Raw genomic sequence first — 72,089 nt, 5'->3', positions numbered from 1 at the left:
ATCAACTCAAACAATTTACCAATATTGCCGAAATGCAATCTGGTGTTACAACATAGAAAGAGAGTTACGGCCAAATCTTTTCCAGATCTGGTATCATTAAATGATTACCAATGTTATTGCACTGATTAGTTTTCTCTTTGCAGTTAAATTAAGTGAAGTTCGGAGATAAGCCACAATCTAAGTAGCATTTGGATCATTGCAGCAATTTACATTTAAAGTATCAAACTGTCTCAAAACATTTGTATATGTAAATTGGAAAATAAAAATTCTGTTGGTAATAAGTTAGTTATGAATGTTTATCAATCTTCAATCACTCTTTAAGGTATCAACCAAACTAGTGATTGTACTAATGTTAAAACCAAAATTGCTGGCAACACTCAGCATGTCAGGCAGCATCTTTGGGAAGAGAAACGTTTTAGGTTCAAGACGCTGCGACGCTCTGGACTAGTGGAGCTAATTTCTACCCTTTTTTGTGCCCCAGGGATCGGCTTGTGTGTTAAAAGATCTGAACAATGCACTTTTTTTTGTTGCAAATTTATAAATCCAAATTCTTTATTTAATCTTAGTTATTTTCTGGATGGCACTATTTTCTAACAATACAATGCTAGCTATTATCCCAACATCCTTTTTTCTATCTCACCATGTCCTTTATTAGCCTCCTCGAAGACTGAACAGGCATCACTGTCAGCCAGAATCGTCTTCAGATTAGTGTGCTAGCTATAACTGTCATTTACGCTAGAAACCCATGTCAAAACTGTCCATCATTACCTATCCTTAGCTATTTATGTATGCCTCCTAGTGCAGCCTCACATTTATTTTATTTAACAAGAGTTGATGCTCTTGATAAGCTAGTGCAGGTGTTATATCTAAGTGCTGTTTTAGAATTTCATTTTTATTTAAATTCAGCAGTAAATGATTAGAGTCAGATTAATGCAATTTCTTTATTGCATTTCAGTTGGCATCTGCTGATTCTTTAAAGGCTATCTGATCATCCCACTCTTTCCCCATTTAAGCATTTAACTAAATGAAAAAAATTCTGAAGAAAATACATCACACAAATAATCTATAGATGTTCTAAGAACATGAGTGAAGTATGTAACTCAATACACATATAAATTCAGTCTGAGGGATTGCTGTAGGTCAATACACAAGTTTTGTTTGAGAGATTTATAGGCCTCTACATTAAAATAAAATTCAGATCCTTTTCTGTTGTATTTAAGGAAATATCTTTCCAGGATAATGCGAATGTGCCTTTTTTATTTTGCAAATAATGAAAAGAACTATTGTTTAATCAAACAAAGATTACCGAGCTATTCTTAACATCCTCTGCAAACACTGTGTGACTTTAAGTATATTGTATATCTATTTTCTGCATTATCTTTAGAGCTCACCCTTAATTTGCCTCCAGCTGAGAGGATGCTCAAGATGGTAGCTGTAAGCAAAGTATGGTGATCACAGTCTGCAATGAATTGAGTCATAGAAACATAGAAAATAGGTGCAGGAATAGGCCATTCGGCCCTTCGAGCCTGCACCGCCATTCAATATGATCATGGTTGATCATCAGTATAAGATGGGCTTCATCTAGATTAATGCAATTGCTCCATACCCGCACACATGTATATATAAATTTCACATCAGAAACAGAATAGCACAGTCCAAGAACACTCCCTTTGTGTTACAATGTCCATGCCAAACGATGCCAAATTAACTTAATGTCTTCTGCCAGCACATGATCCATATGCTGGCAGAAGACCATTTGCTGGCTATTCAGAAGCCTTTTAAGTACCACTATCATATATGCCTCCACCACCATCCCTGACAGTGCATTCCAAGCACACACCACACTGTATAAACTTGCCCAGCACATTTCCTTTAAACTTTGCCACTCTCACCTTAAACCTATGCATTCCATTTTTGACATTTCCACCCTGGGAAAAATGTTCTGACTGTCTAGCCTCTCATAATGTTATATACTTCTAGCATTTCTCCCCCTCAGTCTCCGACACTCCTGAAAAAAACTATCCAAACTTGTCCAACCTCTCATAGCTAATATCCTCTAATCCAAGAGGTATTCTGGTAAACCGTTTCTGAATCCTCTCCAACGCCTCCACATTTTTCCAGTAATAGGGGGACTAAAACTGCATGCAATACTCTAATTGCAGCTTAACCAAATTCTAAAAGACTGTCTCATGACTTCCTGACTCTTATAGCCAATGCCCTAATCGATGAAGGTAAACATACCATATGCCTTCTTTACCACTCTACCTACTTGTGTTGCCACTTTCAGGGAACTATGGACCTGGACCCCAATATTCTGCTGCACATCAATATGTTATGGATCTTGTGGTTAACCTTATACCTACCTGCACTGGGTTAAATCATCACTATTAAGAAGGGCTTCATCTGAATTGATGCATTTCCTATACATGTTACTTATGCATTTAAATTTCATTTCATAATCCCTGGCCAGTTTAAAAGTAAACTAGAGAGTGCAAATGTCAGATTACCCAGACCATCATGTCACACACATCCTTAAACATACTTAGATTAAATGCACCAGATAATGCATTGTACTGTTAACTAGCAGAGAATAGAGCTGAAGTTAAGTTTCTTTTTTTTAAAGAATGGCTCTATGCAGTAATGGTTATCACTGATTTTGATAAATATGTTATACAAATATTCAAATATACATATACATGTACACACATGATACATTTGTGGGAAGAACTAAATAACAATCAAGACAATTGGAAAACCAATGTTGAAGTGCAAACCATTAACGGCTGCATATTCATGTTGGACAACTCTGTTTAAAAGCACAATCCAATGGGAGGGGAAAGATTTAAGAGGGACCTCTAGGGTAATTTGTTCACTACGAGGGTAGACTATATCTGGAATGAGCTGCCAGAAGAATGTATAGAAGTGGATACAAATCTAAATTTTAAAATACATTTTGACAGGGTAGGAAGGGTTAAGAGGGAGATGGGACAAATGCAGGAAAATTGAACTATCCCAATGTGCCAAATTGGTTGGCATGGTCAAGGTGGGCTGAAGGGTCTGTTCCAGTATTGTTAGCTCTATAGTCCTATATGAGAACCTTGTCCATTACCATTGATAGCATTCAAATGGCAAATTGGTATTGATGATTTGGTACCTTATCTGTACAGAGGGCAAAACAAGGACAAACCACAATGAATATTTCTTTGAATAGATGAGGATCAACTACAGGCAAGGAGCAATTAATTCATTTAAGCAATCAAATGCAATTGTGATTGGTAACCTTGTGTCTCTCATTTCCCCTTGCCTTGATTTTCAACTGTTCAGGCTCCAACTTCCACCACAAAATATCACTGCCAGCCTGCCTTCAAGTTTCTCCCAAAAATGATCTCTGACCAAGCTTTTGGTTAGTTCTCTCCTTACCTCTTCCTTGTGCTTGTTGTCAATAATTAAGCCTTTGTGAAGAAATTTGGAGGGTTTTGCTACATTAAAGACATTATTGAATATCAAGCAATTGTTTTCTGGAAGATTATGGTCAAATGGGATGATGTGCTTTTATCATCTGCACCTTATTAGATGTAAAATACTGTGGGGCATCCTGACAAGAATGTAAATGGTACTATATAAATGCAAGCCCTTTTCTCTGCCAGGAGATAAGCAAGTCATTTTAAGACATTTAGTGATGTTCTGACAGACACATTAATATTCCTGCCATGTTTGGCTTTCCTCAATTCAGTTGCTTGCAATATGGATAATAAGGTTAGAATAAAAGGTTGTAAGTGCCATATTATTTGCTATCCTTTTAAAGTGATTATGACAATGTTACAATTATATAACAGATGCTATTTCAGGGAAATGAGCCGAATAAAAAAACACAGCCAACACTTGAAGTGTCGCTTTTTTATTGAAAGAAACACAAATGCAGTTTGTCATATGACCTTTTGTAAAGAAAATTTAGTGAAACAAAAGATCATCTAGAGCAAACCTAACCACCTGTCTTGGGGAAAATAGTCAAATTTATTGCTGCTTCCACTGTGTATTTAATAGATTTTACACTGCTCCCTAGCAACCAGTTCACCAGATAACATTTTTTTAATATGTAACAACAATAGACTCAAATCTCCTCACAGAGCACTTAGCATCAAAACAGGCAATGTTACGAGAGGAAGGGGTTTGATCATTTTAAAACTTTCCATTCAATTTTACAATCATTTTATTTGTTCACTGCATCAAGATTAGACAACAACTTATCTAGCACCTGAAACCACTCTCACCTTCCCATAGTTCAGATTCTTTTTTTTTTGGCTTAACCTTTGATGTATCTCATAATCTTACTGAGAATGAGGACTAAATATGAAATTCAGCAGCAAAAGAGTGATACATGCATGATTTCTGCAGTTTTTGGCTTGTGGTTCAGATCCAGCAAGCTTGTTTGCCTGTCATTAGGTTGGTCATCTTACAGCATGTTCCAGCTGGAAAATGAGGCATTTCTTGCCTCAATTCTACAAAAACATTGTCAGAATCTTTCCTTACTCATATTACCGATGAACAGTAAAATTCACTGCTTGACTAGTCTGCACAGGTCAAGTGGGATATTTCTCAACATGGAAGAATATTATCATCATATTTTATTGACGTACATGTGTATATCGAATAACGCAGGAGGTAAAGTTCCTTCTGAATCCTGCACCGTTTGCGTGCTGCAGGTATTACTTTGATACTTCGCACACACCAGACGTATGCACCATAGGGAGATCTTGTTGTCAAGCAGCATGAATGCTGATTTGACACCAGCATTGCCATTTTGTAGCTCAACACTCTAGCTAATGCCTTCTCTTAATCTCACACAGCTGAACACATATTCCACAACAGGAAGGAAGCCCACTCTGGTGCTTATGGTGAAAAGCAGGTGAGATCAAAAGTCAAAAGGCATTAAAGGCATATATTAGGATGCATAACAGTAAAAGATGATCGTATGGGTGTAAATGGGAGCAGTTGAATCTTAAATTGTTGATGAATCCAAAAGCCATCAACAGATTCTGACCATCAACAGATTCTGAATCCCCTTGTACCTCAGCCGGGCCTATGAGCTGAGCAATGATCTCAGGCCAGCGGTGATGAGTGTTACCTCATCAATGGGGATAGGAAACCAAAGACATACTCTGCCCTCTTTTGCTTTCTTGCTGTTGCAGACAAGGGAAAGAGGGTTAGTGAACCCATGCACAGTGTGAACGATGTAGCCATCATGGTTGGAAATTGAATGCTGTGGAATAGGAATGTGAGGCTGGTGACAGTAGGGAAGTGAAGGTGAGTTGAACGTATAAACATTGGATGTGAATCCTAATTGTTGGAGTTCTTTATGAGAGCAAAGGGGGGTGGTGTGTGGACAGGGTGGTTAATGCCATCTTCTACACTGTTGTGTGCTGGGGTAGCAGGGCGAAGGCCGCAGATGCCAACAGGATCCACAAACTCATCAGGGAGGCAGATTCCGTCCATGGAGTGGATTTGGATTAATTGGACGTGGTCTCGGAAAGGAGGCTGTTCCTCAAATTGGACACCTCCTCAACTCCTCCAACACACACTGGTCAACCTGAGCAGCACCTTCAGCACAGACTGGTCCCACCAATGTGCAGCACAGAACACCACAGGAAATACTTTTTCCCTGTGGCTATCAAACTGTGCAACTCCTACCCCTTCTGTCATGGAGTAACCCACCACACCCCATCTTTGCACATCCCACATCGTGGAGTTTTCCACTCGATAACTTAATTTCATGTATATGCAATATTACATATGTGCTGTGCAATAACTGGTCACTTATATGTCATTGTTATTATAATGTACATGACACTTTCAATGCTGTGTAACTGTATATTTTGACTGGTGGCAGACCAATTTACCTCCGGGATAAATAAAGTTCTATCGTATTATATCGTATGTGAGACTAGCGATGTACTGGGTGCCTTTATGGCTTTTGAAGATGGTACCTGGGAGTTGAATAAATTAATTTGTGTTGCACTTTGGCCATGTCGAGTGGGACTTGACTCCAGACATTGACCACTAGCCGGAAGAAGTCTGAAAAAAGGTCTGAACGGGGGTTCCGACTTGAAACATCACCTATTCCTTTTCTCCAGAGATGCTGCCTGACCGGTTGAGTTAGTCCAGCACTTTGTGCCTATCATTGAACACTACAGCCATCTACCCCCAAAGTTCTTCTCCTGGAACCCTTTTGGATGGGTCTTTCTTTACACCATCCACCGCTGAAGTACAGTGTTATTCTCCCAAATTATGACATTATTATTTCTTTATCCTTGTAAGAGTGGGGTCAACACAATTTTCATCACATTATCCATTTGCTCGGTCCATCACAGGTACCGACCTCCCCACCATCAAAGGCATCTGAAGGAAGCACCGTCTCAAAATGGCAGCCTATATTATCAACGTCCCACGCTCTCATTTCATTACTACCATTGGGAAGAAGGTACAAAAGCTTGAAAACCATGACCACCAGATCAGGGTTTTCCGACGAGTCACGCAGCATAAGATGGAACTGGAGGAACGCAGGGGGTCAGGCAGCATTTGTGGAGGGAATAATTTTGTGGTGGAACCCTTCTTCATTAGTCTGACAGCTGTGGGGAAGAAGTTGTATATCAGTCTAAAGAAGGGTCCTGCTCTGAAACATTAGCTATCCATGTTGTCCAGAGATGCTGCCAGACACTCTGTATTACTCCGGCACTTTGTGTCCTGGTTGTTCTTAAGCCTGGACATCCGAGGTTTCTAGCTACTGTATCTTCTCCCAGAAGGTAGATGAGAGAAAAAGGAAATGGCCAGGGTGGCAGGCATCGTTGATGATACTCCCAGCCTTCCTCAGCTAACGTACCGTGAAGACGGGTTTGATGAAAGGACATAACAAGCCTGTGATGGACTGGGTTAATAGTGTTCACTACTCTCTGCAGGTTCAAGCAGTCACAGGCAAGGTCAAATGGAACTAAAGGGGAATAAATCCCCAGAGCCTGATGTATCCCAGGCTATGACTGGGGGCAAGGAGATTGCTGGATCCCTGACAGATTTAAAAATCTGTAGCCTCCAGGTAACATGCCAGATGTCTGATGGAGTGAGTAAATGTGGTGTTTTTATTCAAAAAAGGCAGCAGGAATAATGCAAATAATCACAGACCTGTAAATTAGTGGTAGGGAAGTTACCATATAACCATATAACAATACAGCACGGAAACAGGCCATCTCGGCCCTACAAGTCTGTGCCGAACACTTATTCTCCCCTAGTCCCATCTACCTGCACTCAGACCATAACCCTCCATTCCTTTCCCATCCATATACCTATCCAATTTATTTTTAAATGATAAAATCGAACCTGCCTCCACCACTTCCACTGGAAGCTCATTCCACACAGCTACCACTCTCTGAGTAAAGAAGTTCCCCCTCATGTTACCCCTAAACCTCTGTCCCTTACTCCGAGGGATAGAATTTATCTATACTTGGAAAGATCGAGATTAATCACAGATAGACAGCATGGCTTTGTTAGGATTAGATCCCGTTTGACTAAACATTTTGAAGAGGTGATGAAAAAAGTATTTTTAAAAAGTATAAAAGTATCCTTTATTGTCATTCAGACATTTGAATCTGAACGAAATTGTATACCTTGCAGTCATAACATAGAATAAAATAACAAAACACACACTTAACACAGTTTAACATCCACCACAGTGAGTCTACCAGGCACCTCCTCACTGTGATGGAAGGCAAAAGTCTTAAAGTCCTTGTCTCTTCCCTCCTCGTCTCCCTCTGCGTTGAGGCAACCAGGCTTCCAGTGTTGGGCACCCCGCTGGGTGATGGTAAGTCCCGCGGCCGAATCCAAGCTCCGCGAACGGGCCGGTTCAAACTCCGCGGCCTGGGGCGGTCGAAGCTGCCGAAGCTGCCTTGATAAAGGCAGCCCAGTTGTTGGTGTCTCTATGGATTTAAATAAATTCTTGACAAGTCTCATATGAAAACGGTGAGAGCTCATGAAATCCAAGGCAAGTTACCATATAAGATCTAAATTTGGTTTGCTATTCGGAGGCAGTGAATGGTGGAAGGTTGTTTTAATGACCAGAAACCTGTGACCATTAGTGTACTACAGTGATCAAAGCTAGAACCCTGTTGTTATATACATCAGCAATTTGGATAACAACATAGGAGGTGTGATTTACAGGTTTGCAGAGGAAAATTTGTGGTGCTGTTGATAGTGAGGAAATTAGCCAAAGGTTTCAGGGTAATACTGATGTTAATAAAATGGGAAGAGGAATGATGTATGAAATTTAATCCTAGTAACTGTGAGGTGATTGATTTTGGGAGGATCATTAAGAATAGGGCAGATACAATAAATGGTGTGGCCCTATGGAGTAGAAAGGAATGGGGGACCTTGGTGTCCATGTCCAAGGATCCCTCAAGGTGGCAACACAGATAGATAAGCTAGTGAAATAGTATAGTAGTCTTCTTTAGCCAGCGCACAGAATATAAGAATGTGGAGGTTTTGGTACAACATTATAAAAGATATGGTAGACAAAAATGCTGGAGAAACTCAGTGGGTGAGGCAGCATCTATGGAACAAAGGAAATAGGCAATGCTGAACCCCTTCATCAGACTGATGTGAGGGTGGGGGGGGGGGAGAAGAAAGGAAGAGGAGGAGCCAGTGGGCTGAGGGAGAGCTGAGAAGGGGAGGAGAAAGTAAGGACTACATGAAATTAGAGAAGTCAATGTTCATACCGCTGGGGTGTAAACATTATAAAAGAAATGTTAGACCACAACTGTGAACTGTGTGCAGTTCTGGTCACCACACTATGGCAAGATTGCACTGGTGATGGTGCAGAGGAAATTCACCAAGATGTTGCATGTTTCAGCTATACGGAAAGGCTGAGTTTGGAGTGAGGGAGACTGAGGGAAGACCTGATGAAGGTATATGAGAAATTAAAGTACATGGTAGGATTTTCCCAAACCAGAGGAACCTAAAACTGCAAAACATAGATTGAATGTGAGAGATTTAGAAAGGATCTGAGGGGGAAGTTGAGGGTGGTTGGCATCTGGAATGCACAGCCTGAGCGAATGGTGCAGGCAGGTACTCACACATTTCAGAATTATCCAGACAATGATTACCAAGGCATAGAAGATTGGGACTAAGTGCTGGAAAACAGTAGTCATGCAGACACATGCTTGATGGTCAGCCTGGATATGATGGATTGAAGGGCCTATTGACTCGAGAAACAGCTATGCAGTAATGGGCACCAGATATGTCCAAATACGCTGGTGGTGAGCATCATTGTGAATCCACCAGTGCCAACATTAAACTCCACTTATTTTGATGGGAAATGAATGTATATCCTGACCTAGGTTTAATTGATAAAGGATCTGTGATCCCAATGATTTAGTGGGGGAAGAAGAAAGCAATGGGAATTGTAAATTTATGACTGTTATTGTATTTTAGCTAGTTTTATTTTTTACTGTTTAATGCTTTGAATTGCTTATTTCATTTATTTGTTTTATACATTTCTGAATATTTGGAGAGATTTTAAACTGGTGATTTTTAATGTAATATTTAATATAAAATCTAAGCAAGTATTTTATTATGATATCACCAAGTACACGAAGAAGAGCACAAGTCTCTCAAAGAACTACAATTAAGATATTGTTCTTTGTAATTATGGATCATTAATGGTTCAGCATTACAAAACTAACCCAAAGGCATCACAACCTAGAAAAAGTTATGTTCGAGGTTATATTATGGTAATCCTCCCAATTCACTTTTGGTAGTATAGATAGACACAACGTGCTGGAGGAACTCAACGGGTCAGGTGGCATGTCTGGAGAAAAAGGATGGGTAACATTTTGGATTGGGACCCTTCTTCAGACTGAAAGAAGGGGATGTGGGGAGTGGGTACGATATGCACTGCCACATCAAGGAAGAGAAACAAGCTAATTGAAGGAGGTAGCCCCGATCCAGTCATTGATGTAGCGGATAAAGAGATGGAGAATAATGCTGGGGTACGTTTGGAACAAGGACATTGAACAGTTCTTATTCCAATTTTACTCAGGCATGTTTCCCCAACTCTTTCTCCGCTACACCGACGACCGCATCGGGGCTGCTTCCTGCACCTGAACAGAATTTGTTGTTTTTATCAACTTTACTGCTAACTTCAACCCTGCCCTCAAATGCATGTGGACTAACTTTGACACCTCTCTTCCCTTTCTCGATCTATTATCTCCATCATAGGGGACAAACTATTGACGGACAAAGTCTGAGGAAGGATTCTGACCTGAAATGTCATCTGTCCATTTACTCCACAGATGCTGCCTGACTCGTCGAGTTCCTCCAGCACTTTGTGATTTGCTTAAATAAAATAAAATATTTTGTTCTTTGTTTCCTAAAAACTGTGGCATTGAATCTGTAGCTAAGGTAAATAGAATGACTGTGTTTTATTGGATGCATGTGTGGGGAAATTTCAATGAAAACATAGAATTATTATTCGAGTGATTAAACACTTCAAAGTTTCTGTAAGTATTGAAATGACAGATGGTATGGTTCTGATCAATTTGAAGATTGAAATCACATAACACACATGCAGTTAAATCATATGTAAATTTACCACATGGGGTGGGGCCATTCGGCCCATTGTATCTGTCTGGACCCATTGCTAGTCCAATCATAAACTACTCCCCTAAACTATCCCCTTGAAACAAAAATAATCACTAACGTTGAGTTGATGTCAATTAATTTGACAAAGGGCTTGCAAAGTTTTTTTTTAGACAAATTTGATTGATTGACAATTATGATTGTTATCAGGCAACTGAATCATCCTACCACGACCAGAGAACAGTGCTAAACGACTATCCACCTCTTTGATCACCGTCAGACTATCCTTGGTCTGGCTTTGCTGCCTTTACATTGCACTAGACGTTATTCCCTTATCATGTATCTATACACTGTAAATGGCTCGATTGTAATCATGTATTGGCTTTCTGCTGACAGGATAGCACACAACAAAAGCATTTCAATGTACCTCGGTACACGTGACAATAAACTAAACTGATTTCTCAAATTGCTTGATTTAAATTACAAAACAGGGATTGCTACCTCAGGTTGCACATTGTTCACTGGACAAGCAGAGCTTTGGGAAGATGAAGATTAAAAAGGCTGTCAAACAGAAAAATGAATTACAAAAATGTGCACACTGGATCATCTAAAGCTGATTGAGTTTTTGATACTCCAGCCAGCTTGCTTCTACATGAAAGATCCACCTATTGATATTAAAAATAAAGGTTACATGCCTCATCTCAAAGTATATTACCACAAAACTGAACTCTGCCAAGTACACAATGTTACCTTACAAGATTGAAATTTAATATTAGTTTGTGATGAACCCAGTTAATGGAGTGAAAATTGATTTTCTTTTTTAACCGAAGTTCAGTGGTAAACAATTGAAGTCATTCAGCATGTTTTCTTGGTTACTTTTAAGAACTATTGTTGCAAGCTTCATAACCCTGAGTTCTTAATTCATTAATTACAAGTGATTGATTGTCTGGTTTGTTCCTGGGGGTTCAAGTTGCTGAACCAGTCGATGATACACCCAGTCAGTATGCTATCTACCAATACACCTGTCGAAGTCCAATAGAGTATTGATTGATGCTGCTAACAACATTCTCATTGTGCTTGAACCTCATGGTACATATGCATATCTCACTAAATTCAACTGGACTTTAAAATCTTGCATTTAGTTTTGTTTTTGTGTGAGATGCAGCATAGAATCAGGTGCTTCGGCCCACCATGGCCATTGAGGAATTCTTCATACTAGTTCTATGTTATCCCACTTTCTCATTCCACTCCCTACACATTAAGGACAATTTTAGAGAGGTCAATTAAGCTGCGAACCAGCACGTCTTTGTGATGTCAGATGAACCAAGAGCACGCAGAGAAAACCCACGTGGTCACAGGAAGGATGAGCAAACTCCACACAGACAGCACCCGTGGTCCGGATTATGTCCCCTCAGTGACTGCACGAGTTTCTTCTGGTTGTGTTTCCTCCTCAGCACAAGAAGGTGGTGTTTGGTAGGATAATTGGCCGCTGAAAATTGTCCACAATGTGTAGATGGATGGTAGAATCTGGAGAGGCGGTTATGGGAATTGGGGAGCATAAAGTCAGATCAGTGCAGGATTAGTGTAAAACATCAACACTGACTCAGTCTATATTACTCCATGAACTATGACAACTGAATAACGTCCACACACTCATATCCGCATATCTCCCTCAACAATCAATTCTGTTGCAATTGAAGACTACACTTTGATCTAACCCTCCCAGAACCTTGCCATGGTCATTGTGTATGTACCTGACTTAAGCCTTCCTTGCGCCCTCTCACTGCCCATTTATTGATGTTCTGAAATGTCTGTTGTTACAATGGAAGCACCAGGAACAGTTGGGTGATGCACACTACACTACAGTGGAGATGTACAAAGCTTCAGCATCATCCTATTAATACATTTGTTACAATTTCTACCCCCAAAGCGCAACATTATTTTATTAGAATATTGTAGGATATTCATAAAAACTTAGTGTCCCATTTCTACATTTTAACTTAGTCCAGCCAAGCTTAGCCTTCACACACTAGACCTATTTTTGAATAGTAGCCTTATTGGCTACTATTCAGAAATATCATAGAACATAGAAGAGTACAGCATAGGACAGGCCCTTCTGCCCACAATATCAGTGCCAAATGATGTATCAAATTAAACTAACCTCCTCTCACTGCACATGATTCACATCCCTCCATTCCCTGCCTATTCATGTATCTATCTCAAAACCCCTTATATTCCACTATTGTATCACCCCTGGCATCGTGTTCCAGGCACCCACCAACCTGTGTGTAAACAACTTGCCCCTCACATCTCCTTAAAATGTCCCCCTCTCACCATAAAGTTATACTTTGTAGGCTTTGACATTTCCACCCTGGGGACTAGGGTTCTGACTATCTACCCTATCTATGTCTCCATAATTGTATATACTTCTATACAGTATTAGCAATGAAAAGGTAGTAGGCACGATAAAAAGATAAAATTCGAATAAGAAATGCTGGAAATACTCAGCAGGTTAGGCAGTACATGAGGAGAGAAAATAGTGTTCATATTTCACCTTGGTGATATATTAAGGAAACATATTCTTAACCCAAGTACCATAGTTATACAGGGGTTTTTAAAATGTTTTAATTATTAAGCATTTCAGTCAAGTGCGTTCAATGGAAATTTCTCAATTTGAAATTGTAACAAATGTTATTTATATCATTTCAGTGGAATCCACTCAGAATTCTAATTTCCATATGAATTATATTTCAACATGGGAATTTAAAGAAACAACAAGCTTTCCTTATTAATTTTTGTTAATGTCTTGCCGACATTAAGGCAAGAGTGTTAAGGCAGGACATGGCAAACTGCTAATTTAATCTCCCCCCTCTGAATTTTATCCCCCTGTTAATCCTTATGGTCCGCACTTTTGTTTATTTAATTGTAATTTTAGTCTGAGAGTGCCTACTCATTGCTTTGTTATTCATGACTGCCTAGTTTAAGAATTGCATGCTGAGAGTACTAAATTGTCGGTCGTTTTTGGAATTGACTTTCTTCCTGTCTATCTGTCTCTTGTTTATCTGTCTGTTCCTCTCGACACTCCAGCTGTGCTTGTATTATCTCGCTTTAATTTCAAAAATCGCCCAGCACTTTGGTTGCAATCGCGACTCAGATTACCCGAGTGGCTGTAGGTCACATTCCTCGGTTTACTTTTATTAATATAAAATGTAAAGTTTCTTATTCCCCCCCCCCCCCAAAAAAAAACCATGTTGCCCTGACCAATATTGTTGGACATCTCTCAAGCAATGCTGTTATTCTGGTCATTAGCACATTATTGTTTGTGGAGACCTTGTCCCTAACTACAGGTCAAAACTACCTAATTGCTTGTAAATCGCTTTGGAATATTTACATAACCACGCTACATCCAGCATCTTGTTGCAGGAAATATTCGACGAACCGTAACTAACTTCCATGTTCACCCGAGTTGAACTACAGTGCTAATGCAAAGTTCTGTATCCCGGCAGCCAACGTCCTTATGGTAGGCTCAAGGTTTATCCTGCTCCATATTTTAATCCCATTAAAATTGTCACTTTTGTAGTAGACCATTTTTGGAGTAGACTTTCGCACGTTGAGAGAAGAATGGTCCTACCTACCTCCCTTTCCTCCTGTCCCCCTCCACCTACATCCCTTCCTCTAGCCTCACAATTCACACTTATTTCCGTATCTTACAGCCCTTTGTCTCCTTTTCACCACTGGCATTTGTGTACCCATCTGCTGATGTCAGAAGAATGATCTCGACACATATTCCTTTTCTCCAGAAATGCTGCCCGACCCGCTGAGTTACTCCAGCATTTGGTGTCTATCTTCGCAGTAAATCAGCATCTGCGGTTCCTTCCTACACATGCTAAAGGGGCCTTCCAACTTGCATCCAAGTATCATTTGCTGGTTTTGTCCCGCCCCCACCTCTCTTTCGGCTTTCTCGCCACCACTAAAATCAGTCTGAAGAGGGATCCCGACCTATCCAAAGATGATGCCAGACTGGCTGAGTTACTCCTGAGTTGTGGCGCTCTAGTTCCTTCTCGCCCCCAAAACATTACATTTCACCAACCTAATTTATCCGCCCCCCACTCCAACACACGAGGGCCCTCAATGAGACAACATTCTGTGCGACTTGAACAGTGTGTTCGTGATGATGGCCCTGTCCCACTTAGGAAACCTGAATGGAGACTTTGCGCCCCACCCAAGGTTTCCGTGCGGTTCCCGGAGGTTGCAGGTGGTTGCCGGAGGTCGCAGGTAGTGGAAGCAGATAGGGAGACTGACAAAAACATCCGGGAACCGCACGGAAACCTGGGGTGGGGCGCAAAGTCTCCAGAAGTTTCCGTTCAGGTTTCCTAAGTGGGACAGGGGCATTATATTTAGGCCCCAAGATTGGCAGGGTTCAAAACTACCACCCATAACTCAAGTTCCAATTTGTCAAGCAAAGACTCCCAGCAATGATAAATCCCACCCGGCCTGGACTAGTGGACTTAGGTCGGGATTTTAAACGTTTTCACTCTTTCATTTTAACAAAACCAGGATTAAAACTGGAGGTTATGTAAAACGAAATAAATATCTGGTGTTTATTTATTATTGCCACGTGTACCGAGATACAGTGAAAAACTTTGTGGAGCTCAGGGTGAAGTTTATATTAGTATTTAACGGGAATGGTGGATCTTAAAGTGACCTGCGCCTTCATATTAAATATATTTAAATTTCTGGAGATAAGGTTTGTCCGAAAGCGGTACACAAAAAGGTGATTAAGAAGGAACTGCAGTTGCTGGAAAATCGAAGGTACACAAAAATGCTGGAGAAACTCAGCGGGTACAGCAGCATCTATGGAGCGAAGGAAATAGGCAACGTTTCGGGTCGAAACGTTGCCTATTTCCTTCGCTCCATAGATGCTGCTGTACCCGCTGAGTTTCTCCATCATTTTTGTATACCCACAAAAAGGTGATTGTCAGTTCCCGGAGTGCCTCCTGCTCAAAAGAGAATCAAATGTAAAATCTTACTCGAGGATACAATCGATATTTATATACTGAAATCGCTGTAACCAGTCAAGTCAGACTTTGCAGCGAGGGAAAAAACAAGACTTAATCAAAGTACTGTGTGAAAGGTTTATCCCAAGTATTCACAAACATTGCCTTCCCGCGGGACTTTCAACATTGTCTCTATTTATTTCGATTTCCACTTTCCGCGGGATTGTGTTGGGGGTTTTTTTTTTCAATGGTTGAGGCATCTCCCGATTCAGCACATTCTGTAACACATAACATTATACAATTGTTTCCATTTAATAATTACCCCCTTTCCGTACGAGTTGAATTGGAAAAGCATATTTCACGAAAAGATAAAACCTGAGTAAAAAACACGTTGACCACACAGAAAAAGACCTCATACGCGTTGCCGCGCTTTGGAGAAGGAAAGCTTTACCTAAGTGACACCTGGACTGCGAAAAATCTTCAATTAATTTCCCATTATGTTTTGCAGTTTTAACATGGTACCTTTCAGGCATTAAAATGCTCATAGTGTTTTACATCTGTTGTTTTAGAGTGTATATAACCAACAATTTTAATTTTGTGTTTTAACAAAAATCATCAATTAATAGTATTGATATTGGTTTATTATTGTAAGGTTCACCGAAATACAGTGAAAGACAACTTCGTGTTTTATATATATAACATTAGGAAGATCAGGGGTACGATCCAGGCTCTTGTTGGTCAATCGAGCGATAGTTACACCATTGTTAACCCTACTTAGACATTTTAGACTTTTTGGACTTTTAGTTGGGTTGCCACTCACCAGATCAATAGATCTGAACAACACTGACTTAAACCGCTCTTGACTTTTGACTAATACAGGTTTCGAGCAAACTTGTTTCACGCCGAGAGATCTGACCTTCTTTAACTGCTTGAGGTTGGGAATTGGCGAATTTGTTCCCAAGTCAATTGGCTGCGAAAGGGAGAACGTCTTGGAATTAATTGGTGCTGGGCTGGTGCCACTTCACCATCCCGTGGATAGGGTGTCGAGTCGTTGGACTTCAATGGGTCTGCGAGGGTCGAGCGCCCGAATCCCGGGTTGTTCTGCAAATTTCTATAAGATTCAAACACGTTTGTTTCAATTAAAACACGATGGACAAATTGCACCATAATTTTCAGTAACAATTAATGATTTGGCTGGGTAGCTAGTGCCGAATATGTTTAATATGCAGCTTACCGGGATAAACAGTCTGCACATTCATCTCGCCAATCCCCATTAGGCACAAGGGAAGGACATTCAGCCTCTCGAACCTATTCATTTCCATTGAACCATAACTGCCTTTCCTCGGCCTTCATCAATTCCCTTTACCACGGAGACGCAAGGAACTGCAGATGCTGGAATCTTGAGCAAAGTAGAGTGTGCTGGAGGGGCGGGTCAGGCAGCATCTGTGGAGGGAATAGACAAGTGGGCCCGTCCTTCGGGCCTTACTGACACATGTCTATAAGTCACTTTTAAATATTCCTCGACCTCGCCTCAACAATTGTTTGAAGAGAAAGTCCCTGACTCGTTTACCTCCTTGTAAACATTGACCTGGTTTAGATTTATTGTAATGTTTCCAGCTAGAGCATTAATGATTTGGCTGGGTAGCTAGTGCCGAATATGTTTAATATGCAGCTTCCCTCGCATTCAGCCCTCTGATTAATTGTTTACAGGTTAATGGAAAAGTCCGGAGAGGAAACTTGCTCACTTCGCCTAATTTCATCCAGTTAAGTACCTTGCCCGTGTTCCATCCCACAGCAAGTGGATTGAGATCAGACTACAAGGACAGCTGACGCCAGCTACTGCATAAAGAACGACATTATTCATAATTGATAATTTAGGGGTGTCACCCTTCAATCGACATTTTAATACTTGTACAAAATATGTACATTTTTACAGGGTTTTTTTGTTTCTGCTAGTAGCTGTATTCTGTATGAACAACAAAAAAAATTACAGTGTTTAAGCCAGAACTTTAAAAAAAAAAAGCGTACTGCATCTACAATGTGAATACCACCAGTTACATTTATGAACTCACTCAGCCAAGAATTATTGTAAAATTCCAACGTCTGATCGGTTTATGAATTCCTTGATAACTCCATTAACATAGCATTTATTTTACTTTCCATAAAAAAATATCGCTGAACAAGTAAAGATAGCCTTTCCAAAGTAAGGGATCGATTCACTCCCTCTGAATTTATTTTAAAATTTAAAAAAAATCAACACAATACTGCGTTTAACAAGGAGGCAGGTGATAACTGAAATGTATGCTTTGGTACGGTTTGCAGATGTCTCTTGATCGAAGCTATGATATGTAATCCGACGTAACTGAAACACTTATAATGTTGTAAATCTCTTGGTAACCAGTTTAATTTTGTCGGGAACATCGTTTCACTTGCACGAAATAAACTTTGAACGTGACAGCTACCTATATACAAATATCAGAACAACTAGCTTGCACGGTGTTAACGAAGAAAAAATAGAAAGTTGTTGACTATAATGATGCGTGGGGTGGACATAAATCATCTCTAGCGTATTCGGGTGAATATAAACGAAATTAACTTTATTATAGAAATCATTCTGGGAGATTTCTAGGGAAGACACATACTTACATTTCGACATAACAAATGGATTATATCGAAGACACAATCTACCTTTATCTACCAAATTGTCCACTTCCTTGAAGTTCTTTTACCTTTGAACATAAACTTATTTGTCAACGACCTTGGGCAAACCCAAACAGATAGAGTTCGCTTATACACAACTAAAGTTGGCTTCCCTTCCCCCGCCCCATCCCTCCCATCCCTCCCTCCCATCCCCAAAATAAAATTGACCAATATTTAGTGTAATGCAATGGTACGAGTTGGTAACATCGAAGTCCATACATCTAGAAACGTCATGGTAAAAGCACTCGATGGCGGCCTAATTCTTGACTGCTATGTTGTCCATGGCGTCTTGTAATTATCCCATGAGCCACGTATACCAAAGGTCCATCGAGTCACGTTGTTCTTGTTTTAAACATAGAGGAATGTCCATTTACAAATAATACACAGAGAGAAGAATTTCGGGAGCCGGGGGGGACAATGAGACGTTTGTTCCATCGACTTCACACGTCCGCTACAAGACGTCGACGTGAGTCTTCTCAAAGTTGAGTGTATTGGTCGCAGTCCCAGAACAAAGATACCTTCAGAGTCACTTCTTGGAAAACAAATACTGCTGGGGGTCCGACTCTCCATAGTCTCTGTCCATCCACCCTGCCCTTTACTGCAGTCGCGGCCAGTATTGGGACATATCCGGCTCACTCCCCGGCACTTGAACAGGAACAGACACACCAGGGGAAATAAGTCCTGCAGGAATCAAATCAAAAACCCACCGTTAAAACAGCACCCAACAACAACAACAACATCAACAACAACAACTAAACCTCCCACCTCCCACCTCTTAATTTACGCCTTTTATTCTGCACGCGATGATTGTGTTTTTTTTCTTCCAATTTTACAATAACAATTGTGTTGTGTAACGAGATAATATTGAAACGCCTCAAAACAAAATCATCAGAAAAACAGAAGTATTTATTTATTATCGGTGCGTCCTAATTCCCCAAATAATTCCGTTAACAAAAAACACAACTTGTTTATTATCTGACTTGAGTGCACCGTCCCTCGGGGGGTTTAAATATAATGATGTTTGCTGCACTTGTGTAGGAGGTTTGCTGCTATTTTAAGTAACAGCGTCGCAATTAAACCGGGCCTTTATTTTGACCTGTGCATTTACTAGGCGTACAGAACCCTGCATGCCCTTCTATCCCCTCCCTTTTACCTTTAATGTTACTGAAGGACATTGTGTGCACTGGCCAAACACTTTCCTCCTAAATAAAACTGTTGTGGTACTCCTGTTTTAGATAACCGGTTAACTCCTATATAACCACGCCAGGCAAAACCTCCCCTGGAGGTACAGCGCGCCTCATATTCCGCTGGGGTAGCTTATAACTCAAAGGTATGAACAGTGACTTTCCCAAATTTTAGTAACACCCGTTCTCCCCACTCTCTTTCCCATGTCACCCTCACCCCATTTTTGCCTTCATTTCCCCACTTATTCCCCCTTCTGCTCTCCCTCCCCCCACACACCCATATCAGGTACCCTCCAACCTATCCCCACCCCCCACCCTCGAGCTGTACATATCATTCCTCTTTTCTCCTTTTCTGATCCCTCATTGTCTCCTCTTAATCTCAACCCTTTGTCGATTCAATTACCAATCAACCCCCCTCACCTGTATCCACCTATCACTTGCCAGGCTTTGTCCCGCCTCTATCCCCTTTCCAACTTTCTCCCACTTATTACAATCAGTCTGAGTGACACCATTTTGTGTCTATCTTTGGTATAAACCAGCATCTGCAGTTACATGTTGTTAAAATGGTGCAGGGATGGGTTAATTGTGAAACGGAGAGGCAAAAAAAGCGCAATTTCATAGACAATTAACCCGTTTATATCTGGGCCAGGTTGAAGGTTGCTGAAGATTCTCCGATGGTTCTCACCTGTGGATGTGGCGCCGGAAGTGCCCATGGTCTGAGGATTCATGTGTGACTGCATGTGAGGCGGCGTGTACGTGTCATAGCTGCGTCCATTGACTGTCGGGCTGGTGGGCAGCATACAGGAATATGACGGCGTTTGGCTGGATACGGGCGACTTGTCGAAAAATAAATGGAAAACACAAGATCCGTTTGTGCATGCCGTAGAGAAAGCATTGAATGGCTCTTGACTCTGTTTGCTCTGCTCCATACTTACTTGCATAGACAGGTTGTTTGCCATGCTGAAAGTGGGCATTGGTGGCAGCGCGCTGTAAGTGTTAGTAAGAGACGTGTCTGCCCGGCCAAGCATTGCGCCCGGGGCAAAAGAGGAAACTGCAAATGGAACAAGAGAACAGGCTAGAATCAGGATACATTCTGTGCCACAGCCACCTCATCAAGCTCTTATCATCCAATGCACGCATCTTATTTAATACACTGAACAGTGGGAAGAGAGGCCCAGTCCATGTCCTCGTCTAGTATATGCTTCTTATCATTTTACTAGTTCCTATTGCCATTCCCCACCCAATCCCTCGGCAGTTTCCCACTTACAAACTCTTTACAACTCCCATTCATAGGAAGATTTGGACAATGGCTGATCTGTCTTTAAACTCAATTTACCTGCTTCGCTTAAAAAAAATCTCAATTGCTTTACGCTACAGTCATCTATCCAAAGATAGACACAAAGTACTGGAGTAACTCAGCGGGTCAGGCAACATCCCCGGAGAAAAAGGACGGCTGATGTTTCGGCTCAGGACCCTTCTTCAGATCTATCCACCGCAGTTAGGTCAGTTCCAATTGACCCGCAAACGCGGAAGTTGAATAATTTTCAGGGAGAGTTATTTTTGGGTCAGGGCTAATGGATTTTTTTTTTTTTTGCTAGCTCCCTCGTCTGAATTTAAACCTAAATCATCCCGCCTGTCCCTTCTCTCCTCCCCGTTCGTGATCCAGTTCTCCCACTACTGCCAAAGATCTGCTGGAGATTGTTTACCCTCTCTCCTTACAAAGAAACGTAGAAAATAGGTGCAAGAGTAGGCCATTCGGCCCTTCGAGCCAGCACCGCCATTCAACGCCATGGTTGTTCATCCACAATCAGCACCCCGTTCCTGCCCTCACCCCATACCCTTTGATTTCTCTAGCCATAAGAGCTCTATCCAACTCTTTTGAATGCATCCAGTGAATCCGCCTCCACTGCCTTCTGAGGCAGTTTTTCCCGCATCTCTGCGTGGACAAGTAGCCGACGTCTAGCCACTAGAGATATATTTAGTTGCAGTTGCTGGAATCTTTAGCAAAACACAAAGTGTTGGAAGAACCCAGCGGGTCAGGCAACATTTGTGGAGAGAATGGACAGATGATGTTTCGGGTTGGGGGCCCCCCTTCAGACCCGAAATGTGGCCTGACAATTCCCTCCGCAGATGCTGCCGGACACGCTGAGTTCCTCCAGCACGTTGTGACTTGCTCTAACCATTGAAAATGCGTTGCCGAACTCGCCTTTGGCAAATGTAATCATAGCCACTAAGTAGCCGGGACCGTTCTCCTCACCAAACGCCATTCTTGATTTGACAAACCTCAGCGGGTCAACTCTGTCCCTTCCTAATAGGATGAGTCCACCGGGTTTGTCTTTTGAACCGTGGAGGGGGAATGAATACAGTTTCTCCGACGCATTGTAAGTAACGCAGTGAAATTTACAACCCTCGCACCATAAATCGCATGGGATTTCAGAGATAATTCCCCATGTAATATTGCGGCACTGTAGATGATTTGATAGTGTGTTCACAATGTGACCCAGTCCTAACTACCTTGATAGAAACAGATTGTCTCCCTTATCAGACAGCTTCTCCATTAAGGACAACTCATCTGTCCCTGGTTTAACACACTGAGAAAAATTCTAGCTTCAACGGAATGTTTCCCATTAGCCCTGACCCAATTAAGGCTACAATTCCATGTAGAACATATTTCTTTTCTTACGATGCCCTCGGGGGGTCTGTGGACAAATGGGCCGCAAAAGCAGATAACATTTTACCATGTTCTCTCATTATAATCACTGCACTTTCCAGATCTTGGGGAATCATAATTACAGGATCTGAATACTCAATTGATTACAAGTGTGTGTGTGTGTGTGTGCGTGTGTGTGTGCGCACTTGAAATCTTTAAATTAAATCGACAGTAGTTGGCGGTTTAGAAAATGTTGGCGTTCCTTAAAAGATATTAAACTTGATGTAAAGCTTAATGATTCTTAAATCATTCGCTACTTTAATGACTTTGCACTGGGTTTTTTTTGTTGCACTTTTTCGTAACTGGATGACTGATGGTGTGGTGTTTAGGTCAATGCAGCTCAAGGGCTGAATTTAGCCGTGGATTGAAGATGGCCACATAAACACTGGAGTAACTCTGCGGGTCAGGCAGCAACTCTGGAGAAAACGAATAGGTGACGTTTCGAGTTGGAATCCTTCTTGGGTTGAAGGTGACCATTGAACTCACTAGGAGTGGTGGGCTGTGGGATAGGCTGGTAAACACTGGTGTTGAAACTGCTGCTGATGGGGATGTGACTCGGCGTGTTGCTAGCTTGTCGCCTTTGATTCCTCAACTTTTCCTCTCGCCTCCATTTTGCTCGTCTGTTGGAGAACCAAACCTACCAAAACGGAAATGGAACAGAAATCTTAATCAATAGCAATTTGAAGAAAAAAAATATTAGATACATAGATAGATAGAAAATAGGGGCAGGAGTAGGCCATTCGGCCCTTCGAGCCAGCACCGCCATTCCATGTGATCATGGCTGATCATCCACAATCAGGACCCCGTTCATGCCTTCTCCCCATATCCCGTGATTCCGCTAGCCCTAAGAGCACTATCTAATTATCTTTTAAATGTGAATCAGCCTCCACTGCCTTCTGAGGCAGGAAATTCCACAAATTCACAACTCTCTGGGTATAAACGTTTTTCCTCAACTACCTCTTATTCTTAAACTGTGGCCCCTGGTTTTGGACTCCCCCAACATCAGAAACATGTTTCCTGCATCTCACGTGTCCAATCCCTTAAAAATATTCCTGCCTCTCATCCTTCTAAAATCCAGTGAATGCAAGCACCGTCGTTCAATTCTTTCATCATTTCGGGAATGATGAAAAGTCCCGCTATCCCGGGAATTAACCTGGTGAACCTACCCTGTAGCTTCTATCAGGGGTTCCACTCTAAGACTCCAGATCCACATCAGACAGAAAAAAAAAAGTCCCAGGTCCAAATCCTGGGAAATATTGTCACGACAATTCAAAAGACACTGATTTTTATTTGCATTCAACATGTTTCAATACCAATGACCATAGTAACAGGCTGGGTCACGGCCAAAAATTAGATTTTGGTTTACCTGTATCCTAGCTTCAGGTAGATCAATTTTGGCTGCTAATCGTTCTCGGGCAAACACATCGGGATAATGAGTTCTTTCAAATTCTGGAAAACAAGATGTTTTTATTTGTTTACAGATCTTGTCATATATATGTGCAAACATATGAACATACAATTAAAGGGCAGGAGTGGGGTGCTATTTCATAAAGTCATGACTGACGTGGCTTTAACATCAATTCCACATTCCAGCCTATCCCTAGCAAACATTTCATCTTATTGCTGATCACGTGCCTGTATAATTCTGTCTTAAAATATTCAGTCTCTTCTTCCATCATCGAGTTGGAAGAGAGTACCAAAGTCTTGTGGCCTTCCAAGAGAACAGGGTTCACATGATCTGTATCTTGACTCTGCGTCTCCTTGTTCTGAGATACTGACCCCAGTTTACCATTCTCTCTTGAGAGGAAACAATTCTCTCCACTTATCATGACCTCCATCTTATCTTCAATCAAGTCACCTCTCCCTGTTCTATCCTGTCCAAGTGTTCTTTGTAAGACAACATTTGGGGAGGTACATGCATTGTCAGCATTAAAACGACATGTGGACAGGTACATGGATAGGAAGGTTTTAGAGGGATATGGACCAAACACGTGTAAATTGGATTAGCTCAAGGATGAATCTTGATCAGCATGTCTGCGTTATGCCGAAGGGCCCATTTCCATGCTGTATAACTCCCAGATCTTCCAAATATAAAATAAAACTGGGTGGTAGGGAGCATCAAATATGATTGTTTACTTTTCAAACACCATGCTCCACTTTTCATTTATTCTCTTGTCATTGTCTCTCTCTTTCTCTTTCATACGTAACCTCACTATCTCAATGTCACGTTCTTAGAATGTTCTCTATCAAGTAATTTCATTTTTATGTGCATACTCACACTTCCATGCTCATGATCTTACTCTTTCACTCATACATACTTTCATAAACAATTTGTCTCACATACTCACTTGCATAATCAGTTGTGCTGCTGCAAGTACGAATTTCATTGTTCTATCTGGGACAAATGACAATAAAACACTCTTGTGTCTCGACTCTTGACTCCTATGCTTTCTGATCCACAAACACACTCACCACCAGTCTCACACTGCTCTTTTGCTAATCCCCCCCCTCCCCTCATGCTCTCTGCATTTTTATCTCTCTCGCTTCTCCTTTGAAGTCAAGCTGTGTCTATCCACATGCAACAAGACCTGGGCAACAATGTTTGGGCTGATATTCATTAATAATATTTGTAATGCATAAGGAAAAGGCAGTGATCATCGCCAACAAAAGAAAGCAAATACCACACTATGGCCTTCAGTAGCTGGATCCCCACCAAAATGGATATGCAGGGAATAGAGGGATATGGAGAAAATGCAGGTAGATGAGATTAGATTAATTTGGCATCATGTTCGGCACAGACATTGTATGCCAAAGGGCCTGTTCCTGTTCTGTACTGTTCTATGGTCTACCGTCAAAGGGAGCTCAGCATAGAGAAGAACATTAGTTGCATCAAATATGAAAATACTGAAGCTGTAAGGACATTCAAAAGCTGGTATTCTGCCATGAATGTCACCTGATTGATATAATGTTACCATTTCATACATCGCTTCCTCCATCATCAGCGCTTGTTGCTACTATATGTGCATTAAACATTAAATTAATATATGCACTGCAGCAACCCATCAAAGCTTATATGGCTGCAACTTCCAAAGCTGCCATCTACAGTGCATTAAATAAAGGCAGCATGCTCATGGGAATATCACAACCTCTAAATCACACACCATCCTTACTTGGAAATATATAATTGATCTTTCATCACTGTGGGTTCAAGCCCTTATAATTTCTAGCTACAGCACAATGAGAGAGCTTTCATAAGAACATTGAAAAAATGAACAGGAGTTGATCAGTCAAACCTGCCCCTCAACCCCTTTGCTATCAGCCATGCAATGAACCAACAAAATACCTTTAACGTTTTATGTACAACTCAACATACCTTGATTCCCTAAATGTGTAAAAAATCTATCAATTAGCACATAGATTTGGATGTTGGGTATAGATTTGACCACCCAGCAATAGGGAAATATGCAATTAATAATAATATTTGCACTTTTAACATAAGAGTGCAAATAATATCCAGGACTCAACGGCCTGTGTTGTGGGGAGAGGTTGGGCAGGTTAGGGCTTTATTCAAAACACAACAGGCTGGAGGACCTCAGAGGGTCAGGCAGCATCTGGTGGAATGGACCGACAACATTACAGGATGGTGACCTTCTGACTTCTTTAGACCCTCCTAAAGTAGAACGTTATGCCTTGGAGCTTAGAAGACTGTGGGGTGACCTTATGAACTGTACAAAATAAGGGGGGGCCATAGATAAGGTAAATGCATGCAGCCTTTTCCCCAGTGAAGGACACTCATAAATTAGAGAATTGAAAGGGGAGAGGTTTAAAATGGACCTGAGGGGTAACTTCCTCAAACAGAGGATGGTGGGTATATGGAATGAGCTGCCAGAGAAAGTAGCGGAGGCAGGTAAAATTACAATATATCAAATACGTTATAAATGTTTGGAAATATATTGGCCAAACACGGGTAAATGGGACTTAAATGGGCATTTTAGTCAGCATGGGCGAGTTGGGGCGAAAGAGCGATTTCCATCCTGTATTTCTCTATGAAACTTTATTACTCTGTGATTGCAGCGTTGTCGTTATTGTTGCCTTCTCAAGGCCAAATAGGGACGGACGTTAAATGTTTGCCTGAAAATCTGTGTAGAAATGTAAAAAATCATTCTTATGCACCCTCTCACTCTCTTTCTTTCTCAGTCCATCCCTCCTGCTCTCTCTCCCTCCCCTCTTTCTCTATCTCTCTCTATCTATCCATCTCAATTTCCTTCTCTCTCTCCTTCTCCCTCTCCCTCTCCCTCTCCCTCTCCCTCTCCCTCTCCCTCTCCCTCTCCCTCTCCCTCTCCCTCTCCCTCTCCCTCTCCCTCTCCCTCTCCCTCTCCCTCTCCCTCTCGGTATTAATGTCAAGCATTCACACAATTAGTTTATCCACTGCCCTGTCTCTCCACTCCTCATGGCTTTACCTTTCTCCAGAGCCTCGATCTGTTCCTGGGTGAAAGATGTTCTGTTCCTCTGCAGCTTCCTCTTCAGCTGAAGTCTCATCTGCGCCTCGTCTGAATCATCGCTGTTTGAGTTGATAGAATTGGCATTTTCGCCGCCTCCTTCCTGTTGCTGACATCCATCTGTATTAATAACGGAAGCAAGAATTAAAGCCATTCTTACGTGGTGACTGGAGATATCAGTGTCAATAACGGATCACGACTTAAGTAATAGTTTGTGCAGGAAGGAACTGCAAATGCTGGTTTACACCAAATACAATACAACGAATTCGACCTATTTACACATAGTTTTATTGTTTTACATTTAAGAATAAAAAAAACACTGGTTAAATAATTAATTATATATTATTTAATCGTTTTTATACATTGTACTATCAATCCTTTGTTCCAATATTGGTTATTCCCATTATCAACACGACTAGATGGACATAATGGCCTGGCCCAATACAACGTACTCTATTACATTCTTAATTCACCAATAAACATGTAATTAGTTGATGAAGCTAACGTAATATTGATGGGAGTGGGGAAATTGCAACTTCAAGCAGGCATGGTCTTTTGCTTTAGAGGTACCAGCATCTCTGTAATATTAGATGTACACAAAAAGCTGGAATAACTCAGCGGGTCAGGCAACATCTCTGGAGAAAAGGAAGAAAAACCTTACAGCTGACATAGCGGGTCCAGTCTCTTCTTCAGACGGAGAGTCGGGCGAAACGGAAACGAGAGATGTAAACGGTGACATAGAGAGATGTTAGAACAACTGAACGAAATATTATGCCAAAAAGTAACGATAATCAAGAAAAGGGTCTATTGTTAGCTGTGGGCTAGGTGGAAACTACCCGAAACGTTACCTATTCCTTTTCTCCAAAGATGCTGCCCGGACCGTTGAGGTACTCCTGCTTTTTTGTGTGTCTTTAACTTTTTTGTTAAACCAGCATCTGCAGTTCCTTCCTACACTCTCTGCATTATTACAGGGATCTGGATGGGAGCCGGCAGTAACCTCATGGGTCAAGAGGGCATCTGATTACTGGAACCAAGTGTAAAACCACTCGCGGTGTTTGGCACCGAACGGGCTACAGGGACAGGTCACGGCAAGACTTTTGGACCTTCTGATAACTTGATAAATTTACCATAGAATCAACCACGATGTTCGGAGTCGCCAGTCCTCGTAACCCTCGGCGTCTCAGCTACACTATTAGTGAATATAGTCTTTGATTGCTGAGCTCCGTGCAACGGCCAGTTCAACTCCAGTCCCAAAATGACACTATCCCGATACTGTAATATGCAGACTACCATTTGAAACGACAATAGCACAGTTTCCTTCTCAAACTAGTATTTCCCATGAATAGAGACAGAAAATGCTGGAGTAACTCAGCGGGTCAGGCAGCATCTCTGTGAGAACAGGAATAAATTACGTTTCGGGTCGAGACCCTTCTTCAGACCGAGAGTCGGGGAAAGGGAAACTAGAGGTATGAAAACGGCTCCGATGGCTAAAGAGCCCATAGTAGACCTCAAAACGTCACCTATTCCTTTCCCCCAGAGATGCTGCCTGACTCGATGAGTTACTCCAGCATTTTCTACCTATCTTCGGTGTAAACTAGCATCTGCAGTTCCTTCCTACATACTAGTATTTACCGTATATTTTAATCAAACCTCTCTTCGCCAAGTCACCCGGTAACTTTATAGACGGTACATTCCAGAAGTTCAAACTCCGGAATTTCTCTCTTCGTTGATTTAAGTAGAAGTTTGAAAGCTCATAATCTAGGCCTCTCACTGCTGAGCCTGGCGGCAATTATATTATCAGTAATAACAGCCTATAATTTTCTTATATATAGAATAAAGGACAGCTCGTACATGTGATACATAAGTACTTTTAAAAAAAGGAACAGAATTGTGACGAGCGCTATAATAAATCCAAATTTTAACACTTTGGTTAACTGAAGCGACCCAGATTGCTTAGATTCATATTTGATTGTAATAGGGCAGGACTGTACTCAATGCCTAAAGATCCAAACAAGCGCAGAGAAGTGCATCTGTCAGCACATACCTCACATTATTAAACCCCGGCAACAAAGCAAGCAGAATCCTGTAAACATATGTCAATATTACTGCTCAATCACATCTTTGCAAGGTTTATGAGATAACAATTTTCATATGATTCATGGTTGATCGAACCCTTTTAAAGAGCCGTTAAGGCTGAAACCCAGCGAGAATTATTGTGTCATGTGGCCATCGAAGTCAATGGTTTACGATGCACCCCGATTTCCACACACACACAATCCCTAAGTAATAAAAAAAAAGTATATGATTCTTATTCACTTGCATTTTAAACGTAGCCCATTTAGGAGCTCACTGGAACCCGCGTTTAACAAGCCAAGCTACATAAAAATTCCGAGAGTTAAGGAATTTCCTTTAAAATAGAGATTGTCTCTATGTTCCTGACCACCATATGGGCGGTTTTTAAATGTCTTTTGCAGTGGCCGCCAACTCTTGAATAGCCTTTCAGGCCGACAATGCCAGCATGGGGACGGAAACCATTAAAGTCCCAGGCCAGAAGGTTTGGCAAATTTTCTTGGGCAGAATTTTGAGAATACAATCGCTAGTTATCGCGGGAAGGCAACAAAAGGATTCTCTTCAGGCGGGCAGTTCTCCACATTGTCACACAAGCATCACAGTCAACAGACTTTTCAGTGAAGTATGTTAACCTTTGTACGGCACTATCATTAATCACTGTCCTCCGATTTGGACTGTTCAACGCGTATACATTCTATAGGAGGAGAATGGGCCAAAGCATTTGGGACAACAGTGTGAATGAGACCCTCTCTCTATGCGCCAGCCTGTTGGCTAACAAGGAAATAAAATCTTCTTTAACCCAGGTTGCAAAATTAACCTTTACATTTATATTAATTGTCGCGTCCCCCAAAACGTTGCAAGGTTTTTCTTGTCATTTGTTTTGGCCGCATTCGGTAATTGAAACTATTCCTCTGGAGTATGTTCACCGGGATGGAATCAACGTTATTTTATGCCTTTGCAGGACGCAATGTGACATTTTTATCGACCCCATTATCCCCTGTTCAATGTCCACATCTATAACACTTTGCACCTGCACAACTTCCCTGGGTGGACTTGCGGCCGACACGATTTTCCCTGTTTGCCTTCAACTTTGCTTTCTATTTTAAGTTTTTTTTTTCGCCCTCCCGTTGCTCTAAGTGTAGGAATCTGAACGAACTCCTGTTCTTCAACGAATTTCCAAGCCTCCAAGCCTACACGCCCTACACCCCCCAATCCCCCCCTCCCTCACTCCCCACCAAATATCCAGATTCCAGTAACTCGTTCACCTGACCTTCGTTGGCTTTACAGATTTTCTACCACACCGCGGCTACACCTCCTTCCTAATATATCGAAGAGAAAGCTTGGGTTTGTGCACTACAAACCAAGACTGCCGATGAACAACGGAGAATTAGGGCGAATGATCTCTGGACTCTGCTGTTAAAACTCAAATTAAAAAGTAATAATAAGCGCTCCCCACCATCACTACAACATTTCAACTTGCACCTTACATACTATCACCATACTTAAAAATCTACATGCTATAGACCAAGCAATATAGATTAAGCTTTCCATGCCCAATATACACTGTATTTGAATACAGGTGAAGTAAAACACAATAATATTGTCAATGTCTTCAGACATAAACCGATTATTCTCGATTGTCTTTGATATAAAGGCGGTACAGGAATTAAAAAAAACACACACCAATCGGCAGACAATTAAGTTATCTTTCTTTTATATCTCTTTTTTGGGGAGGGCGGTTTGAAATCTCCGAAAGAACCAATTGAATACCGAGGTCCCTGGTGCTGTTACTCCTGAGAGCTAATCCGTAAAAAGAAGGATAAATGTGCGTCCCTTTTATCCCACAGCCAGACCAACTGACGCTGGGGTTAGGATTTGTTTTTTACAATAAGGCTCTGGGAAATAAAATCATTCCTTAGTTTCTCAGTGTCTTAATCATTCACGCGGAAAACAAGCAAGGAGATAGCAAACGGATTGCGGCACTCTTCAGCGCACCAGCACAGATGAGAAACACACTGGCTTTCACTATAAACCTTGTGAAAGAAAAGTGCCTAAATCCTGTAGAAGGCTTTAAGAAAAAAAAAGATTAAGAACAAACTGTCACAGCGATGCTTAAACCCCCTAATTCGCTAGAGAATGTCGCACTCCCTGGACTAAAGGACAGGGTTGATAAAGATGTCTCCCTTAAACTATTAACACACTCGATATTGCTATTATTTTTTCCCCACTGCCGGTTGACATAAATCGCCCTGAAACCATACTCCCTCTCTGAGATCTAACCCTGACTTGTGCTTCGCATAATGGACTTTTAAAAACCTACTCAAACATCGAGGCACGGGTAGGATCTGGAGCATTAAGAAGTAGTGTGGATATTCTTAAAGGAGTCCCGTTTATTATTTGGGGAATACATCTGCTCCGTGTCGCTTTATTGGTCAAAGATACAAAGGTCGTCGTTCAGTTGGATCGAGGGGAACAATTCGTTGGAACTTGGACATTAAAGCAATTATTCCCTCCTCGTGGCCCCTATATTTTTAAAGCGGTATCGAATTAAAAACTACTGTGGATAATATTGCATGCATGGTTGAAATAATCATCAAGGCCCGAAATCATGTTTAACTTCATGTAAAAGTTTGTTTGCAACATATTTCCGTAACACGTGGCTTGGAAATAATATTAATCGCCATATTTTTTTCACTAATCGTCGGGTCGCCTGGTCATTGGGAAAGCGTAAAAATAACATTCCTCTGCAAGACTGTAATGAAGGTTCAGACAACTTCGAATACTAGTCGAACCAAGTTGGCCAGAAGGACGGATACTCTATGGAATATTTCATAACGAGGAAGTGAAGCGAACTTGTTTCGTGACTTTATAGGCTAACTTGTTTCCATGTTCATGTTTATTTCGTTTGTTTTTTATGGATATTCTGATTTGGGTTCAGTTCCAATATTTTCTCGAGTTATTTTTCAGACTATTTAGTGGAGGGTGGCTCTTAATCATCTCGGAGAGAGGTGTGATTACAGATTTCCTGTTGGGGTTACAAGTTGCTTTGCTAAGGGAAAGTTAATGGTCGGAATTGATAATGCGATTAAGACATTCTTTTTTTTTTAATGGCGAAATGTAGAGTTGCCCTAATCCAGCCCAATGATATCTTGTAACAGATGATGGGAAAGCCTTTCTCTGCTGAAAACAGCTCGGAGATACAATCGGCTGTCATTGGTAATATAATCCCTCCTCGGTTTAATGTATAATAGAACACGATGATTACACTTCGAGATCAGGGAATGACAAGCTGAGACTAGTATCTGAAGATACATGGAACTGCAGATGCTGGAATCGTGAGCAAAACACAAAGTGCTGGAGTAACTCAGCGGGTCAGGCAGCATCTGTGCAGGGAATGGACAGAGTTGGGTTGGGGCCCTTCTTCAGACTGGTAACTGACGGACTCGCAATATTGTAGTATCTTTCAGATGACCTGCCTGCCTCGACACCAATCAAGTTCTCGTAGACGCAAGGAACTGCACATGCTGGTTTACAAAATTTAAAAAAGGCGCAACGTGCGGGACTGACTCAGCGGGCCAGGCAGCATCTCCGGAGGACATGGATAGGCTACGTTTCGGGTCAGGGCCCCTCTCTTGCCAAGAATCTCGCTTGCGATGGCAACCAATTCACCCTCAGCAAATTTGCACAAACAACAGTGCGACAGCGACCGGCCAATCGATTGTGTTAAAGCGATTGCAATCATGACATTGCATACATTACAATGCTTCAAATAGATAGAAACACGATCGAGGGAAAACATTTTGGGGTTTTTCACAAAACTATGGGCAGAGTGGAGGCATATCCTTCAGAGAGAACAAATGATATCTCAATCTGAAGAACGGTCTCGACCCGAAACGTCACCCATTCCTTCTCTCCGGAGATTATGCCTGTCCCGCCGAGTTACTGCAGCATTTTATGTCCATCTTCGGTGTAAACCAGCATCTGTAGTTCCTTCCTACACATATCTCTCTCTGCTGTCGGCTCTGTGAGTATACGTCGTGTGAGGAATATTTCCGAGTTCCCAAACGTTATGCAGATTTTTGCTCTGTTGAGGCCCGAAGTAGCCCATTAGGTTCTGCCGTGGAGATATTTATTAAACAGGCAGCCAGGGTTCGAACGGAGAGCAGTCTCCTCTGCTCGGTATGAAATCTCCCCGCGGCCTGCATGGTCCTAACTACTTAAAACAACTGTCAGACATATCCCACCTCCACCGACATCATTACCGTGTAATTGCAGTAAACAAGTTTGGATTTCCCCAGCTATCCCTGGGGATTCCAATCAACATAATTCACCAAAAATATCCAGACAGCCTTAGCAGTCACTTCGCGTTTATGGCCCACCCTTGCAAGCCACGGGAAACACACCATGGGACGGAATAAATGGTGGTAATTACTTATGTCCGTGATGTTAATCTTGACCTATAGAATAACTATTCCATAGTGGCTCCTATATGGCATTAAAAAAAAGGAAGTATCTCAAAGTCTCATTTTATTGTAAAAAAAAAATCGCCTTATCTAGCAACTTATTGAAATTACACCAGGACCAGTGACCCATGACATCCTGCATGTAATTCTCAGCGGGTCGTACAGTAAGCAGCATCGAAACGGGGGGTTTAAAACAAAAGCCCAAGGTTATAGATTTTTTTTTTAAATGCTTGATCTAACGTGCGTTAGGTTTGTATCGCCTTCTCCCGAATCACCACCCCGACACTTCACATCTACAACTTCACATCTCAAGTTGTTCAGAAATTTTGGAGTCTGGACTTCTGAAGCGCCCCTGTGTTGCAATACATTGGTTGTATAGTTGCGTCGATGGCTTCATTAAGAGTGCTATAACAAGCTGGGGATATTTTACAGAAAGCAATCCGCTGCTGTGTATCTTTTTAGTGCCCTTCTTATATTGTTTGCTTCTCAGAAAGCTGACACGTCTAATTGGCAAGTGGGGCGATATGGTGTCCAGGGGTCTCACGTGCAACATTTCTACAGCTGTCCCCTAGAACTAGACGCTTATTCATGTTGCTTAATGAGAAACAAAACGCTCTCTAATGAGCAATTACATAGCGACAGAATTGTTCCCATAACAAATTCTTGCGTGTGGCAGAAACATCCTTTGTACAATATATTCCGCACACTGTTGCTGAATCTGTGAACAAAAAGCAGGTTGTGGCCGAAATACCTCCTCCCCGAGCTGATGACTGCCACTCCCAGGCTCACTAATGACACACGGGATATACGGGAAGGGGGGGAAATGTGCCTCACTGGCCGCTCTCCCTTCCCTTCCCCGTTGCCCCCCTCCCCGGCAACATCACATCCAATTACACTGCACAATATCTCGCCGCTATCGCGATAATAAACATCGGCTAACCTTCAACATCAACGGTTGGCATCAGCCGCAGAAAGTTGCGGGCAAAAATGTAAAGTCCAATAACTTGTGAAACTTTGAACAATTGAACCATTGAACTTGTTTCTTACAATGTTTCTCAGAGTATTGGACAGTAATTTAGTTAAAGGAACGCAATTGCAACAAACAATATAGTTTGTTAGAAACTAGTTTTTTTTGGTTTGCACAATCTCTGGCATTGGAGCAGTTTCGTTCTTCATTGTCTACAGGGTTATTGTGCGACGAGATAAGATTACTTAAATAAACTTGTACCAGGCATTTGGTTTCTGCCAAATGTGATCTATGTTTTTCTTAACCTTCCGGCAAAGTATTCAAGGTTAAGGTCATTCCACAATTAAGATATTTTAAATTAATGTCTTCTTCTATCCTATCCGGGGATATGCTGCTCTCGTACACCCTCGTTATTCTTTCGATTCCCTCTCTGTTAATGGGCTTGAACGTGTTTGTTTCTTATCAGCATTGTCACGCACTTTAAACCTGTTTCTAAATGAAGATTGTTTTTATATTGAAGAGGTAAAAAGATGAAAACGAAGGCGCTCAGTGAGTTAATCAGACCCCTCGTAATAAAATACGTTATAGTTATTTAATGTCAGCTTGAATTTGTTGTTGCTTAGGATTATTTATTTTTTAAAATTAGGGCAAAAGGTGGAAAGCTGCAGCCAAATGAATGGGTCAACTCTGGGCGAAGCAACGCCCTCGGTCATTGGAGATCCCGGGCTATGAAGCTACGCCGCACATAAAATTCTTGTCCGAAATTGTGGAAGGGACTGGATAGCAATGGCGACATTAAATGAGCGAGTTGATCCGCTCAAGGCAAGGGGCGCGCGTTTACACCAATAAAAGCGCGAAACAGACACAAATTGTTATTCGCATTTACCGGCCCCGCCGCTCAGAACGGGGAGAATACTCAGTGGGGTCATTTGCTGATTTTATGCGTTGGTTCGTTTCGACGTTCAAAAATCACCATTGTACGAATTAATCTATGGGTTTGAGGACAATATAGAAAATACATCCTTTGATTTGATTTCTATCACTTGGGTATCCGAGTTTCTCCATTCACATTGACCGAATGTAATACATTTGCTCCTCAAATGAAAGAACAGAAGGTCTCTGCATTCCACTGAGCCTTGGCAATGAGAGCAGCTGAGAAACACATTCCAAAGATGATTTGTCATTAAAGGGCCGTTGAACAAACTTCAACAGTCTGCTTTAGCCTGCACTGAGGTCACCAACTTAGATGTTCATCATATAACTGAATACTTGGCATTGTATTTCTTTCCTTATCTGTTACACCTGGAGCATCTTGTACTTTGGACTATTTAGCCGCTGATAGGACATAGAGCATTGATCATAGAACAATACAGTGCAGGAACAGACCCTTCAGCCTACAATGTCCGTGCCGAACACGATGCCAAGATCAAATAGTCACGCCCAGGATCCATCCATATGCATCCGTTCCCTGTTAAAGGTTGGCCTCTACAAGAGAGTCCACACTGTGTCCCTTACCTTGGTTTGGGTGCCCTGGTACGGAGCTGCCCGGGTACCAGCCTGGTCGGGTACCCCATGCACCTGTCTGCCCGTTCAGCATCCTCAGCTTATCATACATTCCATCTGCTCCCATTTGTTGCTTTTCGCTAGCCAGGTTGCGAAGGACTCGGTTTATCGATGACACCTAAAAGCGAATCAGTCACTCTTGATAAATATCGGTTAAAAAAAAACAGTTTGGGAGGGTCAAACATCAACGATGAAGACGATTAATTTGAAGATTTGAACTAAAATTAAAAGATAATTTATATACAAGAATTATAGTTAACTAATCAATATCACTTGATCTATGAAATGCGTTTCATATTAAGAACACAAATTCTTCAGATTTTGTTGTTAAATGAAGCATAATTACTTAACGATTTACGTAACTAGACAGCCATGTATATCCTTTGATATATATATATATATATATATATATAAATTTTTTAAAAAATTCGCAATCACCGCTGACCAGGTTTAATTAATGTGCAAAATTATAACTGAATCTACAGCAATTGATATTGAGTGTTGCACGGTCGGCCTTTTTACGCTCCCTCATCAATTAACTCACAAGTTTAAAACAAATCTTGAAAATAATTACTGAAATCATTATTGTAAAACTATTATAATTTTGCTATAATATAAAATAAATTCACTCCACGTCTTTGGGTATTTAGCTTTTAAAGAGGATGGTTTTATAAATATTGGGTTAAAGTGATCTGTGAGGAAAAAAATCAAAAGCATCAATTTCTATAATAAAACCGACGTCTATGAGATCTCGATTCGTGGTCTCGTTAATGAAATCACACATATACTAAAAAAAAATCCATGTCAAATAGGGTGTTTTTATGTGTGCACTCGTTAACGGTAATAAATAAACCATTCCCTCCGTTAAAAGTTAATTAAATGTTGTACTCACACTTGGTATATTGTCGTTAGTACAGACCCCCTCAGAGAGCAATCTGTCTCGAATTTCCCAGGCGAAGATCGAGGGGCACTCGCGTTTGTACTGAGCGATCTTAGACACAACTTCAGGAGTTGCTACCCTTGGCTTACTCCCTCCGATTGCCCGAGGTCTGATGGATCCTGTTTCATAGTATCTGCCCAGGATTTTACTGACACAACCGTTGGACACCTATAAGTGCATAAGCATAAGTGGAAAGCAAAAACATCAAATAGTGTTTAACAAATGAAATGGTTCTTTTAGTTTGATAGTATATATTTATGTAGATATTTAGATATAGTTAAACAATGTTGAGCTTACTTTTCGATTATCCACTACTTGGACTTTTGCATCAGTATGGGTCTACAATACAAAAATATACCTTAAATGGCAATGGGAAACGTACCAATATTGCATCAATTTGGCGTGTGCCAAAGTTATGAAAAAAAGTTTCAAACTTAATTTTGTTTTGCATCAACATTGGGTCTACAATACAAAAATAAACCCTTAAATGGCAGGGGGGAGTATTACCATTTTACGATCAATTCAAGATAATTTCTTGCTCGTTTGCCAATTTCGAAAGAAATTACTTTGAAGGTACGAGTGTAATTTGTAGGAAGCATTTTTGGATTGTAGAATACCCCTTTCTAAAAAAATGTTTCAACAATCTGATTGCATATGCAATAGGAACACTGACATCTCGCATGCAGCTTAGAGCGATATGAAATGACACAAACTACAAACATGACAGATGGAAGGTTTACCTGCAGGATTCTCGAAATATCGCAAGGCCGGGCTCCACTGTGGGCAAGTTCCACTATTTTTTGTCGAGTTGAATCAGGCAGTGGTCTACCATTAACAAACACACCGCCGAGCTGGTTCACTCCACTGTGACCTAAGGGGAAAGCAACAGCGAACATACTCAACGGCCGAGACGATATTCAGCAAAGTTCGCTCCTCACACCGGCCTTGGTTAATCCCGCCAGATATCCCAATTGCAAAACAAAAACTGACCTATAAACGCGCTCTTTCCCTCTGAACACAGAAACTGCCAATCAAAATACCTGACTAGCAAAGAAGGCGTCGATTCAATTGCCCCAAACCGGAAAAAAAAATGCAACATACTAATCGACCCAAACAGCGCGTTGAAACCAGTGAGCCAACAAAAGCAACATTTTGTTTCGCTAAACCGGACGAGAGAGCACTTAATCGAGCGATGCAACCAACAATTCACCGCAAATTCTCGTTGCAAACTCGTCTCAACCCAACATTGCAAATAGAAACGCGATTTTCATGAAATCACAAGTGAAATCCAATGCACCGACCGCAAACCACTGCATTTGCCTATCAGAAACAGAAGTGGGGCAGTAATTGCAAGCCCGTGAAGACTCCGGACCTGGACCTCAGACAGCTACTGTGTCCCTGGAGGAAGCTCGTGGAGAACCTGTTCTTCTCTCCCTAGGAACGCCTGCTAAATTGGTCCAAAAAGCCAAGCCACTTAGCCATAAATAAGCTCCGAATATAGGAGGGAAAATGATGAGCCTTGCTGACATTTGTCTCCAAAATCAAGCTAGCTGCACGTCAACTTTGAGCTTAATTTCTAGAAATAAGCGGAAGTCTCCTTGGATAGCGCACGGAGGATAATTGAAAAGATCAGCCGCAAACACTTGTGGCAGGCATGTCACTTCATGACACGGTTCCACTTTGAAAATCGCATCGTCACGACAAATAGTATCATGATAAAACGTCCCTTTCTGTCCGCATTTGTATATCATTCATAGCGTATTGCACCACGCTCGTTGCCCTGGAAGGACAGCTTCATTTTAAGGTTGCTCTGGGGCAAGGCGCGGTCACGACGCCGGGAACGCGCGCCCTACTTAATTTTATGCAGCTTCATGACACAAACACACAAACCATTTTACTTTTTGCAAGGGGACTTCGTAAGATTCGTACAATACCCATTCCTAACTCTTCTGTGCCTTGCATTGATTTGCTATAAATGAACAAAATCCTGCTTTAACGCTTAATCCACCAATATATAGACAATTTCTCCAAACAATCAAATGTAGGATACAATAATACAATTATATTTGTGAAAAACCTATTAAAGGCTAAAGGAACTCCCAGTGACTATTTTCACATACATTGGTAGTACGAGTGTTTTAACGATAATATCAGCAATTAACCCCATAAATAAATAAATCCACAAACCACACAACCAAACTGAACACCAGTTCTGGAAAGACCTTGGCATTCTCAAAGAACAGCAATAGGTGTGAATCTTTCAAACAAAACCGGCAGCCTCAGCTACCTGGGGTACTGACGCCCAGTAACATGTGGGAGTATCCAATTCTCTATCAAAAGACTCTCTGTATATTAAGTGGTATGCCTTACACCGACTAACACATAGCTAAGGCCGTTGCAGTATCTCACTCATTCCCCTCCCCCATACTCCACCTGCTAAGTTCCGGTTTTTATTGTTTTTTCAAAGAAGGGTATATTCGGTTTGTATAAACAGGACATTTTGATTTTTTTTTAAAGTGCATCTTAATCACAGTATTAATCTCCCTGCTTGGACGGGCAGCAATCGCCCAGTGGCGAAGATAATGCGTCCTGTATTCTATTGCGAGTCATCTAATACGAAAACATATGGTGGCAATTTGAATGCTATGCAGCATATACACCCAGGAGTTATTAACACAAAGACCGAAGAGCCCGGCGCGACCTTTAGACAAACTGCAGGCTTCACCCGAACGATATCTACTCAGCGATTCGCACAACAGTTTACTCGATAATACACAAACATCCCATTTCAATTAATCCCATTAAGATTAACCTCAAAAAGTGTCCGGGTTTATTACATTTACACCTACTTTCTCGGTGGGTATTTCGATGGCACTTTTTGGAGGTTTTCACAACTCGTTTTTATTACCCATACATGAAAATAGTCAGTTTTCCTGGCGGGATGGGATGAACTTTGGAGCAAATATTGGAGATTAAATGTTGTAGATAACTAATCGGACGCGACCGTGATTGGAGTTGAACAAAGAACACACAAGCATTTGAATCTCCCAGTTCCGTCCCATCGTGGAGAAGGAATAAAATAGGAACTCGAGATATCAAGTGTCCTTACAAAATAAGGAATCGTAGGCGACTGACGTGATCAAATGTCATTTTCTATTCAATTGGTTGGTAAATTAAGATGGTAAGTTTTGTTGGCGTTTAACAGTACACACATTCACAGCGGATAGTCAGAAACCCTGCACTCACGTTAACTTTACCATAGGTATCCCAACAACGTATACTTTGCCGAGCAGACGAAAGGTCTTTCTGCACAGCAATTTATACAATTGTTATTAATTATGAGAGTCTTTAACCCTTGAGTTGCGAGAAGATCGGCCTCTTCCACGCATGAACATTAATATTTGATCATTATTGGGTGATTGATAAAGGTTGACGAAGCGTCACTTACTGTTCTGCATGTTGAATTGTTACACCAATGTCCCACGTGGCTTGCTTACAGTGTTCTATTAGTAATAAAAAGTATGTGTTAATCAGTTAATGTCACAAACTCTACAATCGTTCAGAAATCTAATCTAAAAAATTTCCACTCACAGAACAAATGTAAAAGAAAAAAAAAAGCCAAGAGTGCTCACTGTAGAATCAGAAAACGGCAAATTCTAAAGTTTTTTTTAAAGTTTAACGCCAAACGATCGTTTTCTGATATTTAAAAGGTTGCTTGGAAATTTTGCTATTTAAATTCTGCTCGGATAATGAAAATAGTAATCACGCGAAACGTGCCTCAAAGCTGTGTTGGCAATCAGTGGCCACAGACATCTGTTTACCACTAGTTAAAGTCTTCCCTCTATGGAAAAAGCAAAACAAAAGTTTGTTATGGCAACCAGGAAGTCGTGTTAATGTAATATAATCGATGCAATTTCACTATTTAAATTTCATTAAAGCACTCGGTAAAAATTCCGCAGTTTATAGGTGTCTGGCCCTGACTATGAGAAGCGTAAAGTTTGTACCGGGGTCTGGCCTTTTTAAGATGGTGTACTATACTTACTGAACGTTTTTTTTATTTTGAATATTAGGAGGTGCGACGGATTTCCGCTGGAATTCTCCCGTGCACGGGGAACAGTGAAAAGAGACTTTTTTAAATTCAATTCAAGAACCACGACAGATGCACACTCTTAGCCTGCACACACGGGGTTCCTGTTTCTTGATTCCGAGAGCGTTCGGGCCGCACGCTCGGCCTAATGACTTCAATTTGTTGCTGGTGAACCTGCCTGGTGCAATAACATTGTGTAATAACGACACGAGTGTGGGCGGAAAGTGGTCTCATTTTAATACCTTTAAAATATATTTAAACTCAAGTGCTGGCGCCCGGTTTGGAAGGGAAAAGAAACTCCCGAGGGGTTGTGTTACGGACATTATTTACACGTTGGTCCACGCAGTTTGGACAGTCTTGAGTCCTCTGCTTTCTTTGCAACCTCAACAAGAAAAGGCCTTAAGGTACTGTACACCATAACGCACTTTTGAACTTAGTTACTCATGATTAACTTTCTTCCCCGGTCTTTAGATCTTCTTTATACTGAGGTATTCTGACACACGCTGTCTACCTTGCCCGGCTGCTTAAAAAGCAGTAACGGGAGGGGGTCAGAACTGATCGACAAAGACTACAGAATGTGAACAATGCTCTTTATTCTGCTTACAGCCCATACCCATCGAGCATGCACCCGACACCCCCCCACCCCCTCTCCTCCAGCCGCCCCTCCCTCCCGGACTCCCCAACCAGCAACACAGCGTCCAGCTAAACGCAGCGCGCTCTTCAAGACTTTCAACTTCCAACATCGAGCAGTCACCGGGCAGAATTATCATTTTCTTTTGTTTTCTTCTCTTCCCCCCCCCCCCCCCCCCCCCCCCCCCCCCCCCCACCCCTCCCTCGCTACCCCCTCCAGAAATAAAGCAAGTAATTTCTGTTATGAGTATCTGGAGGTAATTGTGTTGCTGGTACGGGTTGTAAAGGGTTGTAAAAAGATACAACAGCTCCGCGGGGCGCTCAATTGCGCAGATACAATTATAATAAAGGTCCCATTGAAGGGGTTTGCTAAAAGCGGGGTACAATAACCAAATGGACCAGCTTTCATTTTTTTTTTTTTTTTACCTTCTCTTTTCCCAAATACTTAATTCTGTTTCCTTTACCACCCTGAGCATGACGCGCATCCCCCCCCCCCCCCCCCCCCCCCATATATCCAGCACCCCCACTATTCTATCTCAACTCAAATTCCTGGACCCTCGCTTTTTTCTCCTCCCTCCCCTCTTCTTTCTATTCATTAGAGATCGCTGGAATATAATGTATAGAATAGCATTGTTATCTATTCCTGCACGCACACACTCACGAGGAAAAAAAAAATAACTTCAAACAAATACTTTCTCCCAGCATGCCGGCTCCCCTGCGTCAATATTTACAACAGCGAAGGGTGACTACCTGATTACCCAGGAAAGTCAGCGAGAAAGCGATGCCCGGCCGCTTAACTTCCCCAACTGAACCCAACAGAAAAACCGTCGCTGACCTGGACACTTCAACAACCTTCATTAGTCTTTCCTCGGTTTAGGAAGTGGTTGGTGCAACATTTGCAACATTTGATCAACATATACACAAATAAATTACTATCTTTTAACGATGATGGATTTTTCTTACCGCAGGGCTGGAAATGCCTTCCTAATTAGTCGGATTGCAAAAAGCAATTTATCACTCCCCCGAAAATTTCACACGCTGTTTTAAAGCCTTATCAAATTGTATTTTTAAAATAATAGAAACCAGCTGATATATTTCAGTGTGGTATTTTCAGCCCACTGTTTACTACTGTCGACTCAGTGCAGAGAGAGAGAGAAAAAAAAACAAGTGCTGATCAGGCAATTGTTTATCAAAGGCCCAAATACAGAGTCCCATCCTTACCCCCTTTCATTTTTACGCCGAACTGCGGGCGGCAGTCCACCGATTGTGGTCTTCCTCCGTCTGCCCCGCTGCAAATTTCGACCCAAACAGTAACACTGTTTTGGCTGCCCAGCCGTTCACGGCTGGCCGAGGGTATATGTTATGAACTATTCAATTAAACACCACAAGCGCACCAGAATAGTCATAAAATCCCCGCGATACCTATTTCTATTTCTGACCTTTTAAAAAAAAAATCGCTCTTGGAAATTCTGCCGAAGAACAAGGGTCCTGGCACATCGGTTTAGTTTAAACCGGGATTTATTTACCATTTCCACACACGCTGCTATTTTCCTGTTTTGTTTACTGTTAAGATGCATGCACTAGAAATACTTCTACCCATTTACAGATAAACCTGTACTGATCTTTTTACGACGTGTTTATTAGATAGCGCGGCCTGGTGAAGTCCATGTTAATTTATTTGGATAGCGAGTAGTTGGTTCAGAGTGAGATTTGTAAACTCCTGCCCTTTAAATGCTAAATGTCTTCCAGGCGCCTTGCATTGAAACTGAATTTGAAATTATATGTTAGATCTAAATGAGCTCTGAATTTACGACATCCCGAAACAATATATCACAAAATGAGATTGTTTTTTTTTTCTTTCGCCGTCCTATGCTATCTTTTAATTGTCGGCAAATTAATTTCTCTAAATTAAACAAATTTCGCAATAAGCAAGTAGCGAAGCGGGTGATATTTATGCAATAATTTCAGGGAGCTGCAATAGAGAAGGGGGACACTTTGTTCGATTTTTTTTGCGTTTTAGCAGGCACAAGTGCAGGTTGGTGCTAGCTGGCTGAACAGTAATTCCCAAGATGGGAATGAATAGTAATATCGAGGTTTTAAACAAACCCAAACGTTGGTACAGAGTAAATATGAGTTGGAAACACTGAGGAAGCGGCTCTAATGAATCTGCTGATTGCTTAATTCAAACTGACACAATGCATTATCGGGTCATTGCTTCTGCATCAAACAGCTAGCTTTGGCCTAGAGTGAATTATTTTGTTCTTTCTTATCATTAATAAACATAAACTACTTACAAACATGCAGAAAAAGTGACGTTAGACAAACCCACGTTATAGTATCTCTGATCCATTGCAGGCACGCTGACAGAGAGCTTGAGTTCAATCGCTGAAGGAAATTTTACTACATTCTCTGGTTCACCTCTGAGAAATGTATTTATTTTATTGTTCAAATAAACGGATGCGTGGCGGCCGTCCACGGTTAAAATAAATCGCCAGCTATTAGTACAAGCCCAGCAAATGTACACAAATGAATATTTCCTCACGTTGATTGGGAGATTAGGGGGGAATAAAGCACTCCACAAGTTAAGACCGGCGAACGATTGAACACCACGGCGGCAAATTGACCTAAATTCCCATTCAATTTCCTACAGATTCCCCAGCGTTTGATATTTCTGCACGAAGATTGCTCATGTGCCCAAAGCCATATTTCAAAACAAGCTGCCAACGACACAAAGCTGGTTAAAGTGTCAAATATGTTGACTAAATCGGAGTTGTGCAATAAATCGAAGATGGGAACTTACAGGAAATGTATCTTTCCTCGCGATTGAGGATTGTGAAAACAACATATTCAACATTCAATAACCAACACGCAAGGAGAGCAAGTAAACTCACCTTCATGGGGCATTCCGACTCCTTGTCACCATGTCCTGCAAATAGTTAAGATGATGGGCGACTTTTTTCTAGCCTTGCCAATAAATTATAGTTTCTCCCCCACACATACACACACACACACAGCCAGACACACACAGACACACACACACACACACACACACACGCGCGCGCGCGCACATGCACACACATGCACACGCTCACACACACACACACAGGAGTAAATTCTTGCGAAAGAATCAGATATTGACAATGAAATCTGCTGTCACGGAGGAGATGGGGAGTTATTCAGGCACACAGTGGGGGGGGGGGGAGAGAAACGAGAGAGAGAGAGAGGGGGAGAGAGAGAGAGTGAGAGGAGAAAGATAAGAAAAGAGAAGCAGTGAGGAGTGTGTGTGTGTGTGTGCGTGAGAGAGAGAGAGTGAGAGACAGGGAGAAAGAGGGAGGGAGAGAGAGAACACACCTAGCTGATTGCTGATTGTGCTAGTTGTATTAATGTATGTCTGAATTCGGGAGGTGCGCTCGCCTCGCCTCCACTTCACTGGCCCATTAGCAGAGAGTGACCTTTGTCATCATCAGCAAGCCAAACACTTCCTCCCTGCGCCTCTCCAGAGCGGGAAATGCACGCTTTGAAACCCACTAATCACTCCACGCGTTTTTTTTTTTTTTTTGCTTTAGCACCACATGCAAATGCACACAAATAAATATTTCCTTATGTCGAGCAAAGCGGACGGCGGCTATGGTTGGCCCTCATCGCTGTCGCGTTGGTCTCAATGGGAACACTCTATGGAGATAGCTTGTGCGTGTAAAAGTTTTTTTGTCACAATATATGGAGAATCCGTGGCAGCGCGTGGCCATTTATATATACACAAAAAAATGCCCATCAAAACACAATGTACACATCCCCCGAACAACTGACAAATCCCACCGCGGTATTTTAGACCAATTGAACATTTTTTCACCCCATTAAAGGGGAAAGTTTTTGTGTGGAACCGAATGATAACTAAAATTATTTTAAATATCAGGAACCAATCGCTTTGACAAGCATGGTTCCTACATGGATAGACTTCATTTAAAAGGATTTCATCTGTACACCAGGGTGACCTTTGTAAAGTAAACACGCTACTTGGCTGTGGGTATATTCTACATGGGTGTTGTTAATTATTATTTCTTTCTTTAAAAGTAAAGCATGGATCGATGATGAATTATCACAGACACCTATCTCTGGAAATGTTCTACGCAGGGAGGGGAGAGATCCCAAACCCCTTGACAGCGCTGATTAAATACACATTTACTTTGAGGATTCGCGACCTGGTAAATAGGCCTTAAGTGTCACCAGAGAAAACACTCACAAGCCTCTCCCACGCGCCCTTTGTTAGCTCCGTGCCCGCTATTAGCTTTTCGGTGCCCAGTGGCAAGTTAAACCTCAACTTTTCTGAAGGAGATGGCCAACGTTTCAGTGAGAAAGGGGGGGGGAGCAGCGAGCACATTTACCATTCTCTACAGAGCAGTGTGCCGCCTGTTACACCTTGCTAGCTGTTCACCGCAAGATCTAATAATTTAATTGATTATTTCCAATCGGCTTTTGGCATTTTAACTGGCTGCCAAAAATCTCGGGGAAGGCAAGTAAATGGACAGGACGCTGACCACACACCAGAACTACATTTGTTGAAAGCCCAAGTATTACTGCACACCTCAGTAAACACCAAAGAAACCCCCCCAGCGCCTGGTTTGAGGTTACAGAGGTAACACCAGTCTCGGCTTGGGGTGTCTTCATTATATATCCAATTGCAATGGAGAGAGGAAGAGAGAGTGGGAGAGGCAGAGAGTAGCAGACAGAGGTCCACACACTCAGAGGAAGAGAGAGAGAGAGGAGGAGGGGGGGGGGGGGCAGAGGGAGAATCAGTGTGGGAGAGGGAGAATAAGAGACAGAGAGAAAGAGAGAGAGAAAAAAACAAGCAAGCAAGAGAGAGAAAAGAGGGCGGGGGTCTTAAAAACGCGGAAAGCATAAAATGAAGTCGTGGCCGCATACACTTGACTTCTCTTGACATGTGAAAAGTGCTAAAAGTCAGACCTCATCAATAAAGTATCTTGAAAGTGAATAAGAGCACTGACAACCATTGCATTCCTAACTAAAGTACAATGCGGAGACAAACGACTCTGCCAAATGCTTTGCATGAGTCTGAAAAGGACGCCTCAATGGGATCTGGATAATGAGCTAGCCAGACCGTCATGCACTGTCATCTCGAGTCGTGCCGAGAGCTGCCACTCTCTTAATATGGATCCAACACAGTCTATCTTTCCTCCAATATTGCGGGATACCAGTGTGTGTGTTTTTTTTTTTAAACTACGTCCTTGTCGAGGTAATCTGCGAACTGTTGGCCATCCGGAGAGTGGAAATGAATGAGCTGGGGGTGAACGGAAATGAAAAAAAAAATGTTTTTTTTTTCAGGAGAGTTATAAGTCACGCTGTGATCGGGTACAGAGTTTGTATGGGAACGTCGTCCTTTTTACAGCGAGAGTGGAATGAGAGACATGGGGGTGGGAGGGGGTGTTTGTAACTTCTTACAGTGGATCGCCTTCTCCGTTCTATTATGCAAAAGAGGACAGCACTCGTTTCACATTCAAGAATTTCACTCTCTGTAACACAAATATATATATTTGGGTTACACGGCCCCGGTGGCGGAGTTTCGGCGAATCGCTTGCATTCTCCCCCCTGCTAAACTGTAACCAACGCCGAAGAAGGGGAGAAAGATACAGGCGAAAGTATGTTAAAGTTTTGGCACCAGACGCGCAAACAACTGCAGGCGTTGAACAGACAGTAGTAAGAAAAATAAACTTTTGCAATTCAAATCTGCAACAATTCATTCGCCAACCACAGATATCCAGCGATGGAATGAGGGCCTGACCACAGCGCGCAGAAACTTGCCGGGCTGATAATTTATTCCAGTAACAGACAGAAGTCCACACACTCAAACTCTTTCGAGTTTCGCACCAGACTTCAAACAGAAACTCCACAGTCGCGACAAAATAAATGCTCATGACTTTTTGTTAAAATGAAAGAGAGGGTACAAACCCGTTCCTTGTCGTTCGGCTGCTGGAATGGGGACAGCTTCCAGATCTTTGCAAATTAGCTGGAAACAATGGTGCATTAGTCAGACTGTGATTATTTGTAGGGTAGAATCCGCCCCGCCGTTCTTTTTAAGACAATTTTAAATGAATCTCCACCTTTTTTGTTTTTAAATTGCGGACGTTTAATAAAAAATGCTCGCTTCTTCGGATTCGTCTCTTTTCTGTAACTTGTTGGGACGAGAGATTTCGTTGCTTCTCAAGAAACAAAAATTAGAAGAAGATAAAGTCGGTTCCTTTCTAAAATCCGCAGGAGACGATGGTGATTTTTTTTCTCTCTCTCTCTCCCTCTTTCGTTGCAAACTCAATTAGCGCAGTTGGGATTAACACGCACTAATACGGGCGTTATTTCCCCCCGGGGCAAAATGTTCTTTGTGGGCCCCGAAAAAAAAGTTTTAAACACACACAACACCCACACACACAAAAAAAAAATATGCAGAGGGAGAGAAGTACTGAATGCAACTGACGTCATTCTGTAGGAGAAAGGGACTTATTAAAGCGCATCGGCTACAGAGCCTGGGATACATTGGCTAACATGGATTTATCAAGGAGTTAGAAATAGGCGCTAGCAGCCAATGGGAAAGCACAGTAGACAAGGTTTATCATTACAATAAATCTCCAATTGTTCTGGCTGTACATTTCCTCATTGCCTTTTGTGCGGCGTTTTAAAACATCATCCCTGCAATCATATACACACATACATTTTTTTTAATCAACCAGGCCCGTGTGGCGTGTACAGTTGTTGTATCTGAATAAGGTCCTTCCTCTTAAAATGTGCAGAGATTAAAAAGTTATTCCCTGATCCAAAACTCTCCTATCTGTGGGAATGTTGAGGTTGGGTGTGAGGGAGAGGATGGGAGAGGGGGAGAGGGGGAGAAGGGGTGGGGAGGTTGATTCTGGAGAGAAAAAAATCCCCTTCGACTCCCCTCTCTGGAGTTTAGGGGAAGAAACGGAGTGACGCCATTTTACTGAACATGGCTCTCCCCAGCTTTTGGAAGGAGGGAAAAAAATGCAGTTTCAAAAAGTCTGTTATATTGAAATATTCTGAGCTGCTTTACCGCCGAGGAGGCATTTAAATAAAACCATCCAAAGGCATCAGTCGGAAGAAGCACCAATTAATTTTAATGTAAATCGCAGGGGCTTTAATAAAAGTTAAAATGAGAATCTCACGCGGAAGTCCTGCTTTATTTTTGATGGGACACCGATTTACAGAAGATAAATCGCCATGCCGACTATTACTTTTGTTATTACTAGGCCGCGGGCTCTAAGTAATAAAGGTCACTTTAATTTTGTTTAAAATTGTCCAAAGAGTACAAGTGGAAAGAGAAACCCGTGGACAAGAAGTATGTCAAAAAAAATCCCTGCCTTGTTAAGAGCGATTAATCTAAAAGGCGTTCTTCTCTTCACCTAGTCCAGTGAGGAGAAACGGACAAGAAAGTTGGCGGAAAGTGCAACGCAAAACATCGAGAATTATGCCTAAACTCTGGAAGCAGGAATATACCTCAAACCAAAGTGTTCGAATTTAAGTTTGTCTGGTCCTTGAATGAAAAGAAATATGAAACCAACGTTACAAATAGATTCTGTGAAATCCTGCAGTGTGAATATGGGGAGGCCATTGAACGGCGGAAGGGTTATATTTTTTTGCGAGGCCCAGCTATGATTTGAAAGTTTCTCGTAACAGCCTCGCTGGGGTCGACCACCCCTTCTCCGTCCGAAAATAAACAGTGTTCCTAATTCATATCCAAATGAATAATGGAATCCATAAGTATGAACACATGCAAGGAAGAGTGAACGGGCACCCTGTTTAAGCTTGCCGTTTTGGTACAGAATTAATCAAATATTTGTTTCTTTTTTGTGATAGTTGAGACTATTAGTATTTTTTTTTATTAAAAAAAATCAACGAGGGATTAAGATGACCACGACTCCACAACAGGAGCCTCTTGCCTGCGATTTAATGAAACTAATCGTCACCATTAATGCAGGTTGCTGCGATTGAATACCTTTTGGCTGGAAAATAGTGTATAAAATCACCCAATTAAAGTAATTATAATAAAACATGCTTCGCTTATCTATGTAGACATAATGGCAGAGGTTGCGTCAGCTCATAGACTCTACACAAACCCCCCAAAATGACCTTGTCGAAAAGTATATTAAACCATCTGTGCAATGCGTTAGAACAGGTCTTCTGACAATCCAAGTTTGAATCTCGCTAGAATTCAGTGACTTTCTGGTCCATAATATAGTACAAAAACAAAAAAGACTGGGGAGAATTGACTCCCCTCCCAAGGCCTCGATGACAATATATGGTCCCAGCGGAGCTGATAAGTTGCTCAAGTAACGTTTTTAACTGTAACCCCCTCCCCTCCTCCTCCGACCCGCGATCCCACTCAGCATCAAGAAGTCCAAATCACTTAATGGTTCTAGTGCAAAAACTGACCTCGACTCATTGCATTAGCAAACCAATCTACCAAATTCCCTTCACAATCCACAGAATACTTAAAGTCCTCTTGTCTGGTCCACTCGGTAAACCGTGGAGATGTACGATTCTGACAACTTATCCCGGCACCCGTGCCTCGCGGATACTTTATGCCTGCCTGTGTATTGAACACAAAATATTTTCTCAGCTATAACACCGACACACAAAGTGAGATTAAGCCTATTTCTCTGCGCCTGTACTCCGGAGAGGCTTGGCCGTCTCTCCCTGCTCCGTTTTCTGGTGTCATTCGAAAAGGCTTCATGAATATTGAAAACAAAGTCGATGCTATCCGACCCCGGGAGGAAAGACACCCCAATATTCCATCAGTCCCGGAAACTTATCACACATGGAAGATCTACGCGTTTCATTAATACCTCGGGAGAAATACTGGATCAGAAATTATCACATGAGGTCAAGGAGAGAGTCTCTTTGAGAACATATTCCCGGAGAAACATATTATGTTTAAATGTGTATTAGTCTCTTTTGGTTATTCGGGCAAAGGGGGCTTATACTCGGGTAATTATGTTACAGGCCTAATCTCGATATGGCAGCTGGATAAACAGTATCTCAGACAAACATCTCTAATTAGGGAGGAGGGTCTGTAATGCAGAACGCTCGATTTATTACCGAGGTATGGCCCACTGCAGTGAGCCCCTTGTACAGTAGCACTTCCATCCAATACCTTGCTCCAGCCGTGTCCACGAGAACGACCCTCGGCTAGATATCTCTCTGAATGATTTATGATCCTTACAAGGGGGGAAAAGTGAGATGAACACAGCGAGCAAAGTGGAGCCGCTTAAGGTGAGTTGGTCTGTTTTTCTTTTGTTTAACCCCCAACTATACTTCACTGAAGAGTTACTAAAGTTCTAATTTTGATTGCCACAAAAGGGGCAATTATCTTGACCAACAATAAGTAGAAACCTCCCCTTAAACTGGGCGAATGATTTACCTTCTATGAAGTTTTCTTTACATTTCCTAATGCACCTTTGACGTGCAACCACGGTTGATGTACACAACTGCTTATGATCACCCGATCTATGGAACTTTGATCTACACTGAGGTAGTACAGAGATTCCCCTAACGTAAACCCGACCCTGAAAGCTGTTAATAATATTCGGTCCGAACAGAGACCAGGGATCAAGTCCTTTTCTTTAGCTCTCTCTCTCTCTCTCCCCAGGAATTAATTCTCTCGTTAGGCGAGCAAAGCGCATTCTTTAGCTTTTCTTACTTTAATTCTGAGGTGTGCTAACACAGGCTGGTCTTCAGAGTACACGGGCCAACCATGTATATCTCCTACCACGATCTAAGCATTTCAAAGAGCGGGGTGGGTGATGCAAACGGGAGAATTGACAAGGCTAGAGGTTTGTAGCGTCTCCGCGCCACCTGTTAACAGGGGTTGAGACCAACTTTGTTGCCCGTCACTTCCCTCCCTCTCTCCACTCAACCCCTCCCCGAACTGAACGGTTGTAGCTTCCTGAAGCATTACATATTTTAATTATATCCGCCTTGACTGATTGCAAGTGGCACCATGCCCCTCTGTAAAAGGTCCTGCACACGCTAATACATCGAAATTTCCTCTTTAAAAAAAAAAAAAAAGGCTCAGAAGTTAAAATCAGCCCCGGTACAGATCTGAACTGGAAAGATGTTAGAGGAAGATTTGTAAACAAAAATAAATACAAGCGATCAAAGGATGGGAACGCACCCTGGCTTAACAGAATGTAGAACAGATAGGGGAGGTACTTGCAACAGCGAGTAGCGGCGAGGTGAAGAGAAGGAAGGTTCACAGTACCTGGATCAATGGCGGTGATCAAAAGGCTCTCATTGTCTTCCGGTGAGGTGACTTGGAAAGAGTCAGGAAAGGGGGTTTTAGTCGCCTTATTTTTTCAGACCGGGCTCTCGCTCAGAGTTTAAATGTCACGGGGACCACGGTTCGGCTTTTCGTTCAACACAAACTTTCCCCCTTAATATCAGTGTCAGCTTGCCGCTGATTGGACCGGGCGCCTGCGTGACGCAATGACACCCTGTGCAGACACAAGGAGCCGAGCTCGTTTTAAGTGGAAACGCGACTGGGTTGAGGAACCGTCCCACCCTTCCCCGCCGCTCCCTCCCACCCTTCCCCGCCGCTCCCTCCTCCCGTGTTGTGAAATATGGAAAAGACCGGAAGCACTCAGGGAACGCTGATTCCTCTTTTGTGCCAAACTTCTAATGCCCCTTTAAGAAAAGAGCAGCCTCGTGCTGTTCCCCCTATATGGCTATTTATTCTAAAGCAACATTGCAAGTACTGACTATAAACTTTTCATACTTCAGAGTACGATTGGTGCTGGTGGACGGGAAGTCAGGAGAATACACTCATTTTGATGATCATAGAAGTATGATCCGAATTCCATATTTGATATAGAAACATTAACATCCAGTTCTGCAATAAACACATTGGCAAATCTTCAAATGCCAATTTTCAATACCGTAATGTCGCAATGATCGTATAAGAATCGGCTAAGTTCTGCAGGTGCCTCGTGGCCGATTCCTTTCTCTGTGCGTGTCATCCAATTTATTTTGTGGTACACACACGTACCACCGGGTAAAGAAAGTGATGTTTATCTGGTGTGAAGTATGAGACACCAGCCTCCATATAACAATTATTCACGCAATTAAGTCCCACTGCCTGACATTAAGTGGGGAAAGATTCGCCAGGGCTAATAATTACTTTATATCATTTATCATTCACCTCAGTTCTACGGCCGGTTTCTCCGTGATTTAGTTCGAAGTCACCAATAAAGTCAACATTGATCTATTGGCGCTCGGTTCTGTTTATTGAAAGGGTTCAGTCAGGTAGAAAAATCAACTTTCTGCGTCTGCCTGGATACCTTCATTAAAACGGTAACTAGCCTCGACTCAATGGAAATAGATCGAACGTGTAAGCCCTCAACCAGCTTACCTGACCCTTCTTCTTAACCACTGCACCGTCTCCACACGGTCCATGAAAATATCTTAAATACTTGTCAACAGCAATGAAATCAGGGCTCACACTTCCTGTCTAATATAATGCGCTGCTAAGTGACTGATGATTCAGGTTGTATTCCACGGAAGATCACGAAATTCAGGGGACACTGGATAAAGAGCTCCGAGTGTCGCTCACCTCCTTCCAAATCATGACATTTATGGCTCCCCGGTTTGTTACAAAGGAATATCTGAGGTCATTCGGTCTCAACATATAAAAACACAAACACACGTGTCCAAACAGATCCAGAGCGCGTGGTCTGTATGTCCTTTAATGTGCGTTTTCCTGTACATCTGACTCACATCGCATGTGCCATGCACATTTCATACATACATGTACATTCTTCCAAATAAACACACGCTCTTATATAGGTACAATTAAGTGTACTGAAGTATCTGTGTGTGTGTGTCCGTCCGCTCAGGGCTTGTCTAATGGGTGTGTATGGGTACATTTGCACATCTTTAACGATTTTTATCAGCCTGTTCGAACATTTAATCACCCAGGCATCTCGTTCAATGCCAGTATAGTTTTTTTAAACTGATTTTCAGATAGGCCATTATTTACACATATTTTGCAGAGTAAATAATTGATTAGGATCTGCCCCAACAAAGCCACGGTTTACCGCTCAGAACTAAACATTCAAAGAAAATAATCTGCACGCCTGCACCGCTTTTCCTTTCTCTATTCCGACTGAGTTCGATTATCAACCCGAAAGTTGCATTGAAGGATCGGAGAACAAAAATGACCCCTTTGGGTATGTTACCGTGAAACAGGCGATTTGCTTTTTAACCATACGTATCTTTATCCATCTGTATCTAGATAGTTGTGTGTGTTTTTATACAAAAGGCATTAAGTATATTTTATTTTATATATTTTATTTTATATATAAATAAAATATACACACATACATTAAATAGCAGATATGAATAAAATATACCAGCATGTCTATAGTTGAAGGAGGATTTGTGCAACCGGTTTACGGGGCTTTGCCTGTGGTATAGTAACACGCGAATATCCATTTTCCAAATTGGGCAGCAGAATAAGCTATTGTCCACTTCTTTTTATGGAAGGTAGGATGTTTTGTCACGTTGTGGCTTTCTGTTTTATGTCAGACTAAGTGAAGTAATGGGTTTTAAAATAAATGTGTGTGTTTACCATGTCAGGAAGGACACAGGAGCAAGCAGTGTTTACCTCCACTCTGGCGATGACTTGACAATATGTTGGCCAGTATGGCAGGAAGTCAGCGGATAATGTTTCAACAGTTTTATTTTAATGAGAAACTGTAAGCGAAAGGTGCCTTGCTAATGATGCGACCCTTCGCTATTAGGCGCGCTGTGAAACCGTGCAACCGACCAGGGCTCTGGAAGGAGGGGCTGGAAATGGCGTGTTGTCCCCTTATCTGTCCCTCGGCAAAGGTAAACGGAGCTAAAGCAGCCAGGTGTTGCCTCTTCCTCTCCAAACTACACAACTCTTCAAAACGAGTTCATCCGTGAATCAATCTGTGCAGCCTGACCCGTCGCCGAAGCGCAGGGTTGTTTACATGACTTACATCACGAGCATTTGATGAGTTTATTTTTTTGTGTGTGTGTTTAACTGTGGTTAGTGTCAGAGGGAGCGGATGGTGACTTCGAGTTAATGTGGTGTTCCAAATATGGGTTACTTCATCTGGGCGGCTTTTGTGCCAAGTGACACGATCTGAGGATGGCTGGCATTAGGTGTAACGCGGGGTACATTTGAAGCAAGTAGACACCAGTGTCTCTATTTAGAGCCTCGCTACACTAGGTGATAGAATACTTTAATATCAGGAACATAAGTAAGATTAGGCCACGTGTTCTTGATAGGAACGTGGTAGATAGGTAATTAACAAATGAGATTTCCCCCCCCTTGTTTATTCATTGAAAAAGAAAGGTTTATGTAGTACAACTTCAAGCGGCTCCCAAAAGCACGTCAGAGCGAAAAGATTTGGAAGTATAGACACCGTTGCTGTGATTAATAAGTTTCTACACTGAAACTTAAACACAAGCCCTCAGACCAGTTTTGGGGGTTTGGATAAGGTAATAGTCCATAAGGAGTGGAACTTTACTTTTAAGTGGGAATGTGTTTTTGTGAATTTCATAGTCCCAGAGGGGGCAATATGTTGAGTAGAAAGCAATTGTCTTCAATTCTGGTAGCATCAAGAATATAAAATATTTGGAGTCAATTGAGTATCATCACTCAATTGCGCAGCTGCAGAAAGCACCTTTATAATACGCCCGTTAAAGTATTTACCTATGTGAAACTGCTGAGTTGGTTTTGGGTCCCGTTATTAAATAGAAGATATTCAACTCAAAGAATATGATCAGAACTGCAGTAAATAATGCTTAAGATGTCACATTCGTATTTGGAGTGTCTTTATTTGATATCACTTAGCTGACAAACATACTAGTTATTCGTTTTGCATTTTACGCGGTATATTGCTATTTTAAAACGCACCCTACATAGACAATGATATCTTCGTTTTCAAAATGTAGGTGTGATCCATTATTGCCTCTGATAATAAATTAACATGCCGCTTGGGTTCCTGCGCGATTTCTGACTCCTTGTACAACTTCAAGAAAAAAATAAAGAACTGGAAGTTGTATTAATGGGCTGCTAGGACTGATGTATGTGACCATGCACGATGCTTCTGCTGTGAGGCCAACAAAAGAAAGCCGCTGTCTCTTTAATTATGGCATTCTTAACATGAGGTGCAGCATTCGCTACAGAAATTTAAATAATTAACCTGCCTATTCACGCAGTTTAAGCAACATCGTGAAGCTGGCCCGCGCAAGCTAAAATCGATTGCCAAAGAGCGGGAGATGACTAAACCGCGGACACAAGCACAGAGGGATTTTTTAAACAAAATCCAATTTGCCGGAATAGCTATGGAAGCTGGAATTGAACGAAAAGGTGTGACGGGAAGCGAGAAGCGCCACAACGAAATACGGAGCAGGTGAGATAACGTGGATTGAATCCATTGTAGGATTTCATGCCATTGCATCTTTACACAACACAGCGGGCAGCATCCAAACTAAATGAAGGAGCTGATTTACAGCATTGAAAGAACAATTAACTCCATCAGCAGTGTAATCCGCATGCACCCTCTCCCCTTCCCCACCAACAACCCCCCCCCCCCCCCCCCCCCCCCCTCACCCCCCAACCAGCCCTCGTTTAGCACTCACGACCTTGAATTTGACTGGATTGTTCCTCGCTGGGTGGGGCATTTCTGAAATCCCTCCAGTTAAATAAAGCAAGTAATTACCCCCCCCCCCCACCCCCCGACATATTTGAAAAATAATACTGTAATAGTTATTAATGTAAATATAAACATATTCCGAATAATGGCAACGCTGTTTGTCTCAGAATCATTTGGGCACATAATGAGAAACGTCCTTTAAATAACTTTTCTTTTTCTGCCGATCTATTTAGTTTTCTGAGCTTTAAAACAAAAATTGTGTGAGTCCACACAATTACTATTTACTTTCGGGTTGGGAATCCATCCGTTTGCTGCAGACTGTCAGCTGAGGGTATTCGCGGTAGAATTTTCAAAGTGGGGAAGGCGCTTCAGGCACAATGAACACCAGGGCACTTTCTGCGCGGGTCGTGTCCTTCAGGGGGAAGCAAAAACAACACAGCTATAACGAAAAATAAAACGTGGTGGCTCCAACTGAACAATTCTCGAAGGTTCTTGGTCGGAGTCGGTGCCACTGGTGGGCACATTTGGACACGTCTTACAGTAAGCTGTCTGTCCCCCGTCATTCACAGTTCACCTCTCTGTGGCCGCTGCACCAGGCCCCTGTTTCAAACACGCGTTGCTTTGAATCGGGCATTTGCAAAGATTTTGATGTCTAACTAGGTGACCCCCCACACCACCCCTTCCCCCACCACCCTCTCCCGCTTGTTCCCAATAGCCTCACAAAACGTTTATCAAATGTCAATTCCCCAAAGTTTACAGCGCCGATCCGGAGTCTAGACAGCACCGGTTATTTTAATATTAGCAGCCGGCTAGTGGTTACTGGAAATTTATATTAAGCCGAAAGCGCCTGGAAGGATTAGTGTTAGTGTGTACAACAACTATCCGGTTACAAAATGCTGCTCCCGATTATCGTTCCAATGTTATACCTTATAGTTAACTTGGATATACACCGCCCTGTCTGAACAATTCGTCCGAAAAAGGAGAGCTGAAGTGTACCGTTACTCAAGTCCTAAACAAGTTTATTTATTTAGCGATTAATAAAACCCGCTGATTTAATAAAAACACACGTCATGCATAAGCACGTGTCTTTAAAAAAGTGCATTCTGTGTGCATGCATGTCAACATAGTATAGTTCTCCCTATTTGTAACTTCGAAAAGGCCAGGAGGAACCTGGTTGGCGTTGATGAAACACTCAGAGATTTCTGGGGTTGTCTAGGGTTGCGTTATTCCCAGGTTCTCGCTGCGAGTGTTGCTGCGGGTTTAACGTTGTTCCTCTTTTTTGAGCTGTGGCTTTGAATACGACAGGCTCCCCCCCCCCCCCCCCCCCCCCCCCCCCACACGCAGTAAACAGACGCTGAGAAGTAATTGTACATAGCTGACATATGTCAATCCAATTGGCAAGTCCACGCTAAACAATCATCGAAAAGATAACGTTTGTGATCGAACGCCTGGGATTCGGGTGCTTTGCTGCACGGATTCTGGTTCAAACACACATGCACACTCACATAAACGCAGGGGCATAGAGACAAACACATACTGGCAGTCACGGTGGCGCAGCGGTAGAGATGGTGCCTTACAGCAAAAAATGCAGCGCCGGAGACCCGGGTTCGATCCCGAATACCCAACTCTGTACCGAGTTTGTACGTTCTCCCCGTGACCTGCGTGGGTTTTCTCCGAGATCTTCGGTTTCCTCCCACATTCCAAAGACAAACAGGTTGTCCAGTATATAGTCCCTGGTGGACTCTCCGGAAGGTACACGCACATGGACACATGCAGACACAACATAGACGAGCGCAGACACACATAAACAAATATACACATACAGACAGACACACACACAAAAACATAAACACTCACGCTAGGAACTCCCATCCACAATACATAGATACATAGAAAACAGGTGCAGGATTTGGCCATTCGGCCCTTCGAGCCTGCACCGCCATTCAATATGATCATATAAACCATATATATTAAAATACAATAAATCCCCAACTATCTGAATGACTATTGCAATCCTTAATCTTTATATATTGTTATTAGTCCAAGTGGGGACGCGTTATTCATTTCTATCTAGACTTCGTTTCACGTGGCTCTGCTGTATTAGCTGCATGATGTTTTTTATTTGCCCCCCCCCTCCCCCACACACACACACATCCCCCACCCCACTTCACCCCACCCCCTCCCACGCCGAGATTTCGGCCGAAGCATTAGCCGAATTCCCCGGGGCTGATTGAATGCAATTTGCTGTATGTCGACAGCTACGTCCTGTATGTTATAGATTCACTGTTTCCCGACGTGACAAGGGCTGAGTTCGATCTACAATTGTAGTCGAAAGCGCAGTGAGCCGAGACAGAGCCTCCATCATTAAAACCTCCCCCTCCTTTAGGAAATAACAGGATGATTCATTTACACATAAACACTCATAAATATTCCATTAACAACCGGAGAGCACCTGTTTAATGAAAGCCGTGGCGGTCTTCTCCGGGCTTGGAAGAGGCATTTTTTGCTTCCTAACTCGAGTATGATCAAATTTAACTTTGACCATAAATCGGGAATGACAAGTGAGTTGTAACAAGGGGACTTGCACTCAGTCCTTGACCCTTATAATTGGATTAAATATAGACGGAGACACAAAAATATATATACTAAGATTGACACCTGCCAACTGAACTTTCACGTGATTGATAATGATGCTTGGTGTAGGAAACAATAATGAAATAAATTGCATGGATAAAACACTACATTTGTCATTTCTCTGCCAGGAGAGAGAGAGAGAGAGAGAGAAAGTGAAGGACGGGATGGGAGAGCGATGAAAGTGAGTGAGAGAGAGTGAGAGAGAGAGAGAGTGTGTGAGCGTATGTGTGTGTGTGTGTGAGAGAGAGAGAGAGAGAGAGAGAGAGAGAGAGAGAGAGAGAGAGAGTGAGAGAGAGAGTGTGTGAGAGAGAGAGTGTGTGAGTGTATGTGTGTGTGTGTGAGAGAGAGAGAGAGAGAGAGTGAGAGAGGGAGAGAGAGAGAGGTAGAGAAGGGTAGACTGAGCTAGCGTGTTTGGCAGTTGTTACTTGACCAGACAACAAATGAATTAAAAAAACACTTTAAGCAGAACTTTCAGAAAGCGCTTCAGATTCACCCATTCATTAAGCATCAATGGTAAATAAATTGGCATGTTCTAAACTACCAATTAATTAGACAGCTAATAAAACCTCCCATTCTTCCCCCCACCCCTGCCCTCCATACCCCACGTCGCACCCACCGGAACCGGTAAAGCGACAATCTCCCGTTAACGGAAAATGTTTCAACAAGGTAGGTAACTTTAGCCCAGGACCTGTTACTGTGGGTCTATTTGTTCCCGCCACGCTTTCTGGACCGATCCGTTACTTCTACCCACCCGTCGCTCGTTGCCATGACACAGCTCATTGAAAACTATAGATGCCAATAACTTTAGTTTCATTATTTTTACTGTTATGCGGACCGGTCTTATTCCCCACTTCCACCGGACAAATATCTAAACCATTGTTAATAAACATCTATGTCGCCTGTAAATGCATCTAAGACTCTCAATTCCACTAACTGTAGAGTTACAAAAATCGCTGACGCCAACGTAACATAAAGGATCTTCAGTGTATTTGAGTATATATGAGTGAATATTGGCCCCAGAGATACACAAACCTAAGGCAAATAATTGTAATGTGATACTCAATCGATTATTCTGATAACTAAGGCAGACAATACGAAAAACATGTTTTATTGTTAGTGGGAATGGGTGACGTTTCAGGTTGAGACCCTTCTTCATATCCGAAACGTCACCCATTCCTTCTGTCCAGAAATGCTGACTGTCCCGCTGGGTTACTCCAGGATTTTGTCAAACTTCGGTGTAAACAGCATCAGCAGTTCCTTCCTACACAATTCATTGTTATTGCGTTAACTTCATATCGCCAGAGTCAACCAAGTCGACTATCTGATACATTGCCTGACTTATTTAAAATGAGAGGGAAAAGATTGAACAGGAACCTGAGCGGCAAGTTTCCCCACACAGAGGGTGCTGGGTATATGGAACGAGCTGCCGGAAGTAGTAATTGAGGCGGGTACAACAACAGCAACTTTTAAACGACATTTGGACAGGTACATGAATAGGAAAGGTTTAGGGATTATGGATTCAAAGTGGGCCAAGCTTAGATGGGGCATCTTGGTCGACGTGGATATGTTGGACTGAACGGCCTGTGTCCGTGCTGTATCTTCGTACCGCATGATGTGCTGAGAAACATATTGTTCTATCATATTGGATCAAATGCCTCATAGAGAATGGCATTTGAACTAAATCGCTGAGGTTACCAGAGACAGTCACAAAACCATAATAATGTTGTAGCCGACAACCCAACGGTATGAACATTGGATTTCCAATTTCAAGTAATACCCCTTAACTACTCCCTTTCTCTTTAATGTGCATGCAGATCATTTCTCCAACTGACCTGTTGAGTTACTCCAGTTTGTTGTGTCTATCTCCAACTATCTACCATGTCCCCTTCCATCTATCCCCCTTCTCTTTGTTTTTTTGCACTTCACTCTTTTCGCCTTGGAACGTCACCTACTCATTCCCTCCACAGATGCTGTCTGGCCTGTTGAGTTATTCCAGCTCTTTGTGTTTTGCTCAAGATTCCAGCCTATGCAGTTTCTCGTGTCCCACATTATGACCCGGGTGATAGTTGAGAGCGCCTCCCTACAGAATCAAAAGTCAAAATGGAGATAGATGAAAGAACGAAATGTACTGTTGACCACGGGATCAGTTCAAGAATACATTGGGCTTCAATGCAAAAGGGAAGTACGGCCACACACTTTAGCGTGTCAATTTGTCCACGCTGAGACCCATACACACTAATACGAAGAGCAAGACGCCACAGCCCTCAATACTTTTTAGACTCTAGATACCATACAATCGGACACCATGGCTGTTGGATTGAAGACAAAAGTTCCAACGTTCATATTAATTATGCTAACATTTGGAGATATATTCATGTCCATAAGTGATAAGAGCAGAATTAGGCCACGGGGCTCATCAAGTTCATCATGGCGGATCTATCTAATCTATGTTGCAATAGTCAGTATATGCTTGCACAATGGGTACAAGAACGCAGGGGGCTGGAGAGAAAACAGTACTTTTTCTGCGACAATTCAATTAGACGATCCAAATACGAAAACTGTTAGAAAAACTACCTTGGGCAAAGTTTCTAGTTTCACATGTATAAAAACAGAAAATGCTGCAAATGCTCAACAGGTCAGACAGCGCCCGTGGAGAAAGAAAAAAAATAGTTTATGTTTCAGGTTGAAGTTTCATTCAGCTGGAAGTTTCACGTTGGTAATTGTGTTTTAGTTCGTGTTATCAGCATCTGCAGTGTTGGTTTTTCTCATCGATTCTCCATTGGGTACTGTACCCCAAAACCGTGTTATGTTCAAAACTGTACCGCTGATGAAGTTGTGCAGCGGAATGTCTGTAAAATTATATAATGAACAAGAAAGCACTGCAGATGATACAACGGGAGAATGATACCAGAACTGAAAGGGTGCAACGACAGATCATTCGGGCTCTTTATTCTGGGGAAGTGATCTTCTTTTGATCTTATAGAGGTGTACAAATCAAGAAAGGAACAGATCGGGTAGACGCACAGAGTCTCTCGCCCAGGGTAGTGAATCGAGAACCAGAGAATATAGGTTTAAGACGAGAGGGTGGGGGGAGATATAATAGGAACCTGAGGGATAACATTTTCACACAAAGGATGCTGAGTGTATGGCAATAGCTGCCGGAGGAGGTAGTTGAGGCAGATACTATCGCAATGTTCAAGAAACATTTAGCAGGTACATGGATAGGACATGTTTAGAGGGATATGGCCAAAACTCAGGAAGGTGGGACGAGTGTAGATGGGACTTGTTGGTCGGCGTGGGCAAGTTGGGCCGAAGGGCCTGTTTCCACGCTGTATAACTCTATGACTCTTAGTGGGACTAGATTAGATGGGGCAGCAGAGGGTTTCGGCCAGAAACGTTGCCTATTTCCTTCGCTTCTTAGATGCTGCTGCACCCGCTGAGTTTCTCCAGCACCTTTGTCTACCTTAGATGGGGCATCTTGGTTGGCCAGGTCAATTGGCCGAAGGGGCTGTTTCACTGCTATATGACCGTTTCAGAGGTGATCTAATAGAGCCCATGGTAATTAAGCTCCGTTGCGCTGGTGGAGAGGATGTTTCCACTTCCTGGGAAGACCAAACTAGACACTACAGGTATAAGGTTACCATTAATACATGTAATAGTGAATTTGGGGAGAGCTGTTTATTTAGAGGCTAGGATGTGAAACTGACTCGCAGTGAGAGATTGAGCGAAGACGATTATTGCATTTCGTTCAAATAAGTAGTTTGTGTGGAAAAGAAGGGATAAGATCAAGAAAAAAGGATGGACAATAAGCCATACCTTGCATTAAATTCAAGAGTCAAGTGCTTATTTGTCCTAAATACCGTCAACAGTACAATGCCATTTTTACTTGCAGTATCTTAACAGGCCAGAAAAAAGTAACAACACACAGATAATATATAACAATAAAAATGCAATCAATTAATAATTTTCTGTAATTCCATTAAATTTGTACACAAGAATAGTTGGATCAATGAACTGCATCCGGAACGGGCAAGGGGTGCTGGCATCACGGAGTTGCGACATTAAATTAATTTAATTCGGGTTCAATCTCCCATTTAGCATTGAATGACATGTTAGTTTTCAAATAGCGTTCCAAAGTTCTCTACCTTCATCTGAAATTTAAAAATAAAATCCAAGATGGACGATCACGTTATCCCAGAATTTGAAAATAAGAGGCAGACGCGAGTAATATGAAATGAAATCAGAAAAAGATGAAAACACCTGGTAGGTCAGGCAGCATCTGTGGAAAGTGAAACAGCGATAAGGTTTTAGGTCGAAGAATTGACGGAGAAATGTTAACTCTGTGTCGATTTATTGTTATTGCCCCACCTGCTGAATATTTCCAGCATTTTCAGTTTTGTTTTAATCGAGGAAATATCTCATCCAGTCATTAGATACTAAACCATTAAGGGGTAAAACCACAGGGAGCAAGGGAGATAAAGATACAAATCAGAGATATATTGTGACAAAAAAAAATAAGGCGTGTATTTGTATAATTTTAAACGGTAGCAGCCAAATTTCAAATTGGAGATTGCAGATTGCAAATTTCAAATTAGGCCTGTTGTGCTGCTGCAAGTTAGAATTTCATTGTTCGTTTTCGGGATACATGACAACAAAACACTCTTGACCCTTTCACTAGATAATTGTTACTGGTGGGAGTAGACCTTGTTGTGGCATGCGATTGCCACATTAATCTGTATCAAGCGAGCAAACCAAGTTCGATGAAGATCTGATGATAGACACAATGCTCAACGGGTCAGGCAGTACCGCGGAGAAAAAGGACGGGTGACGTTTCGGGTCGGGACCCTTCTTCAGGCTGACTCCTAGTCTGGAGCAGGGTCCAGACCCGAAATGTCACCCATCCGTGTTCTCCAGAAATGCTGCCTGACCCGCTGTTACTCCAGCACGTTGTGCCTATCTTTGGTACAAACCAACATCTGCAGTTCTAAACCAACAATCCACATTTCGAGGAAGATCTAATCCGGTCAAGACTACTCATTTAGTTAATTACGTTAATTTTTCTGACACAAACACTGCAACAAGGATAACTTTTTTTTTGCACTAATCACGTTCGAGAGACGCGTAGGAAGGAACTGCAGATGTCGGTTACCACCGTAGACACAAAATGCGGGACAGGCAGAATCTCCGGGTAGAAGGAATGGCCGGGTGACGTTTCGGGTCGAGACCCCTCTTCAGGAACGTCACCCATTCCCACTATCCGGAGATACTGCCTGTCCCGCCGAGTTACTGCAGCATTTTATTTCTATCACACGAGAGACACTTCAGGTAATTCCGGTGCTATTAAGGCGTGAAGCATCGCAGTTAGGATTTAGTGATCCCGATCCAGGGATGCTGTCTGGCCCGCTGAGTTACTGGGGCTTTGTGGCATTTGGGGAGCGTTTGATACAGATTCATTCTGGGACAGGCAGTGTCGAGCTGGGGCTGGGGCCGGCGCCTCCCCTCCTCGCTGGCTGCGGGCCTGGGCCGACATTCCCGTCCGCGGGCCTCTGGAGAGAAGACCCTCCTTCAGACTTCCTACACATTAGACTTTTGCGCCGTGGTTGGGATGGATTGGAACGGGGATTTCCACTGGAGAAAGGAACAAATGACCTAAAGTTTGCGTTGAGTGAACTGAGTGTCTTAACGTCCTCGCCGTACACCGGCGTTTTGTGAGAGTGGTTGGATCCCAGCTTCAGCTCAACCAAAGTCAGTCACATTGTCCGGACAGGCGGCGGAAGATCAAGAGCTGATATGAGGCATCGGCGATGCTCTGGAATCCTAGTTGGCCGCCGCTCGACCCGGGGAATAGAAGTGTCAGTTCTTCCAGCGGAGAGGAACCAACTACCGCGGGCTGCTCACCTGTCGGGCGCTGACACCTCGATCCCGGGATCCAACCACTCTCACAAAATGCCAGTGTACGACAAGGACGGTAAGAACAGTTCACTCAACGCAAACTTTAGGGCATTTGTTCCTTGCGCCCGCGGAAATCTCCAGCGCGGTCGAGACGAGGGAGTTCTGAAGCTGCATTCTCTCGATTGAGGACCTTTTCTTGACCCTCCAAGAAGCAACGAGCCATGGCTTTACCAGTGGTTGGCTGTCTAACTGAAAACGCTATTCCCCCACCTCTCACCGTCTCTCCCTGTCTCCCACTCGCATCTTCTCCCTCTCTCTCTCTCGCTGTTACACCCCGCTCTCCCCGCTACCAAACACCCCGTTCGCTTTGTTTATTCTCAAATGACCTTTGAAAAATCCCATGATTCCTTGCGTTTTTCGGAATACCGAACTGGCCTATTCAAATGAATTCCATTACGTGAATGTTTGGCCTGGATATGGTGCTAGGAATGTTTCCTTAGTAAGTTAAATGGCGGCCTGAGGAACAACCATAATGTTTCTGTCTACTCAACTAATCAGCTTCCATTTGAGTTTTTTTCGCTATTACTTTTAGTGATTACCGCATGGAAATAAGTCCTTGGCTCACCGAGTCCATGCCGGCCATTGATCACCCGTTCACACTAGTACTGTGTTATCCCACTTTCTCATTCACTCCTTACACCGTAGGGGCAATTTTACAGAGGCCAATTAATCTGCAGACTCACATGTCTTTGTGATTGATGTAAGACCCCTACCACCCATCGCATCACATATTCTCCATCCTGCCATCTGGGAAGAGGTACAGGAGCATTAGCTGCAAAACCAGCAGGATGCTCCTCAGCTTCTTCCCGCAGGCTATAAGACTGTTAAACGGGCTTTGCCCCCTGCCAAAGTATCGCGCACCAACCACCAACCTGGACAGAGCTACTGTCATGCCGCTGCCGATCGGAACGCCTGTTGATGTTTAGTTGAGAGTAGTGTTAAACTTGTTCATGATATATGTATTTTTATTTCTATTTATTTTTTACTGCACACTGAATGGACACTGGTTTGAGTAACGTTTTTTTGTTTCCTCTGGGTATGTGAGTACTCAGGAAAATAACAATAAAGATATACAACATACAACATACAACATGAGGAAACGTGACCCCCCCACACACACACACCAATCCAGCATGCTTCACTCCTATCTGCAAATCACATCTTTTTATAGATCCCACCTTTCTCCTCCCCTCTGCTCTCATCTTCCCACATCCCGATGCCTGACCTTACATTTCACTCCTCCTCTTCTTTCCTCGTCATGTACAACGCATCGCAATTCTTGACAATGGTGTCAGTTGCGACTCAGGGGACGCACTATTATCTCTGAGCCAGAAGGTTATTGGCTCAAGTATCCAACTACGGATCTAGCTACATTCTTAGGTAGAACTTCAAAGGAGTGCAGTGAAAATCTTTGCTGTGCTCTGGCCAATAACTATCTTTTAGCCAGTGTCTCAAAGAGATGTTTTAATATTTACCATATTCATGTTCATGGGACCTTGCTGATAAAGAATAAACAGCAAAGCTTTCTATATTGCAACAGTTTAAAACATTTTTTTGGATGTTCTAAGCTCTAGGAAGTTATATGTTCGAAGATGGATTCCGACCCAAATCATTGTCTATCCATTCCCTCCACAGATGCTGCTCAGCCCACTGAGTTTCTCTGGAACTTTGCGTTTTACTATATCTTTGTTTGTTTTCTGTAGCTTCCTTGGTCACAGGAGGATAATGATTCAAGTTCCCTTCCAGAGATTCAGAAACAGAAGTTAGGCTCTCATTCCAGTGCAGATGAAAAGAGTTCTGCACCATCTAAGGTGTCACTTTCCACATGAAATATGGATGCAAAACAATTCTTGGGACTATTTTGGACAGCATTGGTCCCCAATCCCATTGCATCAAAGGTTCTACATTGTGCCTCCATTCTCTTCGCTCCACGGTTCAGTACTGATTCTGCCAAATGCTCATCCCTCAAAACATGCTGGTTGGCAGGTTAATTGGCCATTGTAAATTCCCCTTCGCGTGTCGGTGAAATGGTCTAGTCAGGCGAGGAATTGATGGGGACGTGGGGAGAATAAAAAATAGGAATAGTGAAGAATGAGAGTAAATGCATGCTCGCTAGTTCATGCAGTTTAAGGCCATGTTTCTGTGCTGTGTCTCGTTGACTCAGTATTTGCTGCTAAGTCATCATTGCCAAAAGGAAATAGGTTATCCAGTCATTATCACATCACCCTGTGTTGGATTTGGATGTGTGTGTGTTGATCCCCATATACCATTGTAATCTTGAGCACTCTTCAAAATTACTGCATTGGTTAAGACTGTGAATGACAAATCAGAAATCCAAGTTATCCTTTCATACTTGTTGATTCCTTCAACTACAGATTTAGTGGGTGTAAGTTATTCTCTCCAGTTGACATCATTCAGACTTCCCCCCCAGAAACGTTTGTGCGGTAATTGAATAAAGATTACAAGCTTGTGCACTTCAAATAAAAGCAAACACTTCATATTGTTACCAAAGGATTTTCATATGCTATTCTTTGTAGCATTAATTAGTGCCTTATTTACTCTGTTTAGTTGTTCGTGGAGTGATAGACATTTCCTCTTCGCTACTGGCAGATGTGCTGTAGTTGTTGATGTACTGGGCTGGTGCTTTGCTATAGATACCCAGTTTCAGACAGGCATCTGGATAATGAAATGCATAAAATGAGGAAATTCAGGAAACACTCAATGTCAGGCACCATCTGTGGAGATAAAAAAAGAGTTAAGGCTTTACGTCACTGATTTTTCATCAGACCCAGAAGAAGTTAGAAATTTATCGGAGGAAGAGATTTTGTGCTCTTTTGTGTATCTCCATAAATGGTGCCCGACCCGCTGAGTTACTCCAGCACTTTGTGTCCATCAGAGACGAACCACGTTGGTTTCGCAGCAATCGGACACCTGGCCCTTTGAGCTGGCTCTGCTATTTATCAAGATTGAAATTTATCTTCCACCTCAATTACCGTCGATATCACCACCTGCCAAACAACCTCACCCCCCCCCCCCCCCCCCCCCCGCCTCCACCCCTCACCTGTACCCATATATCATCGCCAGGCTTTGTGCTGCCACCACCTCTCTTACATCTTTCTCCCTCCCTCCCCAAAATGTTACCACTTCATGTTCTCCGGAGATACTGCCCAACCTGCATAGGTACTCCAACATTTAGTGTCGTTAGTGAACTAGCATCTACAGTTCCTTGTAGTACCATTTCCTGAAGACTTCTCACCTGTCAGACATTCTCCCGCCCTCACCTCTCTTTTCCAGCATTCCCGTCCAAATTACATTAAGTCTTGACTCAAAATGTCACCTGTCCATTCCCTTCACAGATGTGACGAGACCTGCTGAATTCCTCCAGCACCTTTGCTCAAGATTCCAGCATCTGTGTTTCCCTGCTTTTCAAAAAAATGATCTCGGCTTTGACTGAATCCAGTCCCTGACCCTCCAAACCTTTCTGGGATAGAGAATTCCAAGGTTCACCATCTCTGAGTCTGACAATCCTAGTCTAATGAACAGTAATCTCAGTTTTAACTGGCCAACCTCTCATTCTTAACTGGTACTCCTGGATTTGTCAGCCCAGGGAAGACACCCTCCCTCAATCCAGACTTCCAGCTCTTTAACAGTTTTATGTTTCCATAAAATTTCCTATCATTCATCTAAGCTCTGGGAGAATACAACCCCAGTTGACTCAGCCTCTCTTACATGGCAATCCCACCACACTGGAACCAATCCCATCTACATAAACTGCATTCCTTCCATGGCATGTGTATCAGATGAAGAGACCAACACTACATATGTTACCCCAGTTATGGTCTCACCAAGGCCCAATATAATTGCAATGTCACCTTTCTGCTGCTGTCAAGCCTTCTCATTATAAAAATGAACAAACTACTTACTCTCTTCCTCAACTGCTGCACCTGCATGTTGGCTTTCAGTGACACAGCCAGGGTACCTTGAACAACAGAACTACCCATTCCCTTACCATTTAACAAATACTCCGTTTAGATTTAAGCGGTTTACAAACAGAGCCTGTTGGTATTTTTCAAAGATAAATTTCACTGACTTCATTGATTTTTGCCGGTTCCAGAATTGGTCCTACAGTTAAATGCAGTATCCACTGAGCACACGGGTGACATTTAACTTATGAACAAGGGTCTCTTGCTACACAGTAGATTAGACTCCAATCAACATTCATAACTTTGCCTCCCATACATCTGTGATGTCTGGACATCCCAAAGCACATTGCAGCCAGTGAAGTACTTTTGAGGCATAGGCAGTGTGGAGAGTCGGACTCTTCTCCCCAGGGTGGAAATATCAAAGGCTCGGGGGCATTGGTTAAAGGTGAGAAGGGGGAAGTTTATAGGAGATGAGAGGTGTGATTAGAGAGTGGTGTATGCCTCGAACATGCTGTACTTGCAAGGGTGGTGGTGAAGGCATTTAAGAGGCTTTTAAAGAATCACATGAAGATGCAGGGAATAGAGGGATGTAGATAACATGACCTTAACTTGGTTTCATGTTTGGCACGTTTGGGATCAGAGTCTGTTCCTCAGCTATACTGCTCTATGCTCTGTGTTAAGCCCAAGTCTCACAACCAGCAAGGAAGTAATTACCAAATAAACTGAATTTTTTGAAAATCATTTAGGGCTCAGTATTGGATAGAAAGCCAGAACTGTCTTGACACATTGTTCTTTAGAACAATGTCCAGGATCTTTTATATATACAACTGTTCAGTTTAGTTTAGTTTAGTTTAGTTTATTGTCACGTGTACCAAGGTGCATTGGAAAGCTTTTGTTGTGTGCTAACCAGTCAGTGGACAGACTATACATGATTACAATCGAGTCATCCACAGTGTACAGACACATGATAAAGGGAATACCATTCATTGCAAGATTAAGTCCAGTGTGGCCCGATAAAGGTAGTTCGAGAGCCTCCAATGAGGTAGATAGTAGCTCAGGACTGCTCTCTAGTTGGTGGTAAGGTGGTTTAGTTGCCTGATAACAGTTGGGAAGAAACTGTCCCTGCATTTTGAGGTGTGCATTTTCACATTTCTGTACCTCTTGCCTGATGGGAGATGGGGAGAAGAGGGAGTAACTGGAGTGAGACTCACCCTTGATTATGCTGGTGGCCTTGCCGAGGCAGTGTGAAGTGTAGATGGAGTGAATGGAAGGGAGATTGGTTTGTGTGAGAGGAAGGTTAGGGCACCAATTTCCAATAGATGGCACATTCTCATGCTGCACAAGAGGGACAAGCCCAACTGGCTGGAATGACCATTGATTCTGTACCTGAATGGATCTGAGATGAAGGAACTGCCCACTGCTGAAACTTGTGGTCTGACAATAACTTGGATCAGATTGCAAACTGGAGTCTAACAGCCATGTTATGCAGTAGGCAGAATGATGGCTTGCTGGTAATAAAAAGTGTTATGTCCTTTGAAGCTTCTGGTGTAGGTTGGTAGATTCTGAATGTTCTGGGATTTGGAGGGGAGGATGGCAATTTTTATGCACGTACACAAGTCAAATGTACAAAGGTAAAATGAAAGACTCTCAGCACTTTTTTTAAAGCAAGTTCAACAATGTGAAGATGCATATTTGAGGCAGCCTCAAACCTACGCAGAGTTTGATGGTTTCTCTGATAGAATATCAAATCATTGCATATTGAAGCCAGATTAGAACTTGATTCTGGTTTTTGACCTGAGTTATACTGTCAGTCTTAGTTGCAGTGAAGAAGTAGTCACGAGGTAATCATGCAAAAATTGACATCATAACCACACGCTTGGTGCACTTGCAACGCAGATTGTCAGTCTCACAGAGAAGGTATATTGACAGATTCACATGAAGAAGCACTCAAAATTGCTTCATATCCTTACAAAAGTGGCATTTAACTGAAGCCCAGGCACAACAGTGTATAAATTGGGAGTGTGTGGCCGATGACAGAATGGGGTTGTGGGTTTCAGGTATGAGCTATTATATTAACAGATCCCTGAAGGCATCGCTCATGGTAAGTTTGTACCATGGTGGAACAGTAGGATGTGACTGTTGGTGGATGGCTTATTGCGTCACTTTGGAAAGAAATTTGTCTTCAGATAATTTATTTCTTTATTCTTTCCTGAGAATCAAGTAAAAATTGTATCTCATGCTGTTGTTTAATTCATCATCCGGGATCTGAAGGTAGTTGGGCAAAGCCATATTTCTTGTCCATCCCTAGCTGCCATGAAGATGTTCTACCAAGCCACCTTGAACCATTGCAGTCCTTCAGGTGAATGTACACCCTGAGCAGCGCTGATGGGTACGGTTAAGGATCCAATTATTGGATTAGATCCATCACTGGGCCTAATCCAGGATTTAGATCCAATGATGGTGAAGGACTGGCGGAAATTTATTGCCTTCTGTTTCTGGCTTTTGAATGGTCCTTCTGTAAGTTACGGTACTGTGCGATTAATCCCTAACCTATTGCGAACATTAGACTTAATCGATGAACTGGTCGCCACAAAGCTGAGAACTATATTTCGCTCTCTGTATTTAGATCCAGTGATGGTGAAGGACTGGCGATGCAGCTTATTCTCCTTATTCCCCTCTGTTATTAGGCTTTTGATATGGTCCTTCCATAAGCTGGGGTGCTATCTGATTCATCTCTACCCTAATGCATGCATTAGACTTAGTCCGTGTAACTGGTGTGCCACAATGCTGAGAATTATATTTTGCTCTCTGTATCTTCCCCTTTGCGCTACCTATTGTACTTGAGTTTGACCTGATTGCATTTATGTATAGTTTTAGTTGATCTAAACACAAACACAATTAAATCTAACTCAAGTACCATGGGGAAGATACAGCGAGCAAAATATAGTTCTGATTGCATAGCAGGCAAAAGAAAACCTTTCACTGTACCTCTGCACTTGTGACAATAATAAACCAAAACCTAAACGTAATTCAGGATGGTGTGCATGTTGGAGGGACACCTGCAGATGGTGGTGTTCCCATGTGCCTGCTGCAACAATCCCCGACAATACAAATAAAATCCTTAACTTAAAATATGACGTGGAAGGTGGTTTTGATGGAGTCGAGATGGCCCTCCTGTGACACATTTTTTTGTGCATTAAACGTGTACAGTGACTCGCACTAACACAATCAGACCGTCCAAAAATATTCTCCAAATTGGGAAATATTATCGAACACAGTAGCAAGGAAAGTTCACAGCTTCAGCGACATGGTTCTTATAATGTGACTGACACCTTTTATTTAAGGAACTGGACAGATTAAGGGTGGCACCCTGGCACAGTGGTAGAGTTGCTACCTAACAGCGCTGGAGATCCGGAGATGTCAGCTATGTTGGGGTGAATCACTC

At 42.3% G+C, this 72,089-nt stretch overlaps 1 protein-coding gene and 1 long non-coding RNA gene across 16 annotated transcripts; both read right to left on the bottom strand.

The window, feature by feature from the left end:
- Positions 1-15,777: 15,777 nt before the first annotated feature.
- LOC116984438 lies at positions 15,778-17,238 on the bottom strand. The gene is made up of 3 exons (XR_004415018.1): positions 16,852-17,238; positions 16,534-16,728; positions 15,778-15,895 (listed from the first exon to the last, which is right to left on the bottom strand). It is a non-coding gene; the product is annotated as an uncharacterized LOC116984438 (long non-coding RNA).
- Positions 17,239-17,483: 245 nt separating this feature from the next.
- pax6 (paired box 6) lies at positions 17,484-51,915 on the bottom strand. 15 transcript variants are annotated; one of them, XM_033038778.1, is made up of 12 exons: positions 51,713-51,915; positions 40,491-40,554; positions 40,162-40,216; positions 37,454-37,584; positions 37,011-37,052; positions 36,666-36,881; positions 35,726-35,891; positions 26,672-26,830; positions 23,578-23,660; positions 22,698-22,848; positions 20,187-20,552; positions 17,484-18,998 (listed from the first exon to the last, which is right to left on the bottom strand). In XM_033038778.1, exons 3-12 carry the CDS (start codon positions 40,169-40,171, stop codon positions 18,913-18,915), a joined length of 1,410 nt encoding a protein of 469 aa, XP_032894669.1. In that variant the 5' UTR covers positions 40,172-40,216; positions 40,491-40,554; positions 51,713-51,915; the 3' UTR covers positions 17,484-18,912. The 15 variants fall into 15 exon arrangements, with proteins under 15 accessions (XP_032894669.1, XP_032894667.1, XP_032894670.1 ...); XM_033038776.1 differs by lacking the exon at positions 51,713-51,915 and adding an exon at positions 47,395-47,910; XM_033038779.1 differs by lacking the exon at positions 51,713-51,915 and adding an exon at positions 47,547-47,910.
- Positions 51,916-72,089: the final 20,174 nt, after the last annotated feature.

This window comes from Amblyraja radiata, chromosome 20 (genome assembly GCF_010909765.2).
Source record: "Amblyraja radiata isolate CabotCenter1 chromosome 20, sAmbRad1.1.pri, whole genome shotgun sequence".
NCBI lineage: Eukaryota > Metazoa > Chordata > Chondrichthyes > Rajiformes > Rajidae > Amblyraja > Amblyraja radiata.
The sequence above is the reverse complement of the archived record's forward strand: the minus strand, read 5'-3'. Positions and strand labels throughout refer to the sequence as shown.

Excerpts from the sequence above, each read along its gene's own strand:
- pax6 (XM_033038774.1), bottom strand. The coding sequence starts at position 47,470 with ATGCACCATTGTTTCCAGCTAATTTGCAAAGATCTGGAAGCTGTCCCC. Across the intron at positions 35,892-36,665 it reads CTAACGACAATATACCAAGT|GTGTCATCGATAAACCGAGT; the intron begins GTGAGTACAACA and ends ATTCGCTTTTAG. Across the intron at positions 18,999-20,186 it reads TTCCGGCGCCACATCCACAG|GACTTATTTCCCCTGGTGTG; the intron begins GTGAGAACCATC and ends TGATTCCTGCAG.